General features: G+C 40.4%; 3 protein-coding genes and 2 pseudogenes across 3 annotated transcripts; 3 read left to right on the forward strand and 2 right to left on the reverse strand.

Annotated features, from left to right (window-relative positions):
• Positions 1-8,401: 8,401 nt before the first annotated feature.
• Positions 8,402-9,254, reverse strand: LOC141844559 (RING-H2 finger protein ATL2-like). The gene has a single exon (XM_074732596.1). It carries the CDS (start codon positions 9,072-9,074, stop codon positions 8,535-8,537), a length of 540 nt encoding a protein of 179 aa, XP_074588697.1. The 5' UTR covers positions 9,075-9,254; the 3' UTR covers positions 8,402-8,534.
• Positions 9,255-28,987: 19,733 nt separating this feature from the next.
• LOC141844464 (uncharacterized) lies at positions 28,988-30,393 on the forward strand (annotated as a pseudogene).
• An 8,741-nt stretch (positions 30,394-39,134) lies between these two features.
• Positions 39,135-40,395, forward strand: LOC141844466 (uncharacterized; annotated as a pseudogene).
• Positions 40,396-45,795: 5,400 nt separating this feature from the next.
• LOC141843856 (zinc finger BED domain-containing protein RICESLEEPER 1-like) lies at positions 45,796-47,118 on the forward strand. Its single transcript, XM_074731872.1, has 3 exons — positions 45,796-46,473; positions 46,553-46,871; positions 46,970-47,118. The coding sequence occupies exons 1-3, from the start codon at positions 45,811-45,813 to the stop codon at positions 47,116-47,118; spliced, it is 1,131 nt and encodes a 376-aa protein (XP_074587973.1). The 5' UTR covers positions 45,796-45,810.
• A 2,422-nt stretch (positions 47,119-49,540) lies between these two features.
• On the reverse strand, positions 49,541-53,725 carry LOC141844474 (uncharacterized). Its single transcript, XM_074732517.1, has 8 exons — positions 53,383-53,725; positions 53,157-53,262; positions 52,771-52,863; positions 52,489-52,684; positions 52,203-52,378; positions 51,799-52,043; positions 51,112-51,299; positions 49,541-49,977 (listed from the first exon to the last, which is right to left on the reverse strand). Exons 1-8 carry the CDS (start codon positions 53,723-53,725, stop codon positions 49,807-49,809), a joined length of 1,518 nt encoding a protein of 505 aa, XP_074588618.1. The 3' UTR covers positions 49,541-49,806.
• Positions 53,726-69,406: the final 15,681 nt, after the last annotated feature.

Here is a 69,406-nt window from a genome sequence, read left to right on the forward strand (position 1 = left end):
TTTCTCCGCCTTCGAGTTTTCGAGAAGGAGAAGATTCATAGTGCATCGGGTGTGTGCGTGCGTGTGGATCCTTGGATTAGTCACCTCTGCGGAGGTGGATACCAAGTAAAATAAACCGGGTTAGCGTTGATCTCTGTCTTTCTCTTTTATATTTTTGCTTCCGCTAATCTCTGTGCAGAGAAAGATCAAGAAAAATCGAGAAACGCTATTCACCCCCCTCTAGCTATTCAACCGATCCTAACACAATATACTCACCGGAACATAAGCCTCCCCGCTAGTCTAGTCGAAGGAAGCGTGAGTCTGACTGACTAGATTAAAGTGCGAGTGAACTCGAGTCAGCCCAGTATATGCGACGGGGTTTATGTCTGAGAGGACGGCTATTTAATGATGAAACTAAGAGAGAGATAGGACTTCGAGAAATGCAGGGCACGGTAGAGATAATTGACTCAAGTAGTTAGTACGAAGCCAACTGACTCGAGTAGTCGGTATGAAGTTGATTGACTCGAGTAGTCGGTATGAAGTTGATTGACTCGAGTAGTCGGTATGGAGCTGGCCGACTGCGGAGGAATCATAATCGGAATAAGGAGTCGGAGTCGGATGAAGGAAGGGTCGGACTCGGACTAAGAAGGAGTCGGACTCGGACCAAGGAAGAGTCAGAGTCGGACTAAGGAGGAGTCGGACTCGGACCAAAGAAGAGTCGGATGATTCTGTATGAGGAGTCTGACTCCTTGCAGTGCTCGATCGAGGGGATCGACGTCAAAATACGATTTTGACCGAGTGGATATGGGACCCGACTCGGATGATAAAAAGGACTCGAGTAAGACACTTGAGTGCCGACAAGATAACCAGAAGGATCAATGCTTGATCTGTCTCTTACTCAGTCTACTAGCTATTTATTACTGATTGCTGTTGGAATTTTCACTGTCAAAGAAAAGTTAATTCTTCTAACCAATAGATACGTGTGCTCGAGAAAATCTTGACAGATTCATCGTACGATTACCAGATAAATTGGTAAGTGACGCATGGAGCTGGCAGCCGGATGCGTGGAGTGGTGCAGTAGAGGTACGTGGAGTCGGATGATGGCTGAAGTTGATATTACCCTACAGACAGCTATTGGCGTCGGCCGAGCAAAGAGTTGACTCGGGAGGGGGTGTAGTTTGGATCCGGACACCGCTGGTAGAACTCGACACCTGCGTGGTAGTCGAGCAGGCTGCCAAGCGCTGCAGGAGTTGGCTGTGCCATGAATCAACCGCGCATGGCTGACGGCCGTGAAGAGTCGGCAATCGGCAAGGGTAGACGCACGAGCACTCGGCACTAGCTGTCAAAAATTTTACGCTGGCAGTGGAGCACTCGGTCGAGCCGGCATTGGGCAGTGGAGTACTCGGCAGGGCACATGTCGGGCTGTCGGTATCGGCCGAGCAAGATATGGACTCGGGAGTGGGCGCGCACGAGTCAGCCTTTAGTGACCACGCAAAGTCGGCAGTTGGGAGGGAGCCGGTGTGCGATGGCAGCAACCGGTATGTCGTGGTCGTGGTTGGCGTGCGGTGTAGTGGCTGGAAGAGTGATGCGTGTTGGTGGAGCAGGGCGACTGCCGGCTCGGCAGTTAGTTGTGGCGGGCGCGCGGAGTCGGGGGAGGATCGTGACGGTGAAGTCAGGTACGTCGCTGATGGCTGTGAGGAGTCGGCAGTGAGGGACTCGCGTGTGAAGACTCGGGAAAGCAACGCGTAGCCGATCATGGCGGTAGGCGGCGATAGGAATGGTGAACGCACATTGCGTGGTGGACTCGGGAAGCCGCCGTGTCATGCTCCAAGGAGTCGGCAGACGTGGCAGCGTTTGCAACCATCAGCGAGGCGTGCGCAGGCTGGCAGCCGACCTGCGTGTTGCGTGCAGTCGGTCTGCGTGTTGCGTGCAGTCGGTCTTGATTGTGAGATGGGCTCTTAAGTTTTTCTTCTCCCTCCTCCCGGTGCCAGCTCCATGGAGCTAGCGGGTAACGCCGGTGTAGAGAGTTGATCGGGACAAGCCTTTTCTGAAGCGGCGGAGGGAACTCCATGGCTCCGAAGCAAGACGAGAGGTGGAGGTGCGGCGGTGCTGGTTGTGCCCGCCAGGCCCTGCGCCACCGCCGTCCGGCGACTTGCGGAGCTTGGAGCGCGCTGTTGCCAGCTAGATGGAAGGTATGGAGGATGAGGATCTTGGAGGCGCTGTGACTGCCAAGGAGCTGCTGTGCTGGGGGTGAAAGGCCAGTGTCCCCACTCCTCCTGGCTGTCGGAGCTCCACCAGCTGTCCCGGGCTGGATTTAGACGGAGCAAGAGCCTGTACCGAGGGATCCTGGGTGCGGCAGAGACACGCGGACCATGAGACGGGTTGCTGGGTGGCAAAGGAGGAGTCCAAGGCTTCGGTGCGCCGGTCCGTACACGCCGGATGTCCCGCAGCTGCTGTACGGGGCGTGGAGGCTCTCATCGTGCTCAAGTGTGGTTTCTCCTTATCTAACACGTGCCGCCGGCTGGGAGAACCTCCCACTTGTGTCTGCCGGCTTCCTCTCCAGAGAATCAGTGGGGAGGTGAGTACGGCTGCAGGCGGGCAGGTTTCGAGCTCCGTGTTGATGGACAGGAAAGGACGCGCAGCTGGCCTGCTCAGCCAGACCTGGCAGCAACAGGTCTGGAAATCGGCTTGGGTACGCGGGCCATATCTTCAACGGGTTGCTGCCAATTAATCCATACAGCTGATGTGTTGGGGCTTAGTCAAGAAATTGGCTGGGATAGGCTGCCCTCTGGGCCGTGCTACCGCGGTGAAGCTGAGCGGGCTAGGTGAGAATGTGGAAGCCATCCGCGTGAGGCAGCGACTGGAACGGTAGAAGAGCTGTGTTGACCACCCCGTGTCCTTGTGTTAGCTGATTCTAGCAGCGTCTGATAGGGGGAAGGAACCTCCTACCGGGCAGCTGGACTTGATCAGCGATGTGGCGGGCATGTGCGACATGACGGAGAGTACAGTTTTAACCACGTTTCAGATGCAACCCCCGCTTGGGCTGCGGCTTCGACGATTTTGTGTGATGTAGGTGTCCACCGACATGTTGTGATTGTGTGTGTCTTTCCAAAGAGAGTCTTGTCTTGTCTCACTGGACAACAATCACATGCACGTGGTTTTCTTTTGCTCGGCGTGAACTGTAGTATGATTAAAATTGGTCATGACAAGATGGGTCAAGCTAAAGCTACTTTAGCAGTCTTGTCTTTGTGGTCTAAGCTCTTAGTCTTACATGGTGTACGAGTTGGGTGGGCGCTGCCCTCATAGAAGGATTAAATACTTAAGAGTGACCCCTTACCATAAACCCAGCTTATGGGCAGTGAGATTTTACTTGGTGCTAAGCCGCTGGCTAAGCTCGGTCAGGCCAACTTACATGCGTCGATTGTAATTTTGTCTCCTCAACCAATCTTGTCTAGTCTCTGGACCTGTGCTTAAACTTATCTTTATTGGTTTTGTCAAGTATAGTAATTGTCCACGTGAGGACTTGATTGGCCATTGCTTTTGGATTCCTTTGCAGATTAGGTGAGGGATTTGTTTTGTTTTGTTTCGCATTTCTTCTTGCCGAGCTCGGCACCAATCTCGGTCGCCCCATGGGTGTGTCACGTCGAGCGACGCGGGAAGGTGTCAGTGACAAGCCGACAGCAGCCAAGTCAGGAGCTCGACAAGGAACAGTTGTTATGCGTGAACAGCTAGGGAACGCAATAAGGTCGAGAGCTCGGCAATACTTGAGAAGGAGGTCGGCGTGACAGAAGATTCGTGCGGACTCGGCCCAAGGCAGTGGTGTCGCCAACCGACAACTCAGTGTGTGATGGCTTTAGTCGGCGAGTCGGCAGATGCAGGAGTCGTGTGTCGGCCGAACAGAGGTGTTGCAAGGTCAGGGATGATGGCAATAGTCGGCAGTGACATCCGACAGGCATGTCAAGCACAGTGAACTCGAGTGACACGGGTCCATGGACAACCAGCTGATAGAGGTAAGGGGAGGCGGCAGAGAAGGACTCGAGTATGTGTCTGGCAACCGATCGTGAGGAGTCGTCAGTGGCAAAGGGGTTGTTGCCTGGGGTTGACTCGGGGACAATGGGAGTCGGACAGAGAATTTTTACTCGAGAAGTCGACTTGTGCAGTTTCGCAATGATAGTTGACAGTCGGGCGGAGGCAGCACGCGGCTCGTGATAATAAAAATCTACCTTGAGTATGATCATAATGTCTTTTGTGAGTGTGAGTGGAAAATGAAACTGACATTTTCAGTGTCATGCTTGGTCATGCCACGTAAACCGAAGCAGTCCTTGGACCATAATCCAAGTTTGCAATTACACTCCTACACTATTTACTTTTATGGTGCATGAGAGTTGTATTCAGCCTCGGAGCCTAATCCCGAGTGCCAAGGGACTCGGCAGCACAAAGAATTCAGGCGGACGAATCGAGTCGGAAGGAATAAACAACGCCAGCCGCCCTATCAGGAAGTCGACCGAGCGTCGAGTTTTTAGAGATGACCAGGGTCGGCCGAGCCCTAGGAGGAGTCGGTCGACAATGTTTTGACACACTAAGGCACAAGCTATTGAGGCGATAGAAGGGTGAGGTTAGCTTCCAGTCGAGCTGGAGCTAGCTAAACAAATCACTATAAAATTGACTTTAACAGAGTCGAAGGAGGAGAAGTCACCTGGAGTCCGAGGGGATAGAGGAGGTAATAGCCGAAGTTAGAATACCTCAGAGTGCCATGATTAAATTTTATCCGCCTGGCGATAATAGCCCAAGGAAATAGAGCTCGGTTCACAATTATATCCGAGTCGGGAGAGGATGAATCCCGAGAAGAGCAATTATTGAAGGAATTCCCTAGCCCGAGACCAAGAATAGTCTTCGAGACGCCAGGATCCGAAACCAGGGAATATGTAGCTCAATCCACGACTATGCCCGAGTCGGGAGAGATTGGATCCTGAAAAGGACAATTGCTGATAGAGACGGTCCGAGACCATAATGAACTTGCAAAGGGTAATTACCGATGGAGATCCCGACTACGTCCTAGTCGGGAGAGGTTAAACCCTGTAAAGGGTAATTGCCGATGGAGATGTTCCGAGACTAGAGATCATTAGTCATAAAGAGAGTATATTGAGGTACTAGGGCGAGATGCCGAGATGAGGTGCCAGCAGGGGATGAGATGGCCGAAATACTTAGATGGATGGCTGAGTGACTTGGACTGAGAGACTGAGTAACCTGGATGAGTGACAGAGTGGGCGGGCTGACAAAGTTGCCGAGTGGCAATATGGCCGAGCCGACAGAGTTGTCGAGAAAGGCTGAGTGAGGCTGAGTGAGTGGCCAACTGACTGAACAGAAGGGCCGAATGACTGAGTAAAGTGACCGAATGACTGAGTAGAGTGGCCGACTGACTGAGCAGAATGACCGAATGACTGAGTAGAGTGGCCAACTGACTGAGCAGAATGGCCGAATGACTGAGTAGAGTGGCCAACTGACTGAGCAGAATGGCCCGACTGACTAGAGCAGAGTGACTGAGCAGATGGCCGAAATGAAGTCTCTGAAGCCGAGATGGCGGCAGAGAGACCGAGTGCTCATAGGATTAAGCTAAGCCACTGAATGAATGTGGCCAAGAGGGCTGTAGAGAAGCTGAGTGCTCGGAAGATTGAATTGAGCCACTGAATACATAAAGTCGAGAGGCCGAGAGACTGAGAGGTTGAATTTGAGCTCGATCCCGACTATGTCTGAGTCGGGAGATTGAAGTGAAGAGGGCGATGGCGTAGGTCCGAGACCCAATTCGTCCGATTGAGGGAGAGTAATGTCGATGGAGTAGGTCCGAGACCTAATTATTTGTCGATGGAGTAGGTCCGAGACCACCAGAATTGAGCTCGACCTTGGCTATGTCCGAGCCGAAGGGAGGTTGAACCCTGAAAAGGGCAATTGCTGATGGAGTAGGTCCGAGACCACCAGAATTGAGCTCGACCTTGGCTATGTCCGAGCCAAAGGGAGGTTGAACCCTGAAAAGGGCAATTGCTGATGGAGTAGGTCCGAGACCAGAATTGAGCTCGACCTTGGCTATGTCCGAGCCGAAGGGAGAGTTGAACCCTGAAAAGGGCAATTGCTGATGGAGCTAGGTCCGAGACCTGAATTGAGCTCGACCCTTGTCGACACGGGGGAGGTTGCGGTTGCGGTAGGAGATGCCCTGCAAAAAGCATATGCGTCAGGACCAGAATACGATGCAGTCATGTGTACCAGGATTGCTCCTTTTGACATGCTCCTTTCGACGTAGCACGAAGTCGCAGGGCTGAGGAGACGGTAAAACTGTAGGCCGAGCCATTGAGAGGTCCGTCGGTAAGATGTGGGAGAGGTCAGCCGAACGCAGGAGAAGGTCGGCCGAAATGTGGTAGAGGTTCCTTGGGGTCGAGCAGCCTATCAGTTCAGCCGGGCTAGGCTTGACCTTGGGCCTAATGGGTCTGGAGGCCTAGGGATGGGCCTGAAGGGCTGGAGCTGATAACTTGGAGCTTGAATAACCGGATCTTAGTGGGCCGGGCCAGGGTGGGCCTAATGGCTTGGGTCTGATGGGACCTGATGGATGGATCCTGATGGGCTTGGGGGATGGGCCTTGCAGGCCCAAGTAACCGCGCGTGCCAGCGGTGGTGGGGGCTTCGACGGAAAAGAACGAGGTCTCGAGGGGTCAGCTGGTACCTGCGGTTGCTGCCCGGAGATTGCTAAGACGGCAGCGGCCACCGCCCCGTCGAAAATCTTCCTGCGTCATGGTGAGAAGGCGAGGCTGAGGGGGTTCGTCCGTCGGCATCTCAAATCCGGACTAAGTGGTTTCCCACAGACGGCGCCAAATTATGTTCCGGTTGAGAACTGCTCCTGGACACGTCACCGGACCTAGCTCGCCGTGGAAGTGGAGCAGGAGGAAGGGAGGAGAGCGATGCGAGCTTCAAGGGCTTCAAGACCACCACGCCGAGGAAGGAGATAGGACCAGCCACCTGGAGGCCCTGAAACATCACCGGAGAAAGAGGTCATCCTGGCGCCGGGGAGTCCCCGGACGGCCACTCCGACGCTCAAGTCAGCCCAGTCAGGAGGAAGAAGATGAACAGTACAGTAAAACTGTAATGAAATACTGTAATAAAAGGAAATGCTCAGCCCATAAAAGATAAGGAGAATGAGAGAGAGAGGGAGCGGAGCCCGGAGAGCGGAGCTCAGAGCCGCAGAGAGAGAGAGAGAGAGATCCCCCCTTTTCGAATACCTTCTTCCTCCCTTTATACATCAAGAGCTCCCTTGAAAGTATGACCAGTTCTGACAAAGCATGGTCTTGAGAAGACAACCAATCACATCCGCATTTAATGCTTGGTTAGGTTATTCATTGGAGAGAGAGAGAGCGTCCTGACAAGTGACCTCTCCCATTAATGCTTGACACAGTTGTTTAATAATAGAGAGAGAAGACCCTTTCTGAAAAGTCACATCCTTCTGACAAGGCATGTGGTCCTTAAGAAGATCTTGATAAGACCTTTCTTGATATGATATGATATGAATGGAGGTGGGCTGTGCCGAGTGGAATTGGCAGAATTGAGCTGAGTGTTGAGTGGCCTGGGTGGAGGTGCCGGATGGCAGTGCTGAGCTGCCGGATGATAGTGCTGAGCTGCCGGATAGCAGTGCTGAGCTGCCGGGTAGCAGTGCTGAGCTGCCGGATAGCAGTGCTGAGCTGCCGGATAGCAGTGCTGAGCTGCCGGGTAGCAGTGCTGAGCTGCCGGGTAGCAGTGCTGAGCTGCCGGATAGCAGTGCTGAGCTGAACTAGCAGTGCTGAGCTGCCGACTGAGCAGAACTGAATTATACCGAGCCGAATGAGCCAAGTCCTAGAGGGGGGCTATAACACCCATGTGGCCGAATGGGCGATTCGGAGGCGCGACCGAAGGGATAACTTGACTTCTTTAGGCCTTTAGGGATAGACAGTGACGGGAGCCGACCGAACCCATGGGTGAGGCCCGAATTAGACTCGAGTCAAGTCTGGGTCCTCCAATATACTCACCGGAACAATTAAGAAGTACATTGATAAATTGAAGAGAGAATCATGATTCATGTCTCCAACATATCAACTCCCATGCCAAGTCGTCAATGAATTGACGATCTCATGCCCGAAGGAGTCACACATACACCAACAACAACAAAAATTACTCCCAGACATTATCATATTTAAGTCCCTCCATCATCACATCTTAGCATCGCCTAAGAAAAAGATGATTATGTTGTACTTTTGCAGGCTGGTGAAAGGACAAATGAAGGATAATTTATGCAGATCAAAGCAGAGTAGCAAAACTCTCAAATCCCTGTTAAAGAAGCTTAAAGTATCAATTCTGAACATGTCACATGTCTGATCCTCCCTAAACCACCAGCTTAGCTAGCTAGTTTTAACAACAATTATAGAGAATACAGAAGAATTGGAAGGGATGAAAAAAGAGAGAGAGATTAATCCAGCATTTTTTATTTCAAAATTCTATTGACATAGTGACACCATCAAGTGATTTTGGACCTGAAAATGGTTATCGAGAAGAGGAAGCATGATCAACCGGCTGATCAAATTCTACCCCAACTACCACCACTTGGCGTTCCCTCATCTCAGCCCCCTCATCGACACCACTACCACCGAAATTCCCAGGCCATCCCTCATCAGTTGCCTTCCCGGCGCTGGTGCTCGTCCGGCATATCGGACACACCGAGCACTTGAGCAGCCAAGAGTCGACACACTGAGCATGGAAGCTATGCCTGCATGGTGGAAGCAACCTGCACCTGTCGCCCACCTCGAAGCTCTCCAAACACACAGCACAATCCACTGTGCCACTCATCTTCTCGTCAGCCTCGAATTCAAAGCAAGGAAGCTTCTCCAGTTCAGCTGGCGTCAAGCCCCTCCTCCTTTCATTATCAGGCCTTGCCATGGTCCTGAAGCCCCTTTGGAATGCTCTCCCAACGATACAGAGATGGATCAGCACCAGCACACCGATGCCCACAAATAGCAGCACGACCGAGATGAGGATGGCCATCACCATGATCTGTGTGGCAAAGCTCAAAGCCTTGGTGTTCATCCCTTAGTTGCGACTCCCTCTTTGTCTAGATCTTCCTCCTCAAGAAACTTAATCTCGAAACACGCAGAAGAAAACAAAAGAGAAGGAATATCTATTTAAAATACCTACTTGTCACAAAAAATTGAGAACTAGAAAGATTCTCCTCCTCTCGGAGCTCAAGGAAAAACACTGGATTTTAGCAAAAATGATCAGGAACAAGATATGTTGACTTGAGGGGATATTTATTCTTTTATATAATTGGGTGTTGATCTACGAAACATGGTGCATTGGAAAGGGATGTGGCAGCAAACTATTCATCTCCTCAAATATACCTACCATTAAGTCTGTTGGCCTTTACTTGTCTTATGCTGAACTCTTCTTTTGGAGGACAATCTAAATGGTTGAGAGATTGATGGGTCAGCAGCAGGCGATCATAGGATCAGCTTGAACAATCTGTTCTTACAATTGGATCAGGTCATGTCTCTGTCAGTTGGCAGATTCCCTGATTTTGAAATGCCAACCTTCTTGGCTTGAGAGGTCCAACTACCATCCTAATATTAATGTTATTCAGTATCTGCCTTCTTTAGACTTGGAATTGATACAATAGGTGTTTAATTTCTTGAAACAATTTGTAAACCAGATTTAAAAATTACAATTAGTTTCAAAAGATTATGCAGAACAACAATAATATTTAACCAAAAAATAAGTAGATGTTGTGACAGGCATGGATTCACGTTTTCGATCTCTAGTAAAAGGAAAGTAAAAAAAAATTGTAACTGGAAATGAAACCATCTTTGATTGAGTTTTTAGTTGTCTAGTGAGAATAATGGTGTAGTTATCTCTTTTTTCTTAATCGTGTCTTCGTTTTGAAAAGCCTCCGTAGAAAGTTAATCCAGATCAAACGTCTAATTAAGGTTTCTTTTCCTTTGTTGACTTTTATTAAACCCATGAGTTATTTGTTTGTCAAGTTCTTATCATTGAGCTTATATACTTTTTTAATCAATCATAAAAGCTTAGTCTGGTCCTTTCCGTGTTCCTACATGAAAACAAGATAGTTTAGTATGATTTGTTTCTGCTAGAAGTTGGATGCTGGCTATCCACTTAGTCTTCATTAATATCTTGATAGATACTTCCACTAGCATTTATTTTCTTGGTGAGGATCCTTAAAATTAAGTTTCTCCTAGGAACAAATCTTAATTTTTTTTATCAAATTGTTGATCAAATTAGTGTAAGACGGTAAAGAGCGATAGATGGAATAAAATAAAAGACAATAATATAATATTAGAGCATACACCGGATTTATTTAGTTCACACTCTTCAGCATGCTACTTCAAGATCTCTGTCTCAAACATGAGCCACTATCTTTCTCTTTTTTGAAAATCTTCTGATAGCGGATATGTCATGTCTGAAGAGACTACTGGTTCGAAAAATTCAAATAGCATCTCCCCTGTAACAATTCAAAATCCCTGCTACAATATAGTAACGCCCGCCCTTACGTGGGCCCTTGACGGACGCTACAGTTCTACTTTTCATTTCATTACATTCATTCAACTATCATATACGAAAACTAAAACTTTACTTTGCAGCGGAAACATTAACACTATTTACAAACAGAAGTTCATATATGATAAATAAACACTAACCTAATAATAACAATAAGGACTAACCTAGGTTGCATGGCAATTCTAGATTACAAAGTTCCAAACATGATAATTAAATTACTGAACATAATAATTAAGACATTGTTTAACATGCATATATAAAATTAATTGCATGGCCGAGGCTTGGTCAAGTCACCACCACACACATCTTCTCAGCCCTGTCCTGCTGCCTCCCATTGCTTAGTACCTGTTAACTGGATCTGCAATATAAGGAAAGTATCTATAAGCATAAAGCTTAGTAAGTTCCTTTCCTACTCACAAAATCCAAACGTTACATAACATCATAACATTAAAGCATAACAGCATATCAACATTTCTTAAACATGCATAATCAATCATTTGACATTCACATCGTATACATGCAACATAGTAATCATTTTGCCTTTTTGGAAAATATTTAACGTAATAGATAAACATAATCATCATCATTTTGGGGTCCCTGGCTTGTACCCATTCATTCATCATCTTGCTAGGCCCGTACTTTAGACCATCGGCCTAGCGACATCTTGAAGCCCATCTCCTACTAGGTCCGTACACCAGACCGTCGACCTAGGGTACTAGGTCCGTACACCAGACCGTCGACCTAGGGGCACTAGGTCCGTACACCAGACCGTCGACCTAGGGGCATCTTGGAGCCCATCCCTTACTAGGCCCGTACTTTAGACCATCGACCTAGGGGCGTTCTTAAGGTGCCCATCCCTTGGATCCCTTTCGGGTCCCGGTACAAGCCATTCCTTTAAAGTAAAATACTTTTATACTTTTCCTTTTTCCATTATAGCATGAATGTTCCATAACATCTTCCTTCATTCATAGTGAACATTCACGTTCTATATATTACATACATTCGACATAAGGTATCATCTATGATCCTATGTCTAGCAACATTGAACTATAACATAACCCTCCGGTTACCAATATTGAATCCTATTTTGATTCACCTTAACCTTTCTTTAGGGAAATCAAGCTTCTTAGTTATGTTATAATAGCTTTCAACCTCGTCCGAACCCTATAGGCATGACCCGACCAGTACAGACGGCTTAATCAGTCCATGGGTCAACTTTAGTTCACTGTAATCGATCAGACAATCGATTCTAGGTTTACGGGGTCACAGTAGGCTTGGTAATCGATCAACCGATCGATTACAGCCTCGTAATCGATCAACCGATCGATTACGGCCTCTTAATCGATCGGGTGATCGATTAAGAGTCGCGAATTCCGTTCCTCAATAAAGCATGTAATCGATCGGGCGATCGATTACCCCTAATGGTAATCGATTTCCCGGTCGATTACCTACCCTTCTGTTCTACGGTTTTGTTTACTGAAATCTCCTACGTGTTCTTATACAATTCCTACCACCATCTACCTTAAATACATTCCATTCGTAATCATACAACATGTTATACAGATCATACCATGACAACAAAGAAACTAAAACATGCAGAACCTAAACCATATGAGAAAAGATCTTTCTAAAATCTAAAACAGCTTCGAAAACATGCTAACAGATTCTAAAACTTGCCTGCTTAAAACCTTTTTAATGTGAACCATAACCTACATGAAGATCGTGACATACATACAGAGCTATTATACTGCAGGTGAGGGAACTTACCGGTCCTCGAGATTCCTAACTCTTATACCCGACCAAAAGCTAAATCCTTCCTCCAAACCCTTGCCGCAGATCTCCGGAACTGGGTGAACGTTGGACGCCTTCGGCCAGAGGAACACCAAGAACAAAGAGGAGAAAGGAAAAACCTATTCTCGGTGAGGAGGAGGGGTTTATAAAGGGAAGAGAGAAGTTATCTCCATAACTCCCCACTACTCCCACTTCCTAACCCACTACTTATCTCTTCGTTTGGTTAATTGTCATTTCATAAACTCTTAGCCTTAAGTGACATTTCCCTTATTCTCTTCATAATCATAACGTGCTAGTTCTAGTGGCTAACTCATGTTTCTCTTGGGTTTGCTTCTTCCTTGAGGTCCAAGGTTCAATCCTTGGCACCTCCATTTCTTTTCCCTTTTCTTTTTTTTTTTTTTTGCAAAACCCACCTAAGATAGCCCTTCCAGATCCACGTTTTACCGGGTGTTACAATTCCCCCTTCCTTATAAAAAGTTCGTCCTCGAACTTTAGACTAATCCCTGATACCTTTGTTTCATATCATTCACATATTCCTAGGTGGCTATTTTAAATCGTTAACTTAATCATAGGACCTTCACTAAGGGCCTCTCTTTGTTCCTTAGCATTTTGACTTCTCGATCTGATATCTAAATAGATCGACTTTCATAACTTAGGTCCTCTTGAACTTGCAATCTAAATCTTATGCTGACAGAAAAATAAATAATCTGACCTGCGATTAGCTGTCGAAGCATTCGCCACATCCTCATTGGCGAGAGAGAAAACCCTTGCATTCGTTGCCACTGGAGGGGCCTCCAACCTTCCTTGGTTCATTTGGGGACCTTCCAGTGCAGCCTGCATATAATGCAGTTGTGCAGGTGCATTCTGATACTGTATTTGCTGCAGAGGGGGTGCCTGAACTTTGGTAGGGCAGTCCTTTACTCTATGCCCTTCCAGTCCACAGCCGAAACATCTATTCGTGCCCTGGTAGCACACCCCAGGATGCATCCTCCCACATGTGGTACACATAGGGATCTTGGCCTGCTTATGCACTGGACCATCTTTAGAGTTGTTCCCTTGCTTTCTTTTACCATTGTGGTTTCCTTCCCCGGTATTCTGAGTTTTCTGGTCCCCTAATTGAGCTTGACCCTTTCCTTCATTCAGCGCCTTCTTTTGCTGATTAATATTATTCAAAGTAGTGCTCAGTAATCAGGGCACTACTGAACAGCTCCTCGGTGGTCTGCGGTTTATTGACACCGCCCGCCACGTTCAGAGCTATCTCGGGTCGGAGCATTTTCAGCATAAGTCTGAACCTTTTCTTTCCGTTCTGACCAACTCGGGACATAGGCGAGCTAGCCGGTTGAATCTTTTAACAGCCTCGCTAACTGATAGTTCGCCTTGTCGGAACTCCATGAATTCATCGTAATGCTTGTTCGTAACCCGCATATGGAAGAACTCTTCGAAGAATTCTGATTCGAAGTCCTTCCATCCCATCTCATTCACGGGTCTCTTAGCCTTAACCCGATCCCACCACATTCTGGCATCACCAGAAAGGCAGAATGACGCACATTTGACCTTTTCGTGCTCTGGCCAGTCTAGTAGCTCCACAATACTCTCTACAGTTTTGAACCATGCTTGTGCATCCCACGGTTCACTAGTACCAGAAAAGTTCTCTGGCTTCAACTTTTGCCACTGGATGAGGTACGCCTCCTGTCTTACTACCGTCGAGGTTGCTGGTGGAACCGATGGAGCAGGCGGTGCCACTGGTGCAGTAGCAGGATTATCTTGTTGATTTGCCGTTAAGGTGTTGATAATCCGTTGCTGCTCCGCAACTTGTTGCTGAAGCTGAGTGATGACTTGCATCAAGTCCGGTGGCGGTACTTCTATATTTGCTTCCTGATTCCTATCTCTTCTAATTTGGCCCCTTAGCTGGTCTCTCATCTCGCCGAGACTGAGGTCATCATCCTGCTCAGTATTAGCACGTCTTCTAGCCATCTATTCATACACGACGAGTATACCAAAGTAAACTTCATATATATATCTATGAACCTGTCTAAGTCGAGAATTCTTCTTTTACTATGCATAAGGGACGGATAAAGCCAAAGGTAAAGTTAATATTCTATCAAAATCTCGCATCTATTTAACATGTGTAACCATGCCTACTTAAAACCATTTTCTAGGCTACTCATAATAGCTAGGTGACTTAAGCATCCTTCTTAAGACTAATAATCATAAGCAACTCTAACCTACAATCATACTAATCATAAAAGAAAGTAAAGCATAAGTATACTTTCTTACTTGGAAGCGGCAGGATGCAGGCTTGATGTGTGTGTAGTGAGATAGACAACTGCTCTGATACCATTCTGTAACGCCCGCCCTTACGTGGGCCCTTGACGGACGCTACAGTTCTACTTTCTTTCATTCATTCTTATAAATAATCACATACGAAAAACCACGAATCGCAGCGGAAAATAAAACTATATTCATGGCAGGAATTTCATATGTAATATATAAAACTTATAGTGCATGCATTGTCTAAACCTTAAGTTCTAGTTATCAACTTCTAAGCATAGCATAAACATTCAATCATGGAAACATCCAGACATGCACATAAAATTCGTAATCATTAAGTTGCCAGGATCTCTGTCAAGTCACCCCACACACATCTTTATCAGCCCTTTCCTGCTGCTTCCTCATGCTTAATGGCCACTACATGGATCTGCAACATAAGAAAGTAAGACTATAAGCACGAATGCTTAGTAAGCTCCTTTCCTACTCACAAAAACCAACCGTCTCATTAAGCATAGCATTTACATAAATCATGCACATACATTAACATTACTTAAAGCATATAAACATGTCATTTTCATAAGCATAGCATTGGCATAAACATATACTTTCCATCCGCATTAACATCTTAAGCATACAATGATGAAAATGCTTTTTAAAACTTATTATCATAATAGATAAATATAATCATCATCATTATTTGGGGTCCCCGGCTTGTACCCATTCATTCATCATCTTGCTAGGCCCGTACTTTAGACCATCGGCCTAGCGACATCTTGAAGCCCATCTCCTACTAGGTCCGTACACCAGACCGTCGACCTAGGGTACTAGGTCCGTACACCAGACCGTCGACCTAGGGGCACTAGGTCCGTACACCAGACCGTCGACCTAGGGGCATCTTGGAGCCCATCCCTTACTAGGCCCGTACTTTAGACCATCGACCTAGGGGCGTTCTTTAGGTGCCCATCCCTTGGATCCCTTTTAGGTTCCGGTACAAGCCGTGCCTTTAAAGTAAAATAATGCTTTACATACTTCCTTTACATTTCCATTATGAATGTTCTTTTCATTTCCTTATCATGGCATAATGAACATTCATGCATCATTTTCATTTCATTTCATATAGCATGATACATCATAGCATAATCTCATTATATAGTCTTGGGATGAGATAAGACATAACATCATGGATAACATTATTTAAACCCTACTTTGATCACCCTAATCTTCCTTAAGGTGGTCGAACATTTATAGGGTTCTAAAACATGGTATATCATTTCATTTCATTCGAACCTGTTTGAATACAATTAACTATTATACTTGAAACCCTCATTCAACTAACCCTAATTTCTTAGGATTAGAGTTATTCTTAGGGTTCTTAACATAGACCTGATCTCATTGGTTACATTCAACATATCTTTTAAGCCCTAATCTAGGTTTGGTTGAACTTTATAACATGCTGGCATAAGATTAAACCTTAAACTAACCAAACCAGAAGGCTTAATCGATCAGATGATCGATTTCATAACTATGGTCTTCACAGCGAGCTCCGTAATCGATCAACTGATCGATTACAGCCCCGTAATCGATCAGCTGATCGATTACGGATCCTTAATCGATCAGTGGATCGATTAAGGATCGCTAATTCCATTCCTCGTTAAACCGTGTAATCGATCAACCGATCGATTACACCTCATGGTAATCGATCAACTAATCGATTACCAGGCTTTCTGTTCTACTGTTCCCTACGTTCTGTCTGTTCTAGGTTAACTGTAAACATACTCATCCTCCTCTAATTCATGCATACCAAACCCTAACATAATTCCATAAGAGATAAGCTTTATCCTACATACAAAGAACAGTCTATAACATACACACGTGAACTTCTATTTATCAATCGTAACCATTATGTCACAGGTGAGGGAGACTTACTTCGTTCTTGAGTTTCTAGTCTTTACCCTACACGAAATCCCTTTGTGTCCCCTTACTTCTGCTCCTTGCTCTCCCTAAGTCCTCCAAGCCCTTGCTTTGATCCCTTGTCTTGAAACCTTGGTGAAGGAAGAACCTCCAAGCAGCAACAACTCTCGGCCAAGAGAAGAGAAGAGAATGGCAAGAGGGGGAGAAAGCTTCGTGAGCCAAAGATGGGATTTTGGTGAGGAGAGGGGCTTATAAGGAGAGGTGAATAGCAGTTACAACTCAACGTGTAATAACTTCCCTCATAACTTCACGTAGTAAAGCCCCATAACTTCACGTAGTAAAGCCACGACGTTTGGTTATATGCCCTCTCATAAACTCTCAGCCTTAAGTAACGTTTCCCTTATCATCTTCATAACTGAAACATGCTAGATCTAGTGGCTAACTCCTGTTTCTCTTGGGTTTGTTTCTTCCTTGAGGTCCAAGGTTCAATCCTTGGCCTCTCCATTTCTTTTCCCTTTTCTTTTTGCAAAACCCACCTAAGGTAGCCCTTCAAGATCCATGTTTTACCGGGTGTTACATCTATAGTGGAGCAATCGACTGATGGGAGAAGGTAGTTGACTGATAAGTGAAAATCAACCCAACAACAATCTTATAAAAGAGGGTTTCAAGGAATATTGAAGAGGTTGATTTTTGAGGGTTTGAGGATGAAGTGTGCTGCATTTCCGAACCAACAAGAGGCATCCTAAAGCAACCAACATCGATTAAAAGCAAATTTTGTGTAAAGTAGTTTACTTTATTGTATTTGCTTTATATCTTGTATTACTTATATTTGTTGTAAGAAATAACTTTAAGAGACTTTTCTACCTTCGGAAGATATCTGATAAGGAGAAGGTTTAGTAGTGGTAGTATCTCTAGGACTAGGCCTTGTAGTAAGAACCGAAGATTCTGAATCAAGTAAAATCTCAGTTTGTTGTATATGTGTATGTTTACATTGTTTTATATTTTTATCTTCCACTGTGTATTAACATTTTGTAAACGAGCACTACTATCGAATGAATGAATCGAAAGTAGATATTCACCTACCCACTAGTTCGTACTGGTCCCATCATGATCTATGGGTTAAATGTACATGACTTGTACATTAGCTTTTCCTTAATTGGTCAATACAAAATCTATATAATTTGATAATGCTTTGCTCATTTAGATGCACCATATTAGTGTTGGGACCGTTACGTTTGCTATAGGAGGGGGGGGGGGGGGTAAATAGCAACTTTCACTCTTGCTTACAAAATCGTTAGCGGAAGCACAAGACAAAAGCAAAATGAAATTAAACCAATGCTAACCCGTTCGATTTACTTGGTATCCACCTCTATGAGGTGACTAATCCAAGGATCCACACCACACAGCGACCGTTCCAATATGAAACTTCTCCTTCTCAAAGCAATCTTTGAAGGCGGAGAAAACTTTACAAATGATCTCTTCCTCTTATAAAAATGAGTAGTGAAGGTTTAGGGGAAGATTTTTTAGAGTTACAGAGCTTGAAGATTGTGCAAGAAAAAAAAGTGAAGAACACTTGCATCTCCAATCTTTAATCTGTCTTTTTATATTTTTCTCGATACCAGTCAACTGTCTCAGGGATCAGTAGACTGGTGGGCTTCAACGGCTCTTGTAGATTGCATTTAATTCTCCAGCTGTCAACTCAACATTCATATATCAGTCGACTGAGGACTCCACCAGTCGACTGACCAGTCGACTGGTCAGTGATTTTCACTTGACCAAACTTTCTGTGTGTTTTGAATTAGGACACCAGTCAACTGATGGGAATATCAGTCGACTGGTGAAGCTGAAAATCACGTTTCAGCTTCCTTCTTCATCCCTTAGCCTTGACTCACTCCTTCAAACATCTTCCACAAATCTCGTGCCCATCGTTGCACTTGCTTGAGATGTTTCCCTCAGCTTTGTCATGCTAAGTCTTCCTTTTGCCAAGAGGTCGTGTTGGGATCGTCCCGATGCAATGCACGTGTTTACAAGTTTCGCAAACGTGCGCAGCAGAAATAAAATAATAATTAAACTAATTATTATCACAACACACGCATGCATAATAGGAAATAACAGCGTACAAGACATGATAGGAAATTAAAATTTTTTATAGAATAATAAATTATTCTAAACGTACCTTTCCGGTGACGTTTGAGCAAGATTGGTATCAATCGAGCAGTCCTCGTCGGAGTCCTGCCTCTACTGGTGATCCACGCCAAGCTATTGTCTAGATGACTTTGGAAGCCACAAGTCACGTCATCGTCTTCGGTACTAGTCGATGATCGATGACGATCGAATCGAGAGAAGCCTTATTCCGGAAACCACGCAACAACATTTATTGTGATAGTTCCGGGACTTTCTAACTATCATCGGAAATCGTATCCCCGATGTAGTTTTGAGTGGTCAACTAATGACCGCCAATTTAGAACAAACAATCGAAAATATTTTTTGATAATGATGGAATAATTCTCCGAAAATCTCGCAGACTCTCGGCGGAAAAACCCTAATTTCAGCAACAATTTATGATGATCAGAAACGATTTTCGATCACCGAATTTGCTCCGATAATAGGTTCAAAAACCATGTTCCCTCTCCGACAACACAATATAGAGAGCTCTCTATTCCGGTTGGCAACATGAAATCAAAGAGGGAAATATCTCTGTTTCTTCGGCAACACAAAATAGAGCTTGCTTTCTTCCGGTCGATTTCTTCACCATGAGAAACAGAAGCAGCGCAGCTTGCTGTCTTCTTCCAAGCAGCCGGCGGCGGCGGCAGAGCAAGAAGAGAAGAAGGGAGATCACAGTTCTCAAGCTACGGATGGGAGTCGTTCCAGGGTTTCCACACCCACCAAGCATCCTCACGCGACCTCGCTTCTCCGGCGGATGTCGAGCAGAGGAGATTGGCGTTACGTGAGGAAGAAGAAGGAGGAGGAGGATCACGGCTCATCCAACTAGGGTTCGAAGCTTGGGGAGAAAGGGAAAACTCGTGGCTGCAGTGCGCACGATTCTTCTTGTTCCACCTTCGTTGCCGGTAGGGTTCCACGCGCCTTCGGAAGCCGCCGTCTGCTGCGGTGGGGAAGAAAACAGAGGAAGCACGGCGCACAAGGAGCCATGTTCGTCGTCGTGCCGAAGGGGATCTTCTCTAGCTAAATTGCTCGCGGTGGGGAGAAGGTACAGGTGCTGGGTTTGCCGTGCATTGCCTTCTCCTCCTCACCGCCGGCGACGCTCGCGCGGGCGGGTAGTAGCAATTGGTGCCGCACACCGAAGGAGAGCTCCGAATAGGGCATCATCCCCTGTTTTTCTAGCGCAAGAGGAAGAACACTGTACGGCGTGTTCAGGTGGAGAAAACCGGAAGCCAAAAACCTTAAATCAAATTCAAACACTATAGCAAATTGAATCAGACCGGATTCAAACTTGGTTTGCTCGGTTCACTAACCAAACAAACTCTGATTTGACCCAAACCAATTTTGTTCAATTCGTCTTCACAAGACAAAGCTTCTCATCTCTTCCATTTTGCCAAAAACTTCTTCCATCATGAATCAAACCAAGTTGATCAATTCAATTCAAAACTGAATCATTTGGTTCACTAACCAAACGACCTCTGATTTGAACGAAATCAGTTTCGTTCATTTCATCTTCATAAGATGAATTCCATCATAATATCATTTGTCCGATTTAATCAGGCTTTATTTCTCTCATTCAGAGAATCTTATTTTCAAACTCGTTTTAAGTCATTCAGAGAACTTATAGTGTGTGTGACCCAATAGGTTCTCAGTTATGTTAGTCATCCGTAATTAACCATTAATTACGGAACGATCATCAGTGACACCTAGTAGTACATCATGATCCCCAATTGACCGAAAAATCAATGATTGATCCAGAATATCTTCTAAACCTTTCAGCAGCTACATGAATCGTACCTCGTTCCTTTCACCGTCTTATACCCGCTTGGTTCAGGACATGGTCTATGTGGCAGTCCCCACTAAGCTGATTACATCACACCTAGCTTAAGCTGCTTTCTTGTCATGTGGATTCAAGTTACTTGTACACGTATCCAAGAGTATCGTACTCTTAACATGTAATATTTTGGCTAAAGACTTTTAGTAACAATTCTGACAAGCGGCCACAAGGTATACGTCTCCTTTTCAAAGGAGTGACGAATTCTCTATGGGCTATTCAAACAGCTTCGGGCACTTCGACTCATACCCAATCATCTCGGGTCCACACCTCCTCGGAGATGCTTGCTTAAGATATCAAAGTATAAGCCTCCGAAACTAAGGTGACTTGAATACCGTAAGTCAAAGGAAACTCACACTTAAGCTATACTGAGATCTTTATTGACATATATATCGAACCATATGAAGTCTCAAAGTAGGTCACTCTAATGAACTGGTTACCTTTAACCAGCATCCACGTTTAACTTTCAACATCTAATGTCGACAGCAGTGAGATCAACTGCTTGGCGAACTAAAGAGTTCAAAACGTGCTAGTCTCGACAGAATCGATGACGTCCGTACTCATTAATTTCTCGACTAGGGATAATTCCAATACGTTCATAATTACACGTGTAGAGATGCTAACTAGTTGTGACCCAATCACAAATTCTCTCACGCTATGAATCGTATTGCGGACATTCATTATTTGAGTTTAAGATCAAATCAAACACATATAGAATGTGCACTCAAATAGTAAATTGCTATTTATCCAATAAATAGTATAACCGTAAGATGATTGCCTTAGGACACCTCTCAAATCTAATAGGTCGCACCTCCGGGACTTCACCATTTGCCAAAAGGCCGCGCCTCTGGGACTTCATCATTTGCCAAGTCTTCAAACCTGGATTTTCCTGTATACTCAATTCACACATGTTAAATCATCAACATTGCCTAACTTAAACTCATTTAGCCAAACATTAAAATTCAATGATACTTGGGGCAAGACTGCACCAACAATCTCCCCCTTTTTGATGTTTGGTAAAAACTTGTTTAAGTTAGGTCTTTAATATAACAAAATATAATTTCAGCAGAATAACCATAATCATGAAGCATAAGCATAGATAAAAGCATAAGAACATGAATAAGAATATGTAAATTCTAACTTAAATCAAACTCATTTCTCTCTCTTTTTTGACAGACACTAGAAAGATCACAATTCCATAAGGAAGCAGAAACGAACAGAAGCTAGGGCAAACATCCAAGCAAGGGTCACATCCCTTTGTAATATGAAAATTGTTCTGTTAGGGACACACTCCCTCTAAAACTCTACTCCCCCTATAACATGCACCAACAGTGTCTTTGTAGAACTTAAAATATAAGTACGATAAATCCTATAGATCATAAAAATGTCCCTAGAGCATATGTCAAAGAGTAGTAGGTCATAGGATACCCAAATAGTCAAGAAAGGACTAAAATCAGAGTTTTTCAGCCTTTTCAGTCGACTGACATCTGAATCAGTCGACTGGTGTCTGAAAATTTGAGTTTTCAGAATCGAATTTCGAAAAAGCATAGGTAATTCAACGTAGACTGAAAAATCATGAAATTTCATACAGTCATTACTTACATCAGATACAATAAAGGAAAAATATTTTGAAAATTTTTGTCCTATTAAAATAATATTTTAATACAAAGTTTCAAAAACCATGAAACTCTTAATGGTACAAAAGCTTTGTATCAACATACATTATGGTTAAGGCTGTTAATAGGTAAACATTACTGAGGCTTTCTTATAGAGTTATGAAGTATGTAAATTTAGGGTCATGATTGAAACATGTTTCAAAATGACTTGTTAAATTACAAAAACTCCCTCTAAATCCATACACCATCCTTATTGAAAACAAACAAGAATGCAACACATATATGAAAAGAAAATGGGTAAGAGAGAAAGGCATAGCATAGAAACATTAAAACTTCATACACATAGCAATGTTAGTAAAGAAAATCCCATAAATAGCTACGATGTTCGAGATACATAACATATCAAATCTAAATATATTCTCAACATCACTCTAACTCAATCAAGACATCTACTCATCATCAGTAGGAGGTGGAGGAGGAGGAGCCTGGTATGACAGGTGCATGCTCCGCATCATGTCATACATCTCTTGCTGTCTCTGATCAGCTGTCGTCCAGTCCTGACGAAGGCCTTGGACCTCCTGATGATAGGTCCGAACCTCCTGGTAATATTCCTGCAGCTACTGACCAATATCTCAAAACCCCTGATGCACCATCCCCTCTAGATGGGAGATCCGCTCATCCAAGGCACTGACAAGGGGTGCATCAGCCGCAGGAGGAGGAGGCGGAGGAGGAGCAGCAGCAGCATCGAGTGCGCCAGCCTCTTCCTCCTCAGACTCGGAGGAAGCTACGAGTGCAGTATCACGCGTTCATGTTATAGCACCCTCATGAAACACTATCATGGCCAACTTTAAGTGACGTTGGCCAAGTTGATCATAATCCTTAGATAACTGATGTATGATTTCTACAGAAACATCAACTCCTCTAGATGTAAAGAAGTATGTAAGAATGTGACCAAATGACATGTATAGTTTGCCATGGGTTGGACCCGAGAAGTACACAATGGATGTAACATCCGACAAATATTGACCTAACATCCATGCCTAACATCCGACAAATAATGACCTACTAAAATTTTTCCATACCAAATATCCAATTCTCCTTAACTTGTTTGGACTTCCCTCATTGTCAAGTATTCGATCAATCTTGACCAACTTGAACTTCATGTCTCATGCCCAGTGTTCAATCCTCTATGACTCACTTGGACTTCGTCCTTGTTAACTTCCTATTGGACTTTCAACTACCAAGTGTTCGATCAATTATGACCCACTTGGACATCTTCACTTGCTAACTCCTTGTTGAACTTTCGACTACTAAGTGTCCGATCAATCATAATCCACTTAAACTTCTCCACTTGCTAACTCTCTATTGGACTTTCAATTTCTAATGCTTTGTTTGAGAGGAGTTGAGGGAAGTGGAGGGGTAAATAAGAGGAAGAAGAATTTTAATCCTTGTTTGGGATGGAATGAGTTAAGGAGGGGAAGGGGAAAGATGGATAAACTTTATCCTTCTATGCTCATGAATCGTTATAATTTCTTACACTTCGATTTGAGATGTAAGGAAGGGAAAAAGGAACTCAAAAATATTTTATTTCAATTTTATCTCTATTTTAAAATATTAATTCTTAAATTAACTTATTTATTTAAATATCTCATCTTTACATCGTCACTCCTCACACAACGCGCGTCGTTACTATCCAGTGTCCAACCGCTCGCACTCCACGATGTCGGCATTGACATTGACCTTCACTGTAAATTTTTTCGAGGACAAGACTCAAAAGGACAGAGACAGATAACTTTAATCTTCTTCTTCTCCTCCTCCTCTAATGGCAGGGACTTATTCAAACAGCATGCGTTGTCTAACTTTAATCTGCTTCTTACTTAAATAGAAATGGTTCGATTTGATTTTAGTAACAATTATTGTTATCTAATTTTGAATAGAATTCTTTATGACCGGAACATTAAGTAATAGTATCTACGTGTTAGATATTTTCAACGAGACATTCAATATCGAAACAAACAACAAGCGTACTCAAAAAGATAATCAATTAATCTCTTACTTGCGGTATTATTGTCTTGACCATATAAGCAAGAAACACATGTTCAAACTCCAAATGGTTGGCAGTTTAAAATCTTTTGAATTACATTCATTTGATACATGTGAATCATGCTTTAATGGCAAGATGATTAAATTACCTTTAACTAAAAGGGTAAACTAGTGGGAGAGTTGTTTAGCCTTATACATACTGATGTGTTTGGTCTAATGTTAACTCAAACACGAGGAGGTTATAACTACTTCATTACCCTTTATCGATGATCATTCATGATTGAGGTATATATATTTAATAAAATACAAATCTGAGACCTTTGAAAAGTTCAAAGAATTCAAATTGAAGTAGAGAAACAACTTAATAAGAGTATTAGAACACTTCGATCCGATCGAGGTGGTAAATACTTAAGTCAAGAGTTTCAGGATTATCTAAGAGACAATAAAATATTATCTCAATGGACTCCGTCGTATACACTCGTGCATAACGGTGTATTTAAGAGACAAAATTGAACCTTGTTAAACATGATAACGTTAATGATAAATCACGTAAATTTTCCCAGATCTTTTTAGGCAATGTACTTAAGAAAACTGATTACTTGTTAAACAGAGTCCTGACCAAAGCAATCTCTGCTACTCCATACGATATATAAAATAGTAAAACCTCACTTATTTTACTTGAATATATAAGATTGTCCTACTTATGTGAAGAGGACTGTATCAGATAAGTTGGAAGTTAAATATGATAAATGTTTATTTATTGGATACCCTAAGGAAACGAGGTCTCTTGTGGAACAAAAGTGTTTGTTTCAAAGCATACTGTATTCTTATAGGAGTTTCTCTTGTAGGAAATAGTAGGCGTAGAGTTAAAACTTAGTAAAGTTCAAGAGACTCAAATAGATATTGATGAGACATCTAGTCAAGAACCACAACCGATTACTCATAGTAATGAGCTATCGACTAAACCTATTGAGACACAACCTCTTCGAAAATCTAGTAGGACACGTAATATTCCAGTATAAATTTCTCGTAAATGAATCGAATAGCGTATTACTCATTAAGAATGAGGAACCTACTCATTATGAAGAAATTTTAAAAAGTTCAAAAAGGGATAAATGGTTAACAACCATGAAGTCAGAAATGAATTTCATTAAAGCCAAGTTTGAAACTTGGTGGAATATTCGTTTTGATGAGACAATTAAAGAATATGATTTCTCATAAAATCTGACGATCCTTTGTATATAAGGAGGTTAGTGGGAGTGCGAGCGTATTCCTATGATTATATGTTGATAACATATTATTGATAGGAAATGATATGTCTGTTCATGAAAGATATGAGAGAAACGACCCATATCCTTACACAACAAAAAAATAGAATTTTAGGGATGAAATTTTGGGCCGAATTTTTTTCGTCACAAATGTGCAACAAATTTTGCGATGAATTAATTTTTTTTCGCTGATTGTCAACGAAATTTGCGACAAATAAAGATTTGTTAATAATTTAGCAATAAATTAATTTCATCGTCAATTTCGTTGAAAAAATAAAGTTCATTGTCAAATTCGTCGCAAATTTAGGATGAAAAATTAATTCGTCGCAAAACCACGAGATGGAAATCAAACTCGGTGACATTTGGCGACGAACAACGTGTTCGTCACCAAAATCGACGATATTTGGCGACAAACAACTCGTTCGTCGCCAAAATTGATGACAAACACAATGTTCGTTGCCAAAATCGACGACAAACGTGCTATTCGTCGCCAAAATCGACGACGAACCCGTTGTTCATCGCCAAAATCGACGACGAACGCGCTGTTCGTCGCCAAATTCTTTAATAAACCCTAGATCTGTGCCCCTTCCCCTTTTCTTCTTATGCTGCCTCCGCGACATCTTGCTGCTTCTGCCGCTTTCAACCTCGTTGAATAGCCAAATCTCGCCTTTTTCCGGCCGGATCTTTCCTCCTTGCGTGTGGTAAGCTTCTTCCTTCCTCTTTCCTTCTTTTTCATTCGTGTTTTGTTGCTTTTGGCCGCTGGACAACTACAGGGGGCCATCGTCACCGCCGGCCAGCCGCTGGCTACTGCTGGCCGGTCCCTGCCTGCCGCTGGCCCGCGCTAGGCGACGCGCCTACGCGCTTGCTGCGCGGCCGCTGGCCACGCGGCTGCTGATCGCTGGCCGGCGCTAGTGGGGGCTGGTCGGCGCTATAGTCGTTAGAACAAGTTGACAACTTGTTAATGTGGATGTTGATTAATTTGTTAATGTTGTATTGATGTTATTGATGTTGATTAATTGTTAATGTTGTATTGATGTTATTGATGTTGATTAATTGTTAATGTTGTATTGATGTTCGATTGTGATAGAGTTAATATGGTATTGATGTTGATTAATTTGTTAATGTTGTTTTTGAAGGTTGACAAATTTACGTGGACGAAAGTAATTAGAGAGATACTTTATCGACTTCAGGTATATTGCTAAGTATAGTTATTTTAGAAATTTAAATAGTTTTTAATTATAATTGCATTTAGTTTAATGTTAATATATATTTTTAAATTTTAATTTGAATTAATTAGACCAAATTAACGATATACTCTAAAATCCTAAAATCATAATGTAGGATCGTGTACGCGCTAGAGGGGGGAGGGTGAATAGCGCGTATCGCTTTTTCACTTTCGTTCGTTTGACTATCAAAACTTAGCAGCGGAATTAGCAACACAATAAAAGGACTCGCGGATTTACTTGGTTCCTAACCCCCCAGGGTTAGTACGTCCAAGGCCTAATTGGGAGGCGCCCGTCCACTAGTGGTCTCCTTTCCGAACGGCGTTCGGAGGCGGAGAAACCCGTCTTACAGTCCAAAACTAGTTACAATTAAATAAGAACAATTAATAACAACTAGAAAAGAAATAACCAAACAGAAGCTGCCGATCTGGAAGTCCGAGCACCATGCGCTCCTCCTGGATCTTCCCCGGTCGCAAGCGTTTGGCTTCTTTTGCGTTCAGAATCACCACTTATTGAACAGGGAGGTTAAGCACTTGAATGACTGGCTTCTGCACGTTGATGGCCTTATATACTGCTCCTGGGTTGACCCAGATTGCAATCTGGGTCGACTCCAGCCTCCGTGGCAGATAAAACTTCCTTCTTTGTCGTTATCAGCTGCCTGGGTCGACCCAAGTGTCATTCTGGGTCGACTCCAGCCCGAATCCGAAAAAACTCAAAAGACCATTTTTGTAGATCTCTGGAAGGGCTTTCCAACGCATCTGACCGTGCCTCGTTTCGAGTCCTGAGTCAAAAGTTATGGCTGTTTGAAGTTGACCCTGCATTATGATTCCTGCAAAACAAGCATGAATACAACCAAGCCAAACTAGTTTTACCTTGTGAGTCTAACTTCGGATTTCTCCCGAAATCCTGAGTTAGTCTAACCCACTCCATTCTGGAGAATTCGTGCCAACCAAGTCACCTAGACTTGTTGGACTTTTGCTCGGCTCTGTCGTTGCCCCCCAGGACTTGGAATGCAACTGATCCTCCTGATCAGTCCACTCTTTCACTTTGACTGCAACTGATCCTCCTGATCAGTCCAGTCCTCCGCTGCAACTTGATCCTCCTGACCAAGTCCAGCCTTCCACAACTTGGTCCTCCTGACCAAGTCCAGGTCTTTGCCTGGTGCACGTTGACTCTGCCAAGACTTCTTGCCTAGCTGCACTAGGACTTAACCTTGCCCAATCTTCCAGATTAGGACTTCCACTGTCTAGTCTAACCGACTAGATCTTTCTCACTCACTTCCACACATCCAAACATCAAGTCCTGTTTGGATCAACCCTTGGTCAAACTGACCAGACCTAGGTGTATTGTCAAACATCGAAACACTAGGCAAGATCTTAGTGCCTCTTGCACTAACACATAATCCGTAAATCTTAAAATCGTAAAACCTAAATCGTTAAACCCTTAAACCATTTTAACCATAAACCTAAACTCAAAAACTCTTTAACCCTACATCCTAAATCGTAAAAACCTAAATCGTAAACCCTTAAACCATAAACCATAAACCATAAACTTCTAATAAACTAAACCTTAAATTCGTAAACCCTAAATCCAAAATCGTAAACCCTAAATCTCTAAAAACCTAAACCCTAAACTCTTAAACGCTTAAATCATAAACCATAAACTTAAAAAATCCCTAAACCCCTAAAAACCTAAACCTAAACCCTTAAACCGTAAACCATAAACTTTTAAAAAATCCTAAACCATAAACCCTAAACCATAAACTCACGAATATCATATTCCTACGTTACGAGATCCCAGCGAAGAAGTGATACCCATAGATACAAGTGATATTCATCAAAATGACGATGACGACGAAGATGACAACGACGACAATGACGACGACAATGACAATGACGATGAAGATGACGATCATGATCATGCTCACAACGACGATGACGATGATAATTTTGATTTTTCATGCTGAGTAAGTCAAATTAAATTATAAAAATATTAACAATTCATTTTAATTTATAGATAATCGAATGTAGGTGTATATATATTCCATTTTAATCTGTATATTTATTTTTATTCTTCATAATATGTAAATTTTAATTTACTAGATAGATTTACAATATTTTAATTATATTTTTTTTCTCTTATAGATTATTTCTCCTGACTTGGTGGTGTATTGTGATTAGACATACCCTTTACAGATTTGGCATCATGGTAAGTTTTAAAGCATTTTCATTATGCAAATAATTTTATATTTCCTAATATTCTTCCTAATATGTTTTCTTACAATGGCAACGCGGTTGACGCAGTAGCAGTAGTCATGGTGATGCAGCCCCCACTCCTTCAGGTGCAACCCCCTCTCTTTCAGGTGCAACCCCCTCTAGCCCCCTGCAGGACCTTCCCCAGGAGCCATAGAAGGTCCTTCGACCCGACAGTCCGCTGTAGAGGCACGAGTGTTGATAGTCCCTCTTGGCGATTCATAAGTATTTTAAATTAATTATATTGTCAATTATATCTTTATAAATATTTAACATCTTTTATTTGATATTGTATTATAGTTTTACTGATTCTATACGGGTTATTCACGATATTAATACAATCGTGAATAACCTTTGGTGAGGGGATTCCATGAGTTATACAAGCACTCCTGATGCCACCAAGGAGTTGTGGTGGAGTGAATTTAAGGTAAACTATTCATTTAATTATATATATATGATATTATTATTGAATATATAATAAATTATTTATTTCTACTTTCAGCAGGCATTTACTTGGGATCCTACTAATGAAGTCGAGATTAGATGTATTTTTAAGAAAAAATACGGTGATCACATCCGACATGTCCTAAATCATGCAAAAACAAGGGGGAAAAAGCTGGCTTGCATCAGCGAAGAGAATTGGGTTCGGATTTCTCAGTTTTGAGAAACTGAAGAAAGCCGAAAGAGGAGTAACCAGAATAAGCTTAATCAAGCTTATAATTCTGGTGTCTTATCTGCGACGTATGCGGGCGGCTCAATCAATATTGATGAGCATACGCGCAGATTGGTAATTTCTTTCAACTACTTAAATTTAAATTTATTTCATATTAATATTTATTTTTTCTAACAATATTTTTTTAGGCTAAGGAAATGGGTCGAGATCCTGCTTTTATCGATACTTTTACTCGGACTTTCCAAAAAAAAGACAAGAGTTGGAGCGGAGACCGAGCAAAAGCTATTAAGGTTTTAATATGTATCTAAATATTTTTGTGTTTAATTTCTCAAATATTACAACATATTAATATTTCTTTTGATAATACAGGATAAATATTCTGAGCTCGAGCTAGCACAGCGAGCTTCAAGTGCTAGCTCTGAGGGATCTGAGCCCTCAGTTGGCAATGATCTGAGTATGTGGTTGGAGGCGAGTGGGGGATGCAAAGGTGGTGGAAGGATTTTGGGTATGAGTTCTTTGAGCAGAACCCATAGAGCTGCTGATAGCTCTTCTATCACCTCCCCTGCCGTCACATCACAGATCCATAGTTTGACTGAGGAGGTAACCCACTTGAAAGGATTATTAGAGCAAAGAGATCAGGAAATGGTACGAAGAGATAAGCAAATGAGACAAAGAGATAACGAAATTAAAAAATTACAAAGAAAACAAGACCTGATCTTGCAACATCTTCAGTTGCAATCTATTCCTAGTGACGACGATGACGACGACGACGACGATGGTGGTGGTTCTTCATGAGTTTTTTTGTGTATGAATTTTTTATATTCATTATTTTATTTATTTAGCATTTTATTAGAGCTGCAAGTTAATAATTTATAAATTTTTAGTAATACTGTTTATTTTTGTTTAAACAAATTTTTTTAAAAAAAATTCAAAAAAAAAGGTAAGTCTTTACATATTAAGTTTATAGGTTTAAGTTTTAATTTTAAGAATGATACTTTCTCTTTATCATATTTTCTAATGCAGGAGAAGAAAAGATAGTGACGGAGAAGGAAGTAGAGTCTCTAGAGAGCACACATGCCCATGATGATTCATTCTATCTTTTCTTTGTCTTTAGATTTTTTTTATATCAGTACTTTGTATGGATTTACTGGATTGTTATGATTGGATATCATGTTGGCTGGACTTATAGACATGTGTACATGTCTATTATGGATCTTTGTATGGATTGTATCATTTGGATGCATATTATGCATGCATAGATTATGGATGTTGATATGGATCTTTGTATGAATTGTATTTTTGTATGGATGTTGATATGGATTGTTATGAATTGTTTGATATTTATGTATTGATATTTATATATTGTTATGGATTGTATGTGACAGGTGTATTGTTATGTATGTTATAAATCGATCTGATTGGATCGATATGTAATTGTATATATGGGATAACCACTAAATAAATAGAATATTGTTATTTTTTTATTTTGCGATGAATTTTACGATGAAAATCATTTTCGTCATAAATTGACAACAAATTTTGCGACGAAAATAGATTCGTCGCAATTATATCGTAAGTTACTATTTATCAAAATTTTGCGATGAAAATCCGTATTCGTCACAAAATTCGTCGCGAATTGGCGACGAATCTGTATTCGTCGTCAATTGGCGACGAATCGGTATTCGTCGCCAATTGGCGACAAATCTAGGATTCGTCGTCAAATGGTGACGAATTTTACGGCGAATAATGGTTTTTGTCCCAAAATTTTACGACGAAATTTAATTTTTCATCGCAGAATTTGGCGAAGACTCGATTGCGACGAATTTAAATTCATCGTAAAATTTGTTGTAAACTGTTTTGCGATAAATTTTTTTAGGAAATTCATCACAAAATTCGTCGCAGATTGCTATTTTTTTTGTAGTGTTAAGATTAAAATCTATAGAGATAGATCGAAGAGGTTGCTTGGTCTTTCACAGTCTACATAAATAAACAAGGTGCTAAAGAGGATTAGCATGCTTAAATCCAAGAAATGTCACATACTCATCAGAAGTTCACCTTTCGAAGTCTATGTATCCACAGACAAAAGTCGAGAGGATTTACATGAGTAAGATTCCTTATGCTTCGATAATATAATTAATCCTGTATGCTATGATGTATACGAGACCCGATGTATCATGTGCTCTGAGTGTCATGAGCAGATACCAATCAAATTTAAAAATGGATTATTGGGCGACTGTCAAGATAATTCTTAAAGTACTTGCGAGAAAATAAGGATTTATTCTTGGTACATAAAGAAAATGAAATGGTTACACACAAGTATATGGATGTCAGCTATCAAACAAACAAGGATGATTCCAAGTCCCGATCTAGGTACACATTCACTTTAAATTATAGCACAATAAGTTGGAAATATTTCAAATAAGACACTATTGCAGCTTGTGAAGCAGCAAACGAAGCGGTTTGAATCAGGAAGTTCATTACTGAACTTAGAATAGTTCCAACCATTGTTGAAGCGTTACATGCTCTACGATAACAATGGAGTAATCGCGTAAATGATGGAACCTAGGTCTCACCGTTGATCCAAACACGTGCTTCAGCGATATCAATTAATTAGAAAGATCATCAGTAGAAGAGAAATACAATTCGAGAAGAATCCCACCGAAAGGAACCTTGCAGATCCTTTAATCTATACCTCAAAGTAAATTTGAGGAGCACATAAAGACGCGTGGTATTGGATACCATAGCGATTGACCTAAGGCCAAGTAGAAGTCTGTTACATTTGAGAGCTGTTTTAAGGCAATCGCCTTACAATTATACTATTTATTGGATAAATAGAAATTCACTATTTGAGTGCACATTTTTTGTGTTTGATTGGATCTTAAACTCATTTACTGAATGTCCGCAATACGATTCATAACATTACAGAATTTATGATTGAATCATAACTAGTGAGCATCTCTACATGTGCAATTATGAATGTATTAAAATTATCCCTTGTCGAGGAATTGATGAATACGAACATCATCAATTTTGTTGAAACTAACACGTGTTAAACTCCTTAGTTTATCAAGTAGTTGTTCTCACTGACTAGAGACATTGAATGTTGAGAGTTAAACGTAGATGTTAGTTAAAGATAACTAGTTCATTGAAGTGACTTGCCGTGAGACTTCATATGGTTCTATACATATGTCAATGAAGATCTTAGTGTAGCTTAAGTGCAAATTTCCTTTGACTTGCGGTATTTAAGTCACCTTGGTCACGGAGGCTTATACTTTGACATCTTAAGCAGACATCTCCGAGGAGGTGTGAATCCAGGATGATTGGGTATAAGTCAAAGTACCCGAAGGTATTTGAATAACCCACAGAGGATTCACCGCTCCTTGAAAAGGGAGACGTATGCCCTGCGACTAAAGCATTACATGTCAAGAATACGCCACTCTTGTACACATATACAAATAACTTAAATCCACAGGATAAGAAAGCAGCTTGGACTATGTGTGACGTAGTCAGCCTAGTAGGGATTGACACACATAGACCATGTCCTGAACTAAACGGGTATAAGACAGTAAAAGGAAAGTGACACGTCTTATTATAGCTGCTGAAGAATTTAGAAATTATTCTGAAATTAATCGTTAATTTTCCGATCAATTGGGGATCATGATGTACTACTAGATGTCACTTATGATCGTTCTGTAATTAATGGTTAATTACGGACGGTCAACATAATTGGAAATCTATTGGGTCACACATACTACAAGTTCTTCGAAGGACTTAAAACGAATTTGAGAATTAGATTCTCAGATCGAAAAAAATAAAATCTGGTTGGACCAGACAAAGGAAAAATGATGGACTTCGTCTTATGAAGATGAACTAAATAAAATTTATTTGGTTCAAATCGGATGTGGTTTGATTATGGAACAAAACAATTTAGTTTTGAACCAAATTAAACCAACTTGGTTTAATTCACGATGAAAGAGATTTTGACAGATCGGAAGCGATAATGAGCCTTCGTCTTGTGAAGATAAAATGAACAAAACTCGTTTGGGTGAAATTGAAAGTTGTTTGATTATTGAATCAGACGACTTAGGTCTAAACCAAACCAAGATCGGTTCGCTACAGTAACCAGCCTGAACCAAACCCGATCTAATAAACCCTAAAGTCGGTTGGGATTTGTGATTTTTGCATGAAACGCTCCTGTAGAATTCGAATCGCGCGACAAAAATAGGGGAGCGCAATGGGGTTTAGAGTTTCTCCCAATCGGTCGTCGCATGCTTCCGACCTCGCTAGTCGTCGCATGCTTCAACCCCGCCCGACCTCGTCGGTCATAACGCGCTTCAGCTCTGCCCGAGCTCGCCGGCTGCATGGAGGAATACCTGAGACTGCTATCTAGAAGGGGTCGCAGGCTTGCATGAGATTCACGAGACATGCCACCGCCTCCTTCGGCTACGGGAGTTCACCGCTGGCTGATTGCTGCTGGCAAGGGGGTCGCGATCGTGGCTAACGATTTTGAGTCACCGTTCCTGCTTCTTTCACGTGAGAACTGTCCTCTTCATCGGTCGCACGTTATCCTCCTTGCAGCTAATTATGTGATTTTCCCCAAGCGCCGACCCTCTTTCTATAAAATTTTAATTTTCAATCATGTCTTATATACTGTTAGATTATGTATTTGTATACGTGTGTTATGATAATTGGTTTTAATTATTATTCTATTTTCGCTGCATACGTTTACGAAACGTGTAAACACGCATGTTGCACCAGGACGATCCCAACAGTATGCGTGCGGGAGGTAGGTGTTTTCTTTTCTATTCTATAGGCTCTCGGAGTGGTTGTTCCAATTGAACCATCTTCAACCTCCATGAAGATTTTTGAAGAGCATTTGGAGAAAGAAGCAGTCATGACTTCAACTGCTATTATTTCACTTCTTGTCACGCCCCGGGAGATGACTGACCGAATATTTCGGCAACATCTCCCCTGTAACAATTGCAATTCCCTGTATACATATATGACAAAAAGGCCTACAAGGTCACAAATAAGCCTACACGGCTACAATCCATAAACATAACAAAACTACATCATAAGTACTAAAACTGAAATAAGATCGACAACTAGTAACATATCACATGCACACCAAACCACAAGATGTATTCGAAAATCTACATGATATAAAGCAAACTCTGAAACATAAGTACTGATAATAATAACAAAACCAAAAATGCCGAAGTCATCTCGACATGGGACTAGTAGCACGACTCTCCAGACAGACGTTATCCTGAAAAGAATAGAATCAACGGAGTGAGTTCAAAGAACTCAACGGATATCTAGCAGACATGTATAGTAAACTATCCATAGCAGTAATACTCATACCAGTACAGCCTCCTGAAAGGATAATAAGAAATGCAAAACTGGAAGAATGGAAGAGCTGTACATACCAGAATCACCTACCAAAATGCATCAGGCCTCCTGTATGTGCATGTCAAACATATGCAACAACCAAAATGCAGCAAGCATAAATAAATGCAATCCATGCAGTATGCACATGATGCAATGACATGGTCACCCCTGACGCCAGTCAGCCACCGTCACCACGATAGTGAGGTCGAATGGGTAGGGCTATGACAACTGTGCACTCTGTCATCACTGCTCCTGAGTGACCGAGTGGACAGGATACTGTCGGAGTACACCTATCCTCCTACCCCAAGTCATATGGGGGAGCAATGCTCTCATCTCCTCGTCTCATAATGCGAAGGAGGGATCCTTGTCATGCTACCACGCTGCGGAACCACTACCCCTGAGCGGCCGAGCGGAGCCCTGACAGAGCAACTGTACACACCCTCCTGATGTACCACTAACCCATGAGTGGCAGTATGTGCAGATCATGCAACTGGCGACGAGCTCAGACTACAAAGGAGCCGATGATCGCCAGCATGCAATCATGCAAAATGGTGCATGACACTAATGTATGCAAGATACATCTAGTAGATAATTAATGCCCAATAAAGAACGGTATATCACTACTCTGATGAACCTATATACTCATGGCTAGTATCAAGATACTAAGGAACTAAACATGTATCAGGTATAAATAGTATACAATATATGTAAGCAAGTAGTGACATACCAGGCATATATAAAAGCATAACAAGAATACTACCAACTATAGCAAAACTATACATGTCAAAACAACTTATCTAAAAAGATAAGACAAGATACCCGCCTTTAGAAAATGGTCCGTGTCCGAAAAGAACTTCCGTCCAGAAGTCCGGTAGCAAGTCAATATCCTGTATCACGGACTTAATCTTAGCTACTTACATATCAATGTGATTAGCTAATGAGAAATTTAAATCGTATCAAGTTCGATCCTAAACATTCCTATTTATTTAATTCAATTGCAGTGATCAAATAGCCACAAAATCCTTTGTGAATGAGCACAACTACTTAGATGATTTCCGTTCATGATTGACAAAAACAAATACAGTTTTGCTCGGTCTACTAGCGTATTAGCAAGTCAATGTCAATGACTATAATACTGTTAATTAATTGAATCTCTATCAGACTAACTGGCAATGGAATTATTCTGATTGCTATCACATAAAATTATTTTCCTGCTCGGATTGTTTGTTCAGGTACTCAACCATAATATCGGTCAGTCTTAATGGTCTCCCTGAGCAGATTCATTTACAAACTTCTATCATCTGGACTGTCTAGTAATGATCAATTCTTATCTAACTAATTGGTCTACTTTGGTGGATTAAAATATTACACCTGAAATTCAAAGAAAATCTATTATGTTCATAATAAAACAAAAGCCTGAGTCCTCATTCATTTAAGAGTTCAAGAGTTTTGAATAAACGTATAGGATCAAAAAAGAAAGTCATATAGATATGACACGAAGGGCAGAATGAATCAAAAATATCCCCTAAAACATCTCTTTTTCCCTGATACTTGTGACCATCCTAGAAATCCAACACAATCAACAACCCAAATGGAAATAATACCTCACCTCAGCCCCCTTTGCTTCCCGCGAAGGAGGAGGCGCCGCCGAGGGTTGCGAACGGCGAGATCCAAATGCGAGGATGGCAATGCGGCGTCGCAGCTAGGGCACGGCGGCAGCAGCCGGCTCAATGCAGCGGCAGTAGTGACTCAACACAGTGACAGCGGCGTTAGGCAGAGGGAAAAATCACGATGGCTTGCGCAGAAGAGGGAGAAGGAGAAAAGGTAAAAGCGCTATGCGTTACCGGCGAACGAAGTAAAGGAAAAGAAGCGTCGGTTTCACGCGGAGGGGAAGGAAACGGCGTCGGCGTTTTCAAGCGGAAGAAGAGGAACGGAAGTTCCGTTTTGGGAAAGAGAGTCGCGCGAGAGTTATTGGGTTCCTAATAGGTTTCGGGTTTTAAACCCGTTAACCATTAGCCCCTTTTTTAAAAAAAAAAAAAAAATTATCGTATTTTACACTTCTGGCTTGGATTTTACACTTGAATCTTCTTCGACCACTTGGAAGTACTATTGAGGAGTCGACGATGGAGGGAGCAGTGCATCACAATACTAGCCACATGAGGATAATTCTCTCCACTCGAACCATCCTACTACCAACATAGTTATTATTTCTAAATCGTCTTCAGTCGCTAAGAAATAAGAGAATCCATTCTTTTCTTTTTTTTTATTTTCCTTTTGCTTCATATTTTTCTTTATCTTTACATTTATTGTTTTGCTATGATTTTGATATTGAGCTATCGAGATTTCAGAAACTAGAATTGTTTTGTTTGGAGCAGAATAGATGAGTATTGAGCTAGTTGGTTTGTTCAATGAGATTGATTTAGTTTTTGAGAGATGTTGATTGTTAGCTGTAAAAACAAAATAAACAAAAAAAAAGGATTCAAATAAAGGAGCTGCAGAAATACAGAACCTGCAAATGATATGCTAAGTGTGTGTCAAGTTTTTATTGCCATTCTCAAATCAATGGAAGGCTAAAGAAAAGCTGGTTCTATGTACACCAAATAAATACATTTTTCAAGCTACTCAGGGAACTAGCATAATCCGCAAAGAGGAGAATTTGGAAGAAAGAAATTTGTCCTGACCTCAAATTAGAGTTCGCAGACTGAAAACTTTGGAGGCCTTTCCTAGAGTATGGAGAGCTTTTCAAGCCCAAGTCCACTCTTGAAGATCAATTTTCCTAATACAAGATGAGAGCTACTTCAATTGAGGAAGGAAGATAGAATACTTCTTAGAGATTTCAAAACAAGATGAAATTAAACTAGATGGATATGTGGTAGAAGTTGAATTTGGGTTCTGAAACTGTACCTGTTGACGGCAGTGCAAAATCTGCGAAGTTAAGTTCAGAAGATTATGAAAGTATAGATGGCATCACTTAAGCCATTGAGGAATCTGAAGTCAAAAGAAAAAAATTAGGAGTAGAAATTGACAGGAATTCAAAAATTTTGTAACTTGGCATTTATTACTTGTTGGTGTCAGATGTTCATGCTATTTTTGACAGCAGCCACTGAGTTGAACTTCTAACATTCTAGTGCCAAATGATAACTTTCCCTAAGATAAACTCTTTATAACCTGAGTTGCAATTGCTTTGAAATCAAACTAAAAACTTCCTTAAAAGTCAAAGTCTGAAAGACTAGAATTTAGAATTCATTTTCATTTTTTTGAATTCTGAAATCAGTTTTGAATTGAGAAGCAAGGCAATTGTAGCAATCTTTTTGAATCTTGAGTTCGAGTAGGGAAGATGGTTGCAGCTGGACATGAAGTTCATTTTCCATTGGCTCAAAAGACTTAAAATGGATTCCTTTGCAAACAATTTGTTATTGAAAACATTAAGTTAGTGAATTTGTATTCTGAATTTGTTACCTAACAAACTGTTGCGTATCAAATCTGGCTGCAGGTTACTGATTAGTGACGACCTCAAGATGAGTTTCTATCTTTTCCTTGTCAATTGGTATTACAACATCTCCAATCTTTCCAAGATTAAAACTCTGAAAAGTCTTGGATGTTGAATTCGAAAAATGAAATCTGGAAAACCAGAATTCAGGAATCAGGATCATTTCTGGAATTTCTATCTGGCTTGATTGCTGGATCTAATTTTGAATTCATGAATCGTAGGGATTGATTCCATATTCGAGATTTCTTAGCTGATGTTGTTAGTATTATTGAAGGAATACCAAGTTGTTTCAGCTATTAAAAAAATAGGGACATCAAGACTTAGATAAGTTGTTGTAAATTGAGTTTAAGGGGTTGTTTGTGTTTCTTACAGATGCAAGGTAGACGCAAACCTCAAGATATGCAGAAAACAGTGTCAGTTGATGGTAGAAAAGAAATAAGGCTACGTTTGGTAGGACGTAATGTAATCATGCTTGTAATGTAATCAAGTTTGTAATGTAATCAAGATTACATTACTATGTTTGGTTGAAGAAATGCATGTAATTTTTGATTATAAGGATGATTACATTATAGTATTTGGTGTCCATTATTTTCAATAAGAAATATAATTTTTATTATTATAAAATATCAATAATGCCCTTCCTCTCTAACCGGGCTCGTCGTCTTCGGTCAAGAAGCCGCTCCTCTCCTCCGTCTCCTGTGGCAACGCCTCCCATGCCATCAAGGATGTCTACGTATTCCCGAAATACCCCTCATTGCCGCCCAGGCCGAAGACCAAGAGGTCCGTGGCCAAGCCCAAGGCTAAGTAGAGGGTGGTCCGGCCGCCGCTACCTTCGCCGGTTGCTGAGCCGCGCTCCCTCACGGTCCCCTTCCCCACGCTCGAGGATCTCCCCGCAGGCCATTCGTCGCGCCGCGTGGTCGAAATCATCTTCGCCACCAATTGGTCCTTCTCCGTCGAAGGCGCCGCCACCTTCTTGGAGGAGATCGAGATGCTGTTCCGCGTCCACAACCCCGCGCGAGCGAAGGCTCGGTTCGAGGAGTGCCGCGCCTCGGCTCGATCATGGGTCGACGACGCACGCTGCGCCGCCGACGAGAACGTGATGCTGCGATTTCACTGCGGCGGCGGCGAGCTGGTTTACAACGCTAGCGTGGTGAGCAGCGCAGTGTGGTCGGCGGGGAAGAAGGTGTCGGGCGTGCGAACCTTCTCCGACAGCGGCATAGCGCACGCGAGCGGCAACAGCGCTGCCGGCAGACGTGGGATGCTAGTGTGCCGGGTCGTCGCCGGCCGAGTCAGTTCCGAGTTGGAGAACGAGTCGTCGAAGGCTGAATAGGTGAGTCTGCGGTGCGGGGAGCTCCTGGTATTTGTGCGCCACGACGTGCGGATGGATGTGGGGAAGAGAATGCTATGCGTCATGCGGATTGAAGCGGTGAGGAGCGGAAGGGTATATATGATACGATAAAAGTAGAATCTGTAATGTAATCAGATTCCGTACTATTTCCTTTGTAATCAAGATTACAGATCTCGACTCTTTTTTAATGCAATTACATTACATTACATCTCTAAAATGTTACCAAACAAAGTAAATCATCTTATAATGTAATCCTGATTACATTACAAGCCTGATTACCCCTTACCAAACATGCCCTAAGGTAAGAAGATGAAAAAAAATAGGGTTGTTAACAAGGAAGTCAAAAAGAATTGGATGACTGAATCTGTTAAATTCTTGGCAGCTTCATAGAATACTGATCAAGTCAAATGTATTCTCAGTTGTAAGGACTTGATACTAAATTCTGGAAACTCTTTGGCAACTTCAAATCTTTGAACTCTTGTTGAATCTGATTCCTGAAAGTTAGTCTGTGAATCTGAATTCTGAGTTAGTTGTGATGCAGGATTTAAGGAGCATGCTTTCAGAGTAAGACTGTTAGGGATGTACCAATCTACTCCTCCAGCAAATCAAGAGATGAGCGTTCACTGTTGAAAAGAAAAAAAAATCTGAATGAAGTGTACTTTTCCATTGATCAGAAGTTGGATAATTTGATTTCTGGAAAAGGAAAAAACTGCAATATCAAGGAAGAGCAGATCTTGTTTATGTATCAATTGCTGGTTATGATTCTGATCAGTATGGTTTAGAATTCAATTTAATATGATTACAGTGCTAAATGAGAGTCCTTGTTGCGTTGAGATTTTCATAACACAAGCTGGAGTTACCTCAACTCTCGATTTCTGAAACTGCAAAGTACCGAAGCTGTGATGCTTTTCCTTTCAAATTGAATTGTTGTGTCTGAATCTCTTGCGCTACACCTCATGGGAATGATTTATTTCTATGCCTTCAATTATCTGAAGATGCAAACTTTGAGAAAACTGGAAGTAACCACCGAATTGCTGGAGCATGACTTAACTTTTGTCCCAAGTGCTGATGATGTTCTGGTTTGCCTTGGTTTGAATCTGAGTGTCAAAACATTCCATTGCTAAATGAAGCCCTTTCCTAAGATTAATTCTTCGTAGTTCAAGGCAAGATTCTCTGGTATTTAAAATTCTGAAACTGAAGTTGAGAAATGAAACAAAATTCAGGGAATCAGTTTTTATTTGATGTTGAACTCATGAACTGCAGAAATTAATGTTATCTTAGAAGCTCCATAGCTGATGTAGGAGAGGAATTACTGAAATTCTGAAGTCCCAAGTTGTTCTAAGTTTTAAAAAAAAAAAGAGAAAAAAAGTTAAATCTGAGAAATCCAGAATCTAGAATGAGTTTTATTTCTGAGTTCAGCCTTTTGTTCTGATTCTTTAAATGTTTGATGCAATTGCTTTTGAATAATCCTGTGTCAATTTGGAAGCATGTTTTCAAATTTTTGGAGAGACAAATGTCATGAATTGTTAGACAAAAGGGTGAAGTTGATATTATGTAGCAATTGGGAGAGCAAATTGGCACACTACAATTTCAGTTTGAAGTGAAAAGATTTACTCAACACATCAACCTTTAACAAGAATTCAGAATTTCTGGGATTTTGAATGGAGAAATGTTAGAAGAAGAATGATGAGTGGTACATTTGGCAAAGGATATGAAGATGAGTGTTGATTTTTCTCCATGTGTGGTAAAAACAAGTCCAACACTAGTTTCAAATTTTCACATTCATTTGTTTACTTCATCAACAAGAGGTATTCCTTATGCACATCAATTGGTCAACTCATTAAGTTTTTCATTCTCATACTCTCCTATTTTCAATTGTTTCTTCCTTTCTACCATTTTGCTTGTTCTTTTACAAACTCCTAATAAATCCTTTTGATTCATTCGTGCTATAATTTTTATAGTGATGGATATTAGAAAATGAGCAAGTTTATGGTAGTGAAGTGTCATTGCATGAACCTCCACTTCCATATTTGAGTGTGAGAGTGTGAATACCTACCTTGTGAGATTGTATCTTTCTTAATTTTTTAAATGGATTGAAATCATCATATTGATTGATTAATGTAAGGATTGAATTTATGAATATTTGATCTTTAGTTGATCTTAGTTAAATTCCTTTTATTATCTTGAGGGTATTACTAGGGAATTAATTTGCAGATGAGTTTTATTTTATTTTTTAGTTTTATTTGCTTACTTGGGCGTGCAAGAATAAGTGTGGAGGATATTGACAATCATCATTTTATCACGACATTTACGCTTCTATATTCATGCTTTTTGATCTTCTCATATGTTAAATTAGCGTTTATATCGTGTTTCACGAGTCGGACTCATTTTTGGACTTTAATACAATTTACCCTTTAATTGTGAAATTATGGCTAATAATTTGAATATGATCTTTATAGGCAATCAAGGGGTCATGGACTTGAGTCAAATCAAATTAAATTGAGCTCAAAACTAGGTTTAAACCAAGAAAATCAATCTGAAGTAATTTGGACCGTTCATCCAAGATCAAGAACAATATGAGTCATCCGTTAAAGATCTGATCCATCCAAGTCAAGGAAGAGTAGATTACAACTATTAATCAAGATTTGAAGTCTTAGATCAAGATATGAAGAGTTCATAGCCATCCATTGAGATTTAGTTCAAATGAGAATGTTATAATAAATAAAAATTGTGATTCTAAATGAAACAGGGATTGGCGCATGCACATCTTCTTCACCTTCTCCACACTGCTGGTCATCCTCCACCATAAGCCATAACAAAGTTAAGAGATTTTCCTCCCTCCGATCATCTCCACTCAACTAGGTAAAGGGGATACCCTTTCTCTTAGCTCCTACATCATCCTAATCGTGATTTCTAGGACAGAGGCGCGAAGCAAAGGAGGTGATCTTGTTCCTCCTGATCCACTCCGCAGGCCACCAAAGCTCCATCGACCATTAGGGGTTAAGGGGGATTTACCTTCCCTAGCCATTCCATTCCAGCTCTGAGAGTCATTGACCCTTCCATACGCCGTAACCATCAGCTGAGATTCCTTCGCCATCGCCATCCACCGAGCTCCAATCTTCTTCTTCCACCATTGCAGGCTATCTCCTCCATCCACATCCATGACCATCTTCCATCAGTGCCATCCATTTGAGAGGCTAAAGGGGATTTCCCTTACTCATCAGATCCCACCACTCATCCGACATAGCAACGACCATCGGAGATTAAAGGGGATTCCCTTATCAATTAGTCATCCATTTTCCATTCCATCCGCAGCCGACTCCATCCTCTCATCCTCCATCGACGCCGACGATCTACACTACAAGCCATAATCAGAAGTTAAGGGAATTCCCTTCTCCAGACCATCTTTGATTCATCCACACTACCTCCACCGTGACAACTGATACAAGCTTAGGGGATGTCCTAGCTTTGAGTTGTAAGCTTGTTGTGATCCATTGAATTCTTCATTGTTGATGTGTAATCCTTCCCATTTCATCAAATTGTTGGACGCATGCTCTATTTCAATTCTCGATTACATTTGATTTGAATTTAATTGAGTTAGACTTTGATTAATTTGCATCTAAGTTTGATCTTGACGTTACTGTTATTGCTTACTCTATTCAATTTATTAGATTAGGTTAGGTCAATTACTTGCTTCCAAATTCCATGAGTAAGTTGTATTCATAGTTTAGTTTCTCTATTTTCTATTTGATGCAAGTAGGATGAATTATGCTAGGTTTCATTAATTGCTTATGCATTTTTAATTCATTGCAACCGTAGTTAGAGCCGTCAATTTGGGTTGGGCCCGTTGGGTTGGCCCGCCCCGCCAACTAATTTAAGCGGGTCGGGTTATAAATTTATCAACCCATCATCTGGCGGGCCTAAGCGGGTCAACCCAAGCGGGCCGCGGGTTTAGGCGGGCCAACCCGTGGCGGGCTCGGGTTGGCCCGCGGGCCTGAAAAAAATTAATAAAAATTTAATGTAAAAATACGGTTGTTACAGAAAAACCCAGATCTAACGGCAATGGCATTTCTCATTATCAATTATAATCCCCGAGGCCCTAACCTAAATCCAACGCAGCTTCATAAAGGAAACCCTATCCCATTGTCCGAACATTTACTTTCCCTTTTGTTCGCCTCGCTCCCTTCGCCATCAGCCTCACTCCGTCGGCCTCGCTCCGTCAGCCGTGAGCCGTTCCTTACTTCGTTGTCGCTGATTGTTTTTCCTCCCATCCGCCTCGCTGTCGTTCTCTTGCCTTCCCTCTCATCCGCCTCGCTTAGTCATTCCCTTCCCTCTCATCATCCTCGCTCCGCCGTTCGTCGTCGCTGGTCGAGTGGTCGAGTGGTTGTTCTGCCTTGCTCAGTTGCTCCGTCGCTGGTTGTTCTTGGTGCCCTCCGCGCCGAATCTCATTCACCCTCCACTCGGCCACTCCAGCAATCCCCTAGAATTTTATCTGGTAAGATTTATTACAATCCCCTAGTTTCATACTTTTATTCTATTTTTCATCTCTGATATCAGTAAACACCGACACTTCCTTGATCGGTGAGTATGTTACTTCCTTTACTAGTGTCTTGATTAAATATTATGCCAATATTAGAGTAGAATGGATTTGTTATCAGTACTGGCTAACATCTAAATATTTGAAGCATTAAGTGCATATGGTTGACAAGCTTGAAAAATTTGGCATAAATTTTTTCAAAAGTGAAATATTATGCCTGAACACGTTCAACAATGTTTATGCTAAATATTAGATTAAATTTGTGTGTAGAGTTGTGTGCCATCTTTAAAGTCATCCTGTTCTAGTGTTCTCCTTAGTTCTCCTTAATGCTTTATTTGAAAGTGTCTTGATGTTATTTTCAGAAATATGTTCTTACATATGAAAGCTGAATAGAAAAGTTAGATTGATCTAGATTTTACATAGAATTGTGTGCTGTCTTTATTTGTGTTTGATTGATTTTATATTTTCTTTTTTTATTACAGATTGATTTTGAAATGAGTTCTAGTTCTCAAAAGCAAACTATTAGTTTAGAAGTTGATGAATTGGAAAGTGCTAAGCAGGATAAGGGGTCACCTAAAAAGTCTAGAGAAACTTCTGATATTTGGGTGTATTTTAAGAAAATCACAGGGACTGATAATATACATCAAGCTGAATGTAATGGGTGCAAAAAAAAATATAAATGTGGGGGTAAACATTATGGAACTTCTACATTGTGGCGTCATCTTAAAGTTTGCGACAAATTAAAGTTTCATGATGTAGGACAAATGATTCTTGATCAAGATGGGAAGATGAGATCAAAGAAAATAAACCAAAAGATTGCACGTGATTTATTGGCTTGTGCAATCATAAGACATGATTTACCATTTTCATTTGTTGAGTACGAAGGTATTAGAGTTTGGATGAAGTACATAAATCCTGATGTTGCTTGTATTTCCAGAAATACTCTTGTTTCTGATATTAATCGAATCTATTTGAAGGAGAAAGAGAAACTCAAGTATGTTTTGGCTACTATACAGAATAGAGTTTGTTTAACTTCAGATTTGTGGACAGCATGCACTAGTGAGGGTTACATTTGCTTGACTGCCCATTTTGTTGATAATGATTGGAAATTGAACAGTAAAATACTTAACTTTTCTCATATGCCCCCTCCCACACTCAGGAGTTGAATTAGCTGCAAAATTATTTGAATTTTTGAAAGAATGGGGGATTGAGAAAAAAGTTTTCTCTTTGACATTGGATAATGCATCTAGTAATGACAACATGCAAGCTCATTTGAAAGAGCAACTCTCTTTGCATGATAGTTTATTGTGTGATGGTGAGTTTTTTCATGTTCGTTGTTCTGCTCATATATTGAATCTCATTGTCCAAGAAGGTTTGAAAGTTGCTGCTGTAGCTTTGAATAAAATTAGAGAGTCGGTCAAGTATGTTAAAGGTTCAGAGACTAGGATGAAGAAGTTTGGAGAATGTGTACAAGCAGTTGGTAACATTGATACCAGTATTGGTTTACGATTGGATGTGTCTACTCGTTGGAACTCAACATATTTAATGCTGGATAGTGCTATCAAATATAAAAAAGCTTTTGCTTCTCTTCAATTCAATGACAAAAATTATAAATATTGTCCTTCAAGTGAAGAGTGGAAAAGAGGAGAGAAAATTTGTGAGTTTTTGGAGCCATTTTATGACACTACTAATTTGATCTCTGGTTCTTCTTATCCTACATCAAATTTGTATTTTATGCAAGTTTGGAAGATTGAAGTTCTATTAAGGGAAAACTTATTGAATGAAGATGAAGTGATAAGTTGTATGTGTAAAAGAATGATGGAGAAGTTTGATAAGTATTGGATTCAATATAGCATGGTGCTTGCATTTGGGGCTATTCTTGACCCACGAATAAAGCTTTCGATGTTGGAGTTTTTTTATTCAAAGGTTGAAAGTGATTTTTCTAAATGCCAAAAGAAGATGGAACTTGTGAAGACAAAACTATATAAGCTTTTTGACCAATATTCTAATATTAACAATACAAGTTCTTCACAATCACATTCGTCTTCTACCACACATACACATCCGCAAAGTGGAGGAGTTAAAGGAAAGAACAAAAGAATCTTTGATGTAAGTACTTTAATATTTTTTTCCTTGTATTCTCTAATTGGTTTATATTTTCTTATTATTACTATTACAATTAATATAGGAAATGATGGCATATGAGAGCCAAACAATTACAAGTGCTGGAAAATCTCAATTGGATCTATATTTGGAGGAGCCAAAACTTGAATTCGCATATTATCAAGATTTGGATGTTTTAGAGCATTGGAAGAATCAAAAGCATCGGTATCCAACCCTTGCACTAATGGCTTGTGATGTTTTAGCTATTCCTATAACTACTGTTGCATCAGAATCAACTTTTTCTATTGGTGCTCGTGTGCTTACCAAGTATAGAAGTTGCACCCTTCATGAAAAAGTGCAAGCTCTTATTTGCACCCGTAATTGGTTACATGGTTATAATATTGGTAATTTTATTTACTTTAGTGTTCTTAACTTACTTGATATGTTAGTTTATTATGATTTTATTTTTAACTATCTCCATCTTTGTGTTTTTTATATGTAGATAAAGGTAATGAAGACAATGTAAGTATCAAAACAACATTGTCCAAGCAGGGATCAAATACTCTAGAAGAGGATATTGATGAAGAGAAAGGAGATGGAGGAGAATTAGAAGAATTTGATATGAATGATGTGTTGATTGATGAACTTTAAAACATATTATATTATTTGGTTAGTTTTATAAGAGAAAAGAGATGTTTTTGGTGTTGTCTGTTGTGTTTCTGTTAGTTATTATATTTGTATTTTCTACAGGTCTATAATTGTAGGTCACAAAATTAAATTGTAAAAAATATAAATTTTGAGTAAATAAGTTTTTTATTATTTTATTTTTTAGGCCCGTGGGCTGGCCCGCTTAACCCGCGACCCGCCTTGAATTGGGTTGGGTTGAAGATTTTGCAACCCACCGAAATGGTGGGTCGGCCCGCTCCGCCCCGCCGGATGTTGGGTTTTTGATGGGTTGGTCCACCCCGCCATGGATCAGCCCGTTTGACAGCTCTATTCGCGATTCGTGAAGGCCGAAGTAGATCTAGGTTGTCCTTAACAACCGTTGGATTTAGTTTTAGGCTATTATAATTGATAAGGTGTAGTCTATGCAACTTATTCATTATTTGAAATTTTTTATTAATTTTTTTAGGCTCGCGGGCCAAACCCAAGCCCGCCACGGGTTGGCCCGCCTGAACCCGCGGCCCGCTTGGGTTGACTCGTCTAGGCCCGTTTGATGATGGGTTGATAAATTTCCAATCCAATCTGCTTAAATTTGTTGGCGGGGCGGACCAATCCGACGGACCCAACCTGAATTGACGGCTATAATCTCAGTTAGATCCTCCCAGTTCTGATTTTGTTGGTGAAGGGCCTGTTTTATTCATCAGATATTCCCTTGATGCCAATAGGGATTCAAAGGTTTAATCATGAGATTACATTCAAGAATAGAGAATTCGGGCAGAGATTTAGTCACATATGCAAAACTGACTGTGAGAGAATACTTGGATTCTTTTGGACAGAGTGCCTCTCCTGTGATCTTATATTGATTAAGACAAGGTTGTTTCACCAAAAAGCTCATTACAATGCAGCTACAAATGCTGATTTGCACATTTTATTCTATAATGTTTTATTTTTAAATGTCTTGTTAAAGTATTTTGGCAGCATTATATTTAATAAGGTAACACATCATAGTTTTATGTGGTCATGTGACAATTCGTACTACTCGAAGTCAAAATAGATCTGGCTAACAAGTAACAACAAGAAAATAAGAGTTTTCCCTATTTTTTAGAACTCATTCTTTGTTTTTGATGGCCTGTCAAATAATTTAATTAGATAGAATTAAAATTTTATCAATCCATTTTGAAATGAGTTCAGATAAATTTATCCATTTAGGTCTACGATTCGCATGGATTAGCCTGCGGCAGACTTAGTTGGCTCGCGAGTTGAGAAAGTTTATTTATTTATTTTAAATTTTAAAATTAAAATAAAAATTTTAATAAATTAGTAAATTTAATCCATCTAAATTATTATTCAAATTTAAAAATTTCAACTTGATTAATTTAAATTGTAAATCAAATTTAAAATTTTTAATATTTTTTTATTTTTTTATAGGTTTATGAGTTGGTCCGTCTAATCCGCAATTCGTAATCCATTTAGATTAGATTGGATTGAAGATTTTTTTAATCAGTCAAATTAGTAAGTCAATCTGTTCTGCTCTACCATATGATGATTTTTAATGGGTTAATTTTACCATATGATGATTTTTAATGGGTTAATTTGTTCTATCATAGATTGATCTGTCTGACCGCTCTACTAATAATTAGCATATGTTTAATTTGTTTACTCAATCATAGTCTGGCATTCTAATTTATTATTTCTTAGCATCGCCCACATTCCCATTTGCTATCCCCGTAAATCAGTCATCAAAACAAAGACTTTGATCGAATTGATTCATGTGAAAATTCTTCTGCAAAAGATAAAATCCGCCACCTTAGCGGCCCCACACGATCGGCCCGCCGACCATTTGTGAGAAGGTAAATCGAGAAACTGTAGTTGGTCACGACGCAGGAAGGTATTGCCTGACTTCGTCAGGATTCGAACCCTTGCCCTCTTCTACAAACGTAACCAACTCAGCTATGCCTCGGAATTTAAGGTTCGAATCATTCAAAAGGGGAAATGATCATCAAGGTTTCCAAATTATGAAATAACCTTTTTAGAGTTTCAATATTATTAGATTATCATACTACAAAGGATTTGTAATGTTTGGAAACGATTCTGACAACATTGCAATTTCGCAAAAAACAAAAAAAAAAAACAAGGTCTCAGTGTACGGCAAACAAAAAGATAATGACTTGGGAAAGTGACATCTATAACAATTAGTGTTCAAGCTCAACTATTACAGAAAAAAAAAATAATCTGACACGAAATTTTACTGTTGCATTAAACTCAGTTATTACAGCACACTAGCAAAAATTTTAAACTGGTTCCTAAAAGCTTTATGCAAGTTCCTAAACAATTCGGATGAAACCAGGGTGGGTCGTTAAGAACAACAAATTGCTCTTCCGATCATTAGATCAGGAATTAGAACATGTTTCATATAAATGGGAAATAATTAAACATAATCATAAATTCAACAAAGCCTGTTAGTCACTTCAAATATAATAAAACAAAAAAAAAATCTCACGAAACTGAATATGGATTGCCAGTGGCTAATCTACATGGAAATGTCATGATAAAAACACCTTTTGAGATTTACTCCATACCTCATATGACCCTATAATTTCCAGTGTCGAAAGCTGTTGGAAATTACCAGTCGAGCACATAAAATCCAAAGAAAGCCATTGGAGTACTGCTGCTTCCTCAAGTGAAAGGATAAAAATTCGAAAAGAGCAAACTGCCGAGGAGGACATAACTGACAAAGTAAGCACAGACCAAGCATCCCACTCTTCTGGAGTTGATCCTGTTTGAGACTAACAGGTGAGATGCAAACCAGTATATAGGAGGGCTGGCTGACAAGAAGCGCGTTGATACCTGGAAGAGAAAACATGTTCTAGGCATTTGAGGAGCAAACCCTATTTAGCAAAGAAGAAATATACGCATGGCCTTTAGCAAAGGTCATGATTAGATCACATCCATGCCAATGATGACATGGGATTAACCAAAAGATGACTTTATATATATATGAAGAGAAGGTTGTAGTCTAGAAATTCGATGACGAGAGACAGAACTGAAATTTTGCTAAGTATCCGACTGACTCATTTCTGATAGCTTAGTATTTTGGCAAGTGATTAATAAACTTGATCTAAAATTCCTATCCTGGCAATCTCAGTAAATTGAATGATATAACCAATTGAATAAGCCCACATGTGATTGAGCCCATCTGTCCTAATCCAATTACCACAGTGAGAGGGTTATTGGTCTCCCACACTATTGATTCATAAACTTAAAATTGGAATCTAAACTTTTATTTCTAGTCTTGTGAAGCACCTTCAAGTTTAATCACTTTGAATTTATTCTTGCAATAGCCTATCAATTTCTCCTTGAATTTGCATCATATTCAAACTTAATAGCTTGGACGATTAACTCAAAATGCTTAACCACAAGTTGTGGTACACTGTTACAAAGGCCCCAAATCCGCAACTTATGATGTGAGAATTTAGATTTTCATTATCTACACTGGGGGTCAGGTCATCGAGACGAATGACCACAATATAGTCCAGAAACCATGCATACTCCAGTTCTCAATCAATTGTTTTAAATTCCTAGATAACAAATATACATTAAATAAACAAAATATTGAGTACAAAATCTTATGAAAAGGATATCAATGTACATAACGTTGAAAACTAAGATTAACAGTTGCTTGGGTTGGAAGGCTTTCTTTTAGTAAGTTGTGGGATATAATATATAAAGAAATTTTAAGATTCAAATAACTAGTGTTGTCTAATATTGTTAGATTTGCGAAATCTAAATAGTGCTAGCATGAATTTAATATAGTTGTTCTGTTTTTATTGCCTTGTCAATCTAGAAGGAATTATTCCTATGAGTAAACAGCATGTATTCATGCTTTACTTGGGGTGTCATCTTGAGCTTTTTTCATGTGAGCAGTCATTTCATCAAACTTAACAGTGCTAAACGGAAGGTATTGATGAAACATAAACTGACCTGTACATGCATCACGAAGAAAGCTGTGAATGTCAGAAAGGCCAGATGCAAGATAAAAGGAAGAATTAAGACGAAGTCAATTTCTTGTTTTGAATGAAGTATTTGATCAAGAGAATTATGATCTTCTGAACACTCTGAAATTTTCTGTTTTCTTTGCTGCTGCTTTCTCCGCATAATCATCTTCTGAGCTGTACAAGTTGCAAGTATTGCAAGACTTGTCACCGAGGGCAAAAACTAATTACAAAAAATTTATACAAAAAGCAACTTATAGTATTAAACAAGCCTAGTTACAGCTGCTCTTACACCTTGACTGAAGTGTGAAATCTACATACTATACTAGCAAAATTTGTTCTCCAACATTCATTAACTACCACAAAATATATGGATGAAAAAAAGTAACAAAAGAAAAAGGTTGATCAAATAATCAATTATCCTATGTACCAGAAGTTAAGGTAATTATCACTTCTGTAGACTCAAACTTCTGTTTACATGGAGGGGTAAACGGACAATGGATGTTCGAACATAAAGAGAGTGTATAATCATGATAAACAAATGTTCTAGTATTTAAAAACTACATGAAAGCCCTTTTATTTCATGTACAATAGTTATTTAACAGAGTTAAGTTAAACGACCAGCATATCTCACATAACTGGGATTACAAGTGCTCAAAAAATTGAGAATTAATACCTTGACCATTATTATAAGACATATAATTTGCTGAAGCATGGGGAGCATCTGAACTTTTATTTGCTTCAACTGACTTTGGCACAAGAGTAAAATCATTTTTCTTGTGTATATGTAATGGCTGAAAAGCTTCATATAGTAAATTTGAGTAAAGAATAACCGAGCCAATGGCCAGAGACAGAGTCGGAGAAGCGAGAAGAAAATTAGGCAACTGTTTTACTTGAAAATATCTGAGGAAACCTACTCCCCTAGTATCAACGAAAAGCAGAAGATTCAGTCACCAAAACAAGAGTAAAAAAAATGTAAGTAATGATGCAAATAATTTAAAGCAGAAAAAAATTAATCCTCGGACAAACTCTTGAGGCCAATGTTGATACACATACATGAAATAGTTTAGGGAGAAATACCAGTAATGACTTTGAAGGAAACCATATAGAAGAGGGACTTTCTCATTGCACCAAGGCCTCGAATCAGTTGAATTACCACCTAAGCAGATAGTGAAGTATCCATATGCTTGGAATGCCAGAAATGGCGCAAATACTAAAATAGATTGTATGGCTCCAATCAGAATTGCCTGTGCTGCCTACTTAAGGAAAATAAGTATAGCAAAAATCAAATTCACTGCTACAACAAACTAATGAAATCCACAAAGAGAGGCTCAGTCACTTAATAGCATCAGCAAAGCAATCTTACCAGCAACTTCTTTTTATGAATGGTAGCATCATAAGCATGTCTCAGTGCCTGAAAACAGAAATAACCAGCATTAAGTGCTCCATTTGACCGAGCTGAACCAGAGAGTGCAAGCAGGAGGATCGCCACAGTATTTGCACCAGAAAATACATAGTATATTCCCCCAAGTGAAAATAAGGCATATAGACTCTCTGAATAGCTGTCAAGGAAATATCTATCATTAATCAAATGGAAAATCTAGAATAAGAAAAATAATCTGAAAGATCACATGAACAAGAGCATTACATTGATGAATAAAAAATTGATGCTGGGTTAAAGCAGAACAAAACTGATGCTCGTAATGCAGACGCTGTGTCTTTTAAGACTATAAATGATACCCTGTAATCGTGTAGCAAAGGCATAGTTAGCATAACACAATTTGTCTCATTCGACTAACATTGCACAGATAAAAAAAATTAATAGTTAAAACAAGTAAATCAAATGCCTACGGAACAAAACTAGTTTTAAATTAAAGATCTCTGAGATACTTGAAGTAGATTATTGCGTCGAAGACTACAGAAACAAGAATGGATGAATGATGACAAATCCATTTAGATTCTCAAGAAAAACTTCTCACCTATAGAAAAGAAGAATCAAAATTTTAGAAGTGATCATGAACAAGTCCAACTTACCTATAGAAGAAAACTGCAGCAAGCAAAAAGGCAAGATTGTTCAACAGATAACCTGATATCGCCAACACAGCTCTGTACCCAATGATTGGTACCAAAGGAGCAAACACTACAAACCGAGAAAAGGGAATAAACAAGTCATTGGACAGCATGATAAAGCTATTTCCTTTGCATCAAAGTCTAGGTCAAGAGTTAGAAGCAGAAAAAAAAAATCCAAATTTTAGCTCACCGGATCGAGAAAGTAGGACGATGCAGGCGGGAAGAAGCGGGAGGAAGGCATACGCGTGCTCGTACTCGTAGCCGCACTGCGCGATCCGGAGGAAGAAGACACCGTCCCAGACGACGCTGGCCTCAATCGCTGCCCCAACCCGGGGCCAAAGTACGGCTTCCGGCGGTTGGTCACGGGCTGTGGTACTGAGGCAGCTAGGGTTGAGGGAGGCGGATGTGTCATAGGGGGCGAAGAGAAGGCGCCAGAAGGCGATCAGAGTCAGAAGGATGAGCCTCGACAGGAGCGCAACGCGGATCAGGAAGCACTCCGCCGCTCTCTCAGCGCTCTTCGTCGCCATCGGCATGGCGTCGAAACGGAGATCGGGCTACTTTCGATCTAGTTCTTCGCTCGTTACTCGACGGGCTCAGTTCGACCGAGCCGGACTCAGCGAGCGCCGTCGAATCCAACTATAATTTTCAACATGCTCCTCACATTTTATTAATTTTTAAAAACCCCTCCGATGCTTAGTTAATGCTTAAATATCCCTCTAAAAATTTTAATTTGTTATATCAAAATTTTCATTTCATACCTTTTAATTACCACTAAATGATTCATTTGACATTTTAAACAAAAATGATAAATCCTTGGATTGCGTTTTCCATTTGGAAGAAAATTCTGTAAATACGTCGTAGCTGATCGTAGCTCAGGATCGAATCGCGGATCTCTCAACTTCACAACTCAGATGTCTTACCGTTATACCATTGCCCTAGGAACTCATTTAGCATTTTAACAATTTAACTTTAGAGGGTGATCCGGTTGAGATCGAGCGATTAACCGGTGACATACGGAGAGCTCGGATAGATTAGTGACACTGACAAAATGATTAGTCAACGATGAGGAAGAGGTGGATTGTCGAATTGGGATTAGGATAATCTTCGAACAGTTGTTAGAAGAAGATTAGAAGGGAGCTAAGGCAAATCTCAGGACTCTTATCTCTTCCCAAAGGACGTATCTTTTTTATCTTTACTAAAAGGTGCACTCTTTTACAATGGACACTATAATAACTGTTGCGTCTAAATAACCATAATATAGAAAGTGCAACCCATTTGAACTTGGGATGCTCAACCACTTGACACTCAAAGGCGACGTTTAGCCCTCGGGCCACTCAACCATTTGGGTGCTTAGGAGTTTGACATTGGATGCTCAACCACTTGACACTCAATAGGTGGTGTTTGGCCCTCGGGCCACCAACCATTCAGGTGCTCAGCAGTTTAACACTTGAGCATTTAGCCATTCGATACTCGATAGTCGGTTGCGCGGACATTCACCACTCGAGTAGTCGTTCAATACTCAACCACTCAGTAGGCAAGCATTTGGTCACTTGGCACTCAAGTAGTTGTTCGGTGCTTGACTAATCAATTAGGCAGGCATTCAGTAACTCAACACTCGGGTAATTGTTCGACGTTCAGCCACTTGACACTTGGACGCACGACAATTTGACACTGGGTGTTCAATCACTTGGAGTGATCTAGCATTCAGCGCTCAAAATGCTTAGGCATTCTAATGTTTGGGAATGCAACCCACTCAATATTCGACAGATAGGCGCTTGGCTACTCGAACACAAGCAATTGTTCGATGCTCGCAACCCACTCGGACACAGACAATTGTTCGACGCTGGCAATCCACTCGGCTCGGACAACTGTTCGACACTCAAGCTGAGGGTTATAACTTGAGATTGGGCCATGTAGATGCATCCTATTAAAGAGCGGAGCTAGGTACAAATGTACCTGGGCTTCAACTCGGGGTATGTTCAAAGATTTGTATGATTTTGATAGAAAATTGCTTTGATTCCGGTTGATGAGCAAAATTATTACAGTATTAGTCTGAAGGGCTAAGACTGATTATAAATCTTAGCTCCGCCATTGATCCTACTGATTTAGTTCAGACTAGATACCTACTATAGAAGGCTTTAGATAATTTTCAAAAATCCCTCTTTTTTTTTTAAAATAAAGAATACAAAATTATAACTTCAGAGCAGTTCCCTTCCTCACGCACGTTACTTCCAAGCTTCTACCTCTGTCTACCTTATGAATCTCAAATTGTCAGAGGCATCACCAAAGGAAGAAAATAAAGAAACAATCAGTAAACAAAGAAAAAAAAAAAAAGTAAAAGAGAATCAAAGCGAACGCTTTGGATATTAATTCTTCTTTCTCGGGATCGATAATTCTCCTCTCTTTTTCCAGTCGGTCTCTGTATTTTCTGCATATATATTGCAACTTTAAAAGAAAAGAGAAGGAATAAATGGAAAAGATAAAGCAAGAAGATGAGATATCCCAAGGAACGAGGCCGCCAACCTCTTCAAAACTGTCGAAATGGAGGGAAAAAAGCGAAATTTCCATTGGGATTAGAGGAGATGAACACCGAGAAGTCTTGTAAAATGGAGAAAAAAAAAAGTGAGGAAAAAAATCTTTAGGATTAGAGCGAGTGTTTTTCCAACTCTAGTAAAAGTGTCCTGCAAAAAGAAAGAAAAAGAACAAAAATGACGGGAAATATATACATAAATATGTGATTTAACAAGATTAGCTAATTGTCAGGAGACATGATTTTAAAACAAGAATGGCTAATTGATATATCCATAATAATCTGCGATCAATAGAGGATGTGGGCCGGGCTGACCAGGAGGTTTGGATGGGCCGGGCCGACCTAGTTAATGTTTTTATTAAAGGAGTGTTTTACCACCGACATCCTAGGAGAAGACTCACCTTGGTTCCGTAGGAGCAAGTCAGAAAGATCGAGATATAGAACCATCTAATTTGATTCATTTTCAATAGCCATGAGATGATCATCTTAAGGTGATCCTTTTGTCAACGGATGCTCCTATTACACTCGTAGTCTCTGAAGGAGGAGAACCAACTATGTAGCATCTACATCGATAATTTAAGCATTGTATACGTCATTAGTCCGATCCTTTGTAGGAACTACCCGTAATAACGAACTTGCAAAATGGATCCGTTTATCATAAAGAGATTCGTCATTCCTGACTGCCATCATCCAAATAATATCCCAGTTGAAGATGTTTCTGTTCAGCCTAAAAAGGATAAAGCTATGTTTGGATTATCACTGCGCTAGTGTTTGTCCTAGTGGGAGTGATAGTTGCTTATCTAGTTTGTTAGAGTTGTTGTCTAATTAATTATGAGTAAAAATGTTAAAGATAACATTTAAAGTAGAGTTCTTGTTATTTGTTAACAATGTACAAGCACATTTTAATGATATGTTCATTTTATGCTATTTACTCTATATGATGTGTGATATTTATTTATTAATGTATACTCTTTGATTAGTTCATTTTGAGTATAATTAATTAATTCTTAAATGATAAGTTCATTTAATAATAAATATCATAATTAATTAATGATTAAGTTCATTAAAGATGGGATGTATGTAATAAAATAGATCAATGCAAATTAGATTGAACATACAAATGATGAGTAAGAATGTAATTCTCACTTGATTTTGTAAACCAAATCAAATTTATATTGAGTCAATTTAGAGATTACATACATAAAATGACATAAACTAAATATCTGAATAATTTATTTATTTATGATAGGTTATGGCAACAAAGAACGTCATAGCTGATTTAAATAATGGAGATAATTTTAATAGGGATAACTACAAAAACTGGCACCTTAGGATACAGGATGTCCTAGAGGAACAAAAAATTCTAGAGGCTATAAATTAGGTCATGATTGAACCTGTAGATGGTCCTACTATAGGAGTGAGACCAGACCCTATCAAGAAGAAGGGAAAGAAGACTGGAAAAAACCTAAAAGCAAAGAGGGTCACTTCGCTCAGGAATGTTCTGAGCTGAAAAGGTTTCTCCTAGTGTGTCTTCTTTTTCTGAGCATTTAGTTGCTAGTTCTGTGTTGCTGGCTGATTCTTATCCTTTGTGGATTATAAATTAAAAGCAACCAACCATGTAACTCGGGAACGAGTTACGTATGTGGAGTATCGTTGGGTACCAACTGGCAACAAATGGATCTATATAGGAAACAATGCAAGAGTTGAAATTAAAGGCATCGGCACTTGCAAACTCAACCTTCGTGGTGGTAGTGTTTTGTTTCTACATGATGTCCTGTATGCTCCTGAAATTCGACGGAATCTTATTTCCGTAACTTGTCTTCTTGATTTAGGGTATTGTATTAATTTTTACAGTCGGTGTGTTGAACTTAAGATTGACTCAGTGTCAATCGGATATGGTTACCAAAACTAGTTCAATCCAACTGGATTAACCAACTTGGACTTAGGAACCCATGCTTGGACTCTAAATCATTTTCGTGTTTGGGTTCAATGAGTCAATGATATGAATGACTTATGTTTAGCCTTGAACCCAATACCCGATCGATTATATCTAGCCTTCTGAGACCCAAATATCATATCCAAATACTTAGAACTAGAGGTGAATCGTTCAAGCGACCGACTGAGTTCACTGACTTGGGTCTTCAGTTGAGAATTTTCTTCTTGAGGAGTATTAACTCCTCTTGGAGCGATTCAACTAAGGCGTTGGATCTAACTAACTTCTTAGTTAAATTAATAATTATTGAAAATAACCTTTCATTACTTGCAGCGGGGGTCAACACCTTCTGAACCGGATACGGATCCGTGACTTTCGTCGCTATCTGAGTCACTGTCACTCCGATTAGGTTTGACCCTGTCAGAGGAATAAAGGTGTGCATCCACACTATATATAATTTGGTTGAAATAAATTATGAGAGATTTTATAAAAGATATGAACCATTTGTGTTGGCACAATAAGCTATTCAGGTATTCTATGCTTCGTATCCTAGTTTGAGACGTGACAAAAATGATTGGTGGATTGTTTGTAAAACTAAAGCACGGAAAAAGATTGAGGAACGTTGGGAAGACATTGTATATCAACAAGAGGAAGTTAGAAACACATTTCAGACTGAAGAATATATTATTTCAACATTACAAGATTCTAACGGAGTAGTAATAAATGTGGATGCAAGTGAAATTAATGATAATGAATCTGACGACGATAACGACAATGAAAATGAGGACTTTGATGTTATTATATACAAAAAATGAGGAGATCTTTTAAAATGGTAATGGAATTTTTATAAGTAATTTAGTTTTATTCTGCATATTTATATGACTTGTTGCTTATTTAATTGTTTATATAATGTCTTATTGTTAAATATTTATAATTAACTGTTAATGCATTGTATTTTTTCTTATAGGTTATTACAGGTGATATTATTTACGTGTTTAGTTTTGCACCTGCTTATATCGTAGCACATACGGTAAGTTTTTTCATATTTTTTTATGTAATTAATATTTATTATTTTATCTCAGAATAATTTTGTCTAATTTTGGTTGACAATTTCACGGAGGTGGTCTCCTGAGTCATCATTCCTTCTGACTCTCAACTAATCATCCAACAGTTTGAAGAAAAATTTAAAACCAAGAATGATCGACCCATGAGCTACAATAACTTCGTGGAGCTCGATCAGTTTGGTCCAGAGATCTTTGGCGCTGCTGAAGGGTCCGACTCGGTTCAGTTCCTCCTTGGTTAGGCCGCACTGGAGTGTCTGGGTTGCTTTTGCATCCGCCTCGATTTTCTTCCTTGTGGCGGCGTCCCAGAACTCACAAGACTGTGGTTGCTCATCACTACCAGTTGGGATTGTGAATCCCGTCTGGATGATGATCCACATTTCCACCTGGGTCTTCAGGTGGCATTCCATTCTGGTTTTCCAGTATGGAAAGTCATCACCCGAGAAGAGTGGTGGTCTCGCGGTGCTGAAACCTTCTTGATGGGCCATTAATCTAGCACACAAGAAAGTAGAAGAAAAAATATTCCAAGACTTGGTCTTGGATTAGTAGTGTGGGAGAAACGAAAAAAAATAAGAGCGAAAGAAAATCGAAAAAAAATTTCTTGAATCAGTGGTTGCACTGTTTTCAAGAGCCCCCGCTCTGATACCAATTGTAGGATCGGAAACACGCTAGAGGGGGGGTGAATAGCGTGTTGCACGCTTTTCAATTTTTTCGTAAATCACGAGTGCGAACGGAAGCGAGAGATAAACTCGAATGCGAAAGCGATTATAAGCAGAAAGAAACTAATGCGAAAAGTAAAGACTCGGTTGGTTTTTTACTTGGTTCACAGCCCAAGGCTGCTACTCCAAGGCCCACGGTCCTTGACCGTTTCCTTTGGGCAAATCCACTAAGGCACTTGCTCCACTAAGGCAGCAAGTGTATCGACAATTACAAAATCAAGAGTTTACAAAAAGTTTCGGTTTAAGGAAAATAACAATAATAAACTAGTACCGACTTTTTGTTCGCGCAGTCGCTCCCCGGATGAAGATCTCGGCGTCTCGGTGTGATTTTGAGTTGCTTGGATCGAGTGCAGCACCGACGTCGAAGAACGGAAGCTCGGGAGTCGCGAGAACGGAGTTTGGATGCAAGAAAGAGTTGTTTTTCGGCTGCTGCTCGCGACCTCCTTTTATAGTCCTCCTGAGTCGACTCAGATGCCTATCTGGGTCGACTCCAGCTTGCGTGGCAGATAAAGCTTTATCGCCTTCGCCCGTTATCCTCTCTGAGTCGACTCCGATTGCCATCTGGGTCGACTCCAGTCGCTGTGGCGTCAATGGCGATAACTTTTGACTCTGAGTCAGCCTGAGTCGACTCAAATCCTTACCTGAGTCGACTCCAGGCCGAGCTGGCGGAAAATCAACGCGCTGACTTCCGGATTTCGGCTGACTCTGCCGGAGTCGACTCCAGAACCCATCTGAGTCGACTCCAGGCCCGAAAAGTCAACTTTTCATCCGGAGTTTGCGTTCGTTTGATTTTTCCTTCCTGCAAAAGATGTTAGCAAAATAACATGCAAAGGATAATTTTTGAGTCGGTTCTCGGAACCAACTACGAGTCTTAACTTCGGATCTCCAGTGAGATCCTGGGTTAGACCGACGCCTAATGTTCCCCTCGGGAACGCGTCCTCACCCACTCCCCTCGGGAGAATTTACCTGATTGCCAACCGAGTCCTCCTGACTCGTTGGACTTGTGCTTGGCTCTGTCTTCGCCCCCCAGGATTTGTGCTGCAACTGATCCTCCTGATCAGCCCAGTCTTCCGCTGCAACTTGGTCCTCCTGACCAAGCCCAGACTTCTGCTGCAACTTGGTCCTCCTGACCAAGCCCAGACTTCTGCTGCGGCGTGGTCCTCCTGACCAGCCCAGACTTCACCTGGTGCACTTGACTTTGCCAAGACTTCATGCCTAGCTTCCACTAGGACTTAACCTGTGTCTCCTGTAAGCTCAGTTCAACATCATTAGCACAATCACATACTTAACTTGATCCTAGTTCCATAATCAAAACCCTGGTTCGATTTGCTAGTGCTTCCTGCACCAACAAACCACTTTGTTTGCTACTTCATAAGCTGTAATGGTGTCTTATTTGAAATACTTTCAACTTATTGCATCACAATTTAAAGTGAATATATACCCAGACTAAGACTTAGAATCATCCTTGTTTGTCTGATAGCTGACATCAGTATACCCGCGTGTAACCATATCACCATCTTCATATACGAAGAACACATCCTTAGTTCTTCGTAAGTATTTAAGAATTGTCTTGACAGTCGCCCTATGATCCATTCCTGGATCTGACCAATATCCGCTCATGACACTTGATGTGCGTAGGATATATAACCATTTCTTACACTTTATTCGTACATCTTTATGCTTTTCATGATGTATCTTATGTATGCTACACCCTTATCCGTGCATTGGGCATCATATTCTTTATTTCCTAGTTCAGAGGACTGCTTGTATGTTTGTGTGTTTCAGGACAAAAAATGGAGCAAAAAAACAGGCTAAACGGAGAACTCATTGAAGACTTGGCAAGACAGCGCCGTGTTGGTGCAATAGTTGCCCCAAGTGCATTGAGTTTCAATGTTTGGCTAAACTATGTTTGAAGTTAGGCAATTCTTGTTGATCTAACATGTGTGATGCAAGTTTCCAAGCGTAGTCTTGGAAAGTCCAAGCGTAGTCTTGGCAAAGGAAAAGTCCAAAGTCTTGGCAAAGGAAAAGTCCAAGGGTGGTCTTGGCAAAGGAAAAAAGGGTGGTCTTGGCAAAGGAAAAGTCCAAGGGTGGTCTTGGCAAAGGAAAAGTCCAAGGGTGGTCTTGGCAAAGGAAAAGTCCAAGGGTGGTCTTGGCAAGGAAAAGTCCAAGGGTGGTCTTGGCAAGGAAAAGTCCAAGGGTGGTCTTGGCAAGGAGAAGTCCAAGGGTGGTCTTGGCAAAGACTTGACATGACAAAGCTGATGGAAGCATCTCAGGCTAGTGCAGGGAGGCATGAGGCTGTGGGAGGTGTTTGAAGGCCGAGGTCTAGGTCAAGAGAAGCTGAAATGGGATTTTTCAGCTTCACCAGTCGACTGGCCCTGCCAGCAGTCGACTGCTCATAAATCAGACGCACACAGAAAGATCAGTCGAGCCAGAGGAAGACAGGAGTCGACTGGTCAGTCGACTGGTGTTATGGTGAGTCGACTGTTGCCAGTCGACTGGTCTTGGACAGTCGACTGCTATTTGAACGTTGCAGAAAATTGGCAAGCATTTAATGCGCTTTAATGCGAGATTTTGTTGCCGATTGAAGGCATCAGTCGACTGGCCCTGCCAGCAGTCGACTGATGTTGCAGAGATTATAAAAGAAGCCTGCACGAGAACAACTCAATCTTTTTGCCATTCTTTCATTCTTTTGTGCTTCTTCTGAGAACTTGTTTGTTCTCCATTCTCTGCTTTCTTCCTCTCCTCCTAAACAATATTTCATATCATATTTGAGGAGATCTAAAGAGTTGTAAAGGTTTCTCCGCCTTCGAGGTTTTCGAGAAGGAGAAGATTCATAGTGCATCGGGTGTGTGCGTGCGTGTGGATCCTTGGATTAGTCACCTCTGCGGAGGTGGAGACCAAGTAAACAAACCGGGTTAGCGTTGATCTCTTTCTTTCTCTTTTATATTTTTGCTTCCGCTAATCTCTGTGCAGAGAAAGAACAAGAAAAATCGAGAAACGCTATTCACCCCCCCTCTAGCTATTCAACCGATCCTAACAAGTGGTATCAGAGCCGGTTCCGTTTCGGAGGATCTAACCATCAACCGGAGCAACTAATGGCATTTCAAGAGGGTTACAGCACCGCACGACCACCATACTTCGATGGGAATGATTTCGCCTACTGGAAAGGTAGAATGGAATATTATTTAATGAATGATATTGAAAACTGGTTTAGTATTGTAGATGGGTTCGAGATACCCAAAGACATCGAAGGAAAAGTCATCCTTACAAAAGATTGGACAAAAGACATGTGCAAGAAGGCACAAGCCAACGCCAAAGCTACAACGACCTTGCAATGCGGCCTATCAAAAGAGCAGTTGAGCAAAGTCGGACCTTTTAATTCGGCAAAAGAATTATGGGAGAAATTGATAGAACTAAATGAAGGATCTACTGAATCGAGACGAGCCAAGAAGGATCTTCTTGTGAGTCAACTACAATCCTTCGCGATGAGATCAAATGAAAATGTAAGTCAAATGCATGGGAGATTCAAGGAAATTGTAAATGGACTCCATGTAATCGGAGAAAAGATCGATAACCGCGATCTTGTAAGGTATGTGCTACAAGCCTTTCCCCGAACTACTTTATGGGCATCTATGGTGGATGCATATAAAGTATCAAGGGATCTATCTGTGGTTAAGCTTGATGAATTATTTTGTGAATTTCAACTACACGAACAAGCTAATATGGGCACGCAGGAGAAAGGTATTGCTTTGATTGTAGATAAAGAGAAGAAGAAGAAGAAGAAGGAAAAGGAGGAACCATCAGAATCTGAGGAAGAGTCTTCAGACAGTGATGAAGAACTAACTTCAAAAGAAATGGCGCATTACGTGAAGAAGATGATGGGGAAAACTAAAAGATTCACTAAGAGAAACTTCAAGAAGACATTCACACCATACCAAGGTAATGGTCAAAGTTCAGGTTTTGGTACTGACGTCGTTTGTTATGAATGCAACAGAAAGGGACACATCAGGCCAAACTGTCCAAACCTGAAAAAGGACAATGAGTCAAAAGACAAGAGGAAAAAGGACAAAAGTAAGAAGAAGGAGGTGATGGTGGCTCAAGCCAAATGGGACGATTCAAGTAGTGAATCATCATCCGATGATGAAGAAGCGTGCCACATCACAAGACACATGGCGCTCATGGCACGAAGAGGAGAATCAGATACTTCAAGCAATGACGAAATCATCATCAAGCGAAGATGAATCCTCCTCTAGCGAGGATGAGGTATTAGATAGTCATAAACAAAAATTGCTTTTTCGTACCATGAATTATCTTAAGCATGCATTAGAAAAATCGAAATCTAGGGTCAAGGCATTAAAAGGAGAACTTAGAAGGATTCAAACAATTGCATGTGACCATGGCGACCTAGATGAAGAAAATACAAAATTAAGGGAAGAAAATGAAAAACTAAAGACATGCTTAGAGAAATTTACTTTAGGATCACAAAAGCTAGACCTAATCTTGAACAGTCAAAGGGCAGTGTACAACAAGGCTGGGTTAGGATATAGACCTAAGGAAGTTTCATACATCTCACTTGTAGGAAGGCAATCCAACAAATCATGCACTAAGGGAAAACTAGCTTGGGTACCTAAAAAGTATCTTTCTGATGTTAGTGAGTCTAGTTTTTGGATACCTAAGAAAGATGTTTTTCGCATTATGTAGGTGAGAGAAAAGAAGGAGCATGTGGATTTTGGATAGCGGGTGTTCAAGCCACATGACCGGGGACGTAGGTAAATTCACCAAAATTAAATACATGAAAAAGGGAAATGTATCTTTTGGAAATAATGAAACATTAAAAATCATAGGAAAAGGAACTATTAAAATATCACCCACTATAACCATACATAGAGTCTTATTAGTTAAAGGCATGAGTTTTAATTTACTTAGTGTAAGTCAACTTTGTGATTCAGGTTATCAAATTGATTTTCATGCTAATAAATGTTTGATTAGGAAGATAGGAATGAACAACATCATTTTAGAAGGACATAGGAGACAAAACCTATATTATGTGAATTTGGCATTTGCTACTAACTCTTCTATTGAGTGTCTTGTGTCACAAGAAGAAACAGGATGGCTATGGCATAAAAGACTTGGACACGTCAACATGAAGACGATAGCAAAAGTGGCAAATAAGGAGCTAGTGAAGGGTCTACCCAAAATCAAATACATCAAGGACAAATTGTGTGATGCATGCCAAGAGGGTAAGCAATCTAAAACATCACACAAAGGTAAAAATCTAACTAGTACTACATTACCTTTAGAGCTATTGCATCTTAGATTTATTTGATTGTCATAGTACACCTTCTTTGAATGGTAGCAAATATTGCTTGGTAATTGTAGATGACTATTCTAGATTTACTTGGGTGTTTTTCATGAAACATAAGGATGATACCCTAGAGATATTCATTGGGTTTAGTAAAAGGGTAGAAAATGAAAGGAAACTCAAAATCAACCGGATTAGGAGTGATCACGGTGGAGAGTTTGAAAATTCAAGCTTCTCCAAATTTTGTTTAGAAAATGGTTACAAACATGAATTTTCATGTGCTAGGACTCCTCAACAAAATGGAGTTGTTGAGAGGAAAAATAGAGCCCTACAAGAAGCCGCTAGAACAATGTTAAATGCCTACTCCTTACCCACCTACTTATGGGCAGAAGCGGTTAATACCGCTTGCTACATTCAAAATAGAGTATTAATTCACAGATTTTTAGGAAAAACATCTTTTGAATTATGGAGTGGGAAAATACCAAAAGTGAACTACTTTAGGGTATTTGGGTGTAAGGCTTACATCCTAAACACTAAGGATGAACTAAGAAAATTTGAACCTAAGGCGGATGAAGGAATCCTTGTAGGATACTCATCGACGAGTAGAGGATATAGAATCTACAACAAAAGGACTCAAATTATAGAAGAATCCTCAAATGTTGAATTTGATGAAACTAACAATACCTACCCTAGGAAATCTCAAATTGATGAGGAAAGGTGTTAGAACAAGATCACATTTTAGAAACGAATCAAACCAAATTGCATTAATATCACAATTTGAACCCAAAACAATTGATGAAGCTTTAAGTGATAATGATTGGACAAATCACAAATACAAAAGCACCGATATATTTAATCACCTCAATATTTACAAATAATCAAAAGTAACTAACAAAAATTATTCTTCTTGCAACATATTACATTGTTTTCATCCTCAGAAGGAACTAATATAAATCCTCAACGTTTACAAATAACCTTTTGACTGCTGTACTTCTACAGATACAAATCCAAAAGGGAAAAGTAAACAAAATCTCCATCTAGCATAGCAATGAATCATGAGTCACTCCATTCACTTACTTGGAACAGGCTTTGGACCAGCAAGCTTTAAATTCTTGGATGCTCTGCAACTGCAGAACCTTGGCGAGTGCAGCCATGTAGTCATTTGATCTGAGCAGAGGAATAAACTCGTACCTGCAAAATTGTCACTGAACAAGTCTCAATTTCAAGCTAAAGGATTGCAGAAGTTGCTTACACATGCTTATATTTGCAGATAAGAACACCTTTTCCTTAGAAGAGGCTGATAATTTGCGGTACCGCCATATCACTTGATCATGGTTATTCCAGCGAAAAAAAGCTTTAGCTGGTTATCAACTTTAAGAATCTGATCCTTTTTGCAGGAAAGGACAGAAATCGTGATTCCAGGAATTAATTTAGAAGAAAATATAAAGAAGGTCTATCACTTTCCAAGTTCCAAATAATACATTTTCTCTAGAACTGGAATTAATGTAAAGAAGGTCTATCACTTTCCAAGTTCCAAATAATAATTTATAACAATGCTGGGACAGAAATGCAATTCATAGTCAACTAAATAGATAGCTAAAATCAAGAGGAAAAAAGACTGCAGCAATAATGAAACCAGTGATCTGCAAAGTTGGATAGTTTGTCAACTTCCAATAAATGTTAGAGAAACTATGAAAAACTGTAATGAGAAAAAGTATTTCAGCCACAAAGAAGAAAAGTGCATGCATCAGTTTTAACAAGTTTGGACTATAATCAAGCATTGCAGGTGAAGAATCCACACTAATAGTCTCACTATACAAGTTAGGAATGATATGTAAACCCGATTGTGGATCCCAAGCGAGGGCAATGCATAAATGGAAGCATAGATGAGCTTGTAGAAACATACTTGAACTGTATTGTTAGCCAGATCCAGCATCCATAAACCAATCACAAAAACAGCAGCTGCTCTCCATCGTCCTAAATCACAATATAGTTAAATTTGATATATCAAGGCAGTGAATTAATTCATATAAAGAAACAGATAGTGTTCCCAATTTTACAGCAAAACAAATCATGAGGCAGCCAAGAAATTGAAGAACAGCTGATAGTGTAACAACATTTTCAACTGATGAATAAGAACATTCATCACTAATACAAATATCCAGCAATTGAAGATGATGCTATACCCAAGAAGAGTCTCTCTTTTTCCCACCTGCAATGAAAAACAGAGGAAAGCAAAGGCAAACACATATCTGTAATCCTGCTAGTGCTCCTGCTTTAGTGCAAAAATCTGTGTTTCTATCACAGAGACAACAATGAATTTACAGCAAGATAGAGTAACAATTATTGACACATCAGTTGAAAACTTTACATGGAAACAATGAATAACCAGAACTGCACTTTGGATAGAGTAATTAGAGATTACCAAATGCAAGAAACGTAACAGCAAGATTTCCAGCTGAACTAGAATGTTTCCTTGCATCACCGAAAAAATTAATAAAACTTGGAAGCAAGACAAAGGTGTCCAATACCGTCTCGAGGAATGTATAAAGCTGAGATAAAATGGTGGGGGAAAACTCAGAGCAAATCATAAATTTGGGAGTCTATTTGAAGCGCATGACACTGGAAATAATTTATAGCACAAGTAAAAATGAGTAAACATTAGCAACAGAGACAGATTTTGTCAAATTTACAGAATATTTATGGAGAACAATAAAAAAATGAGTAAAAATTTACAGAATACTATTTGCCCCTCTATCTGATTCAAAACTAAGCAAGCATCAATAGCTCCTACAGAAAATCAAAAGTGAAGTTAAAACCAGGTAAGGCTTGACTGATCCCAAATCAAATTTTCAAATTTGAGGAATCGAGGGTTAGATCGATCGCAAGATGAATGGATCGATCGCGCTCACCTGGGCGACGAGCGCCTTCTTATCGCGGCTGAGCGCGTCGTAGCCAGCGCGAAGGGCGACGTAGTCCCGCTCCAGCTGCTTGGTCTTCGACCGCGCGCGGCAGATCTGAAACCACACCGCCACCTGCCACGGCTGGAGGCCGATCTCCTGGCCAGACTCAACTTCCGCTCCGACTCCAGATTATTCTCCACCTCGAAGGTCTTCTCCAGCGCCGGCACCTGCTCCACACTCAGCCGACGCTTCTTCTCCCCCAGCCCTACCTCCGCCGCAGTCGCTGTTGTCTCCACCGCCTCGGTGAGAACCCAAAAATAATAGCGAACGGACGAAGGGCTAGGTTTTATTTAGGATTTTAATGAATTTAAATAATATAAATTTATAATAATTTAATAAATTCCTTTTAAAATTTTATATTTTATAAATGGATTATTTTTTATTTAAAAATATTTTATATAGATTTATAGATAAAAATAATTTTATATTTACTAATCCGTATTTAGTCTTATTTATAAAAATTTATTTATAAACTTTGATTCTAAATTATTTTAAATTTTATTTTAAAATTTTAATATATATATATCATTATTTTTAAATAATATATATATTATTTTTAAATCTAAAAATAAATTTTATTTTGATACTTTAATATTTAAAATAATTTATTTTGATAAATGTCATTAAAAAGTATTTATAATAATAGTGATGGTAAATTATAAATATACTATATGTTACCTTTACCTACAGTTTGTATATGCGTAGCTAAAACTTACCGTGGGTATATGGCAATTTTCTTGTAGTGGACCGATCTTGCCCTAGTTTCCCCTCAAGCTCTGGTCTTCTCCACGCTGGCAGCAAGGGCGGAGGACTGAGGAAGGAAATCAACGGCGGTGGCTCCCCTGTCTTCTCCCTGCGGCAGCAAATCGAAAAGGAAAGAATCTGGTTAAGGAAGGGGGAATAAGGCTTCAGCGTCGGTGACGTTGGCTCTACGCGGCGCCGACAAAGGAGGGTTGCGGTGGCAGCAAGTCAGCGAGGAAGAATCGGGGAAAGGAGATGGAGCAGGGGAGGCGACGATGCTCCTTTCGACGGACGGCTCAAACAAAGGAGAAGGGAGCTTCACTAAACCAAAGTCACAATGCTAGGGTTTCTCCAGCCTTCCTTATGGCCGGTGACAGTAGACGGTGGTGAAAGGCGAAGGGGCTGTGGTGTTGGCTTGCTCTGTCGGCTACGAAGGAGGAAGAAGATGAGGTAGGGCGGCGGCGGTAGACGGTGGAGAAGGAAGAAGCAGGGCTCAGGTCTGTGAGGAAGGGGCGTGATTCGGAATGCAGATGAAACCGAGGTTAAAAAGTTATTCGGCGCAATTAAACGGGGTTTACCACTAAAAACCTAAGATTTGGAAGCGTGTGGTGGAAGAAATATTTGGAGGGAGAGAGGTAAAGAAAAAACGAAAATATACAACGGTTTTAAATTGTTGTTATAGCTTCCAAAACCGTTGTTGAAAGCGTAAATAGACATCGGTTTTAAATTGTTGTTATATCTTCCAAAACCGTTGTTGAAAGCGCAAATAGACCACGGTTTTCAAACTGTTGTCGTAGTCTTCAAAAACCGTTGTTGTAGGCGGACATAGACAACAGTTTTAAAACCGTTGTTGTATCCTCTAAAAACCGATGTCGTAGTCTCCCATCAACCTCTCAAAGACATCGGTTTTTATTAAAACCGTTGTAAAAAAGTAAAAGACATCGGTTTTATGGCAAAATCGATGT

The sequence above is a fragment of the Curcuma longa genome, chromosome 13 (genome assembly GCF_044706935.1).
Source record: "Curcuma longa cultivar G26 ecotype Majalengka, Jawa Barat chromosome 13, ITB_CL_G26_1.1, whole genome shotgun sequence".
In the NCBI taxonomy this organism is placed as follows: Eukaryota; Viridiplantae; Streptophyta; class Magnoliopsida; order Zingiberales; family Zingiberaceae; genus Curcuma; species Curcuma longa.

Bases quoted from the DNA above. Each gene is read 5' to 3' on its own strand.
- LOC141844474 (XM_074732517.1), bottom strand. From the start codon at position 53,725: ATGCCGATGGCGACGAAGAGCGCTGAGAGAGCGGCGGAGTGCTTCCTG. The intron at 52,379-52,488 runs GTAAGATTGCTT...TTCCTTAAGTAG, and splicing joins TTCATAAAAAGAAGTTGCTG to GCAGCACAGGCAATTCTGAT. The intron at 49,978-51,111 runs GTCAGTTTATGT...TTTCTCTTCCAG, and splicing joins TCTTCGTGATGCATGTACAG to GTATCAACGCGCTTCTTGTC.
- LOC141843856 (XM_074731872.1), top strand. From the start codon at position 45,811: ATGAAGAAGTTTGGAGAATGTGTACAAGCAGTTGGTAACATTGATACC. The intron at 46,474-46,552 runs GTAAGTACTTTA...CAATTAATATAG, and splicing joins AGAACAAAAGAATCTTTGAT to GAAATGATGGCATATGAGAG. The intron at 46,872-46,969 runs GTAATTTTATTT...TTTTATATGTAG, and splicing joins GTTACATGGTTATAATATTG to ATAAAGGTAATGAAGACAAT.
- LOC141844559 (XM_074732596.1), bottom strand. From the start codon at position 9,074: ATGAACACCAAGGCTTTGAGCTTTGCCACACAGATCATGGTGATGGCC.